The sequence below is a fragment of the Pyrgilauda ruficollis genome, unplaced genomic scaffold (assembly GCF_017590135.1).
Source record: "Pyrgilauda ruficollis isolate IOZ18807 unplaced genomic scaffold, ASM1759013v1 scaffold80, whole genome shotgun sequence".
Lineage (NCBI taxonomy): Eukaryota > Metazoa > Chordata > Aves > Passeriformes > Passeridae > Pyrgilauda > Pyrgilauda ruficollis.
The window spans coordinates 2,397,431-2,469,519 of record NW_024529933.1 but is presented as its reverse complement, the minus strand read 5'-3'; the positions used below and the strand labels follow the sequence as shown (position 1 = coordinate 2,469,519).

General features: G+C 38.7%; 1 protein-coding gene across 1 annotated transcript; it reads right to left on the bottom strand.

The window, feature by feature from the left end:
* Window positions 1-37,381: 37,381 nt before the first annotated feature.
* SYT10 (synaptotagmin 10) lies at window positions 37,382-70,595 on the bottom strand. The gene is made up of 7 exons (XM_041487505.1): window positions 70,445-70,595; window positions 58,385-58,742; window positions 51,820-52,384; window positions 40,634-40,754; window positions 40,126-40,297; window positions 38,537-38,666; window positions 37,382-37,453 (listed from the first exon to the last, which is right to left on the bottom strand). The coding sequence occupies exons 1-7, from the start codon at window positions 70,593-70,595 to the stop codon at window positions 37,382-37,384; spliced, it is 1,569 nt and encodes a 522-aa protein (XP_041343439.1).
* Between the last annotated feature and the right edge of the window lie 1,494 nt (window positions 70,596-72,089).

Sequence of the window (72,089 nt, the reverse complement as noted above, 5' to 3'; positions counted from 1 at the left end):
ATGACAGTAAACTCAAACAACTGCTATACAGAAGCAAAAGTTAAATCAGAAGAGGACATAAAACACAAGGTGAAAAAAAGAGATTTTATATGTACTGCCAGAGAATGCTTTCCAAATAAGATAGCATAAAAAATACTTAGTTTTTAATATGCCCAGGGTTTGGTCTATGTATATTGTCCAGCATGAAAGTTTATTGAAAACAAGTCTTGTTTAAGTCAAGGAAATGCTCTGCAATTTCCCTGTGAAGGGATAACAAAAATTGTGCATATATTGTACCCTAGGGGCAGTTTCAAACTTCATCCCCAGATTGGTTGTAGAAAATACCCTTCCTGCTTACTAAACTAATTTCAACAGGCCCAAAATGTATTTAGATGTGAGGTCATGAGAGCTGGGAGCCTCAGTAGAGAAAATGATAGATCATGGGGTTGTGTTTAAATCAATTGAAAAAAACCCAAACCCAAAGCTAACCAACCAATAAACAAGAAAAGGAGACATATTCTTCAGAATTTCTTCAGAAATTAAATTTTACAATGTTAAAAATATGTAATTTTTTTTGAACTAGGAAAAACTTAATTCCAAGATAATTGGTGCTCTACAATCTCATTTTTCGTCCTTGTTATCATATTTATTAAAACAAAGGGCATTCCATTTCTATATATATATACACACAAAACACTAAACACTAATAGGAGTTTAACTGATTGCAGTAATATTCCTTCTCTCTTCTATCTTGGCAAAACTATTTTTCTCTTTCATTGCTTCAGCGTCTCTTCATGGTTGCTGCAGTAACAAAGTAATTTTCTGATAAATTCATCAGGAAAAGTGCACTACAGAGAACGTGTATAACTCTAAACCTGTCAGACTATCTCAATTGTAAGGCAGTTTTTCTCCTCGGGAAAAAAAAGGAAAATTACATAATGTAATTGCACAGAGTGACCGATAAGTTATCATAATTTTATGCTACCAAAACCAACTTTCTTAGATGTGCTCAGCATCAGGAGATGCTCCCTTATGGACAATATAGACAATCTCAAGATGTATCAACCACAGTGTCAACTAGGCTGACAAATCAAGATTTCTGGCACACTTGAGCCACTAAAGATTATGGACAAAGGAAAAGTTTTATGATAAAATTCATCTTCCAAGTTGTAGTGAACATTTTTCTAAGCAAATTTAAATACTACAGTCTCCTTAATTCAATTATTTCAGGGGTACTCAAAATCTTTAGCATACTTGAAGGTGTAATCACTGTAGTTAAGCTTAAGATTTTTCCTGTAAAATGTGAAACCAATGGCAAATCCTGGATAATGGGAATAGGAAACTGCATTTTAAACATTTTATATGAACCTTCCTTTACTTATTAAAGGAAATAAAGGACATGATGAAGAATGCTCAAAATACTGATTTCTAAACTGCCTTCTGTTACCTCCTCTTCTTCCCCTGATACCATAGGAGGTTCCTAAAATGTCATTCAGAGTAAATATCAAGAAGTAGTTTTGACTTGCTAAATAAACACCTACAGAATCTCATATTTTCTATTAAAAAACCAACATTATCCCTTGTTTTGGCATTCTACACAGCTTAGCTGTGTATAAATCTGGTCTTTGTAATTTTTTTACGTTTGACTGTTTGATTTACAATTGTTAATTATGACTCAAAACTTTTTTGTTTAGGATCTGCTATTCTTAAAAAAAGACCTTCAATGTAATTCAAGACAAGAACTATTTCTCTCAATATACAATATGGATGTAAATCTTGAAAAGGCTGAGAATTTACTAATGTACTGAAAATAGATAATTGCACTGAATTTTTTGTCTGCCAAAAAGAGAAGGTGGAGTAAGAAACGAGTTTGTCACAATACTAAGGGAACACTGATTTCATAACATAGAAAAAAAGAGAGAAATTGAGATGGCTGCAGCCAGGTCAGAAGTCCTCCCCAAATGTGAAAGGACCTTTCTAGCAGTTTGCAGGAGACTGAAAATTTATGATGAATCTGCATGCATGGAAGATTGGCACCACATCTGAGATGATGAACCAGCTTTTGACATGGTCTTTAACAAAGTATAAAACGTATCTTAAATTAGGAAGAGCCACTAGGTGCCTTGTAGATTTACTCAACAGGAATAGAATTTTCCAGTCAGGGGGAAAAAAATGGTTGTCCCAAATGCCTATTCTGATTTGATAATTTCACAAGGTCTTCAATTCATATTTTATACTGGTTTTGTGTTTGTCCCCAAAGGCATGTTTTTTCCATACAAGCTGAGATGGAAAGCTTGTCAACACTGCATGTCTAAGTGGAAAAGCAGATATTAAAATTTCTGACAAGACTTCCTTTATGTCAGTGTCATATTAGTTCTAGACTTCTGCTTTCTGTGAATTGGTTTGTATAGATTTGAAAAATTATTAGTTGGAGGAACACAGACATTTTGGTATTAAATTGTGATTTAATACTAAGTCCTTGCCTCAGAAAGATTACTACTGCATTTTTGCTTCCTCATTAAACAAAGTGTCAAATAGTCACAATTAAGATTGTTGCACTTTCCTGAATCCCTACATGTATGGTAGATCTGCATAATTTATTTCAGTTAGTTTTAGAAAATCCTGTGCTGCAGTGGTAGGCAGTAGATGGAAACTCTGTCAAAGTGCTGTTCAGTGGTCAATGACCATATGGAATTTCCAGCGGCCTGAGAACTGGTGGGACTTCTGTCTTGCATCAATTGCATCTTCAGGACTTCTGGCAAAGATTTTGCTTTGTCTTTGGGAGATGTTCAGTGCAATGGAAATGTGGATGCACCATGTCCATCTACATGGATGTGCTTTCATGGACAAACAGTGTGAAATACCAGTGTGGCAACTGGTCTTCATTCCAAGCATATGTTGACACTAGGCGGTTAACTCCATGATGAAAACCTTTCCAACAATCACCCCCAAATAATGGATGAGGATTCACACCAGGAATAGGACTGGTGCTATGTACAGAGTATCTTGTGCTTGACATGTGCTAGCTTTAATATAACCTCATCACTTCACATCAGCTGCTCTCCACTAGAAATAACATTCCTGAAAGAAGATAAAGGAGAATGAGTCATGGAATAGTAATTTCAAGAAATACACACCTGTCAGTGTTTGAGGAAGGTTTTGGATGCAAGTATGAATATTTGACTTGCAATATGGATTTTCAAGACTGATCCATTTACAACTTCTGCATATTCTGATGTACTATTTTGACACTTGTACCAAGCTCTTCAAAAGGCACTCACTCACCTCGTTCATCAGTGTCTATGAGACACAATGTCCCAAATGTATCTTATAAATAAAGTATCATCTAAGTGCTGTTCAAATTTGCAAGTCATTAAATACTTTTGGAGCTCTTCAACATAGAGGCATCAGCTTCTCACCTGCAGGAGAGTTTAGTGGGAAATGAGCTATCAACTATGTCCTGCTCATCTCATTTGAGGAAAGGAAGAGGAGGAATGTAATCAAGAACAGCTCTTGCCACTCCTGCCTACTCCGGTAGACTGATTTACTTCAGTCTTGGAGAGGATTAGCCCTTTTGCAAGCCACATTTTATCAATCTCTAAAATTAGGAGACTGAGTGAGAATCTTGAGTTTTAGCAGAAAGTCTCTAGACATCATGTTTGTGGAGTAAAGCTCAAAACTGTGAAGCAAAAACCTCCTAAAGGCTCATAAACCAGAGGCAGCTTAGCTTAATAAATAGCTTTTCACTGCCTGAGATTAGCAGTACATGTTAGAAACTAATGATAAAAGATATTGGCTATGTTATTTAGGGACCACTCCTCTGTGAGAAACACATTTTTATTTCAGTCCTACTTCTACTCATATCTCCCAGTTTGTGTTAATGTCATTTTGAAAAACACCATTTTCAGAGAGACTGTTTCTTGTGGTTGATAATTGTGTGTGGCAGATATCAGATCCTGACCTGTGTTTAGGTCAGTTTTCGAAATCCAACTGGTCTGTAAGGGCTGCTGCACTCCAGTAGTGAACAAAATGACTTCTCTCTTGTTAAAGGAATAATTATCCAAATATGGCAAGGAAGAGGCTGGGCAATAAAAACCCCTGGAATTCTCCTACAAGCTACAAGACCACGATTCTGAGATATGCTTTAACTTTTTGTTACAGTGACATACTCAGTAAAAACCTATGTTTAAAATAAAAGGGATATAAGAGAAATGAAAGCATCCCTTTCCAAGACCCATAAGTTCTGTCAGTACTTGTGCCAGCACAAACACAACTTCAAATATCATCCACAGACACTTTCTCCATTATAGTCTCAGTAGGAACCACAGCAAATGATCCCAGAAATTACTATAGAAATTACAGAAAATCTTGGTAGCATATGAATTTTTGTAAAATCTTGACTATAACCTTGGCTTATTTTGTATTATAAACTATCATAAACTGCACTCAGTTTAGCTAAACTGAAGGCACAAGTTTGCCATCCAAATTTCGAAGAATGAAGATGAAGGTTAAGAAGGTTAATGAAGCTAACAAATTGGCAGACTAGAAATGGCTGTACAATATAGTCAGTGTTGTAGAGCATCCAGGTTTTGAGCTATTTCACATCCCCCATTAAGTGTGACTATAGAAAAATGTTACCACAACTGTATGGATGGATACTGAGTGATATCACTAAAATTTTGCAATGCTTAGGCATATTTCCACCATTAGGTTTTGATAAATCAGCTGTTCTTTAATTTGATTCCTTCCATCACGCTGAATAATTAAATTGAGTATTTAATTCATATTTGGTTTTGATCTTTTGTGATAACTTCACTCAGGATGCAATCACTCTATATCTAAAACAATGTCCTGGAAATCTCAACAAAGAGGAAAAACAGTGTCATGCCAAGCTTTTCCATGACAATCAGAAGTATTGGGATAAACTTTTGAAGGAACAGAGAATGGAAAATATGAACAGTGACACGGTTATGTCAGCACTCCTAATATTTTAGAACAGATTGAGAAGAAGCAAAGAAGAAATTACTGTAGCATGTCTTGCATCCTGTTTGGCTGTCTGTGCGTGCTCATGCAGAGCATTTGCTCATTGTGCTAGAGATCTAGAAAATACATCTTCAGAACACCAAACTATTCCACTAATACTGTGTAAAAGGTGATGCTTGCTTCCCTTCCTTCTTCTCTCTCCTCTTGGACATCTTCAGAAGTAAAAGTGCTTCAAAGCACTGGAACATTAAAGCTTTTGCAGCAAATTTGTTTAAAAATATAGCAATATGTTTTTCAGCACTAAAATATTCACAAGCTCAGGTTTTTAACATACGGCTATTTCTGCACAACTTATGTTGTGATGGACAAGTCCCATACACTTAAAAAACAAACCTGCAAATTAATAGGGTTAGCACATCACAGTATGATATGTAATAACTTCAAATAAAAAGAGGGATGGACACATTGCAGCTACAGAGAGGGAGTAATGAGGACGGAAAAGCAAAATTGTGTTTGTAGCCTCTTATTTTTCTTGCATTTATTATTATCATCACAGTTTTCAGTTTTATACTTATTTAATGCATGTTCATTATCCCTCTGCAACCAAATCCAGGGAATTTAATGTTTATTAAATAGACCATATAAATTAAATACACAGATTCTGTAGTACTTTACTATCTTTTATAAGATCTCTTCAAAATGTCAGGTGAATAGTCCTGGGTACAGGACTTGTTTTTTAAAGTCTTGTCTTCAACCCTCTATTCTTGGTGATTCTGGGAGATTGAGGATATGGGACATGCAAGGAATTAATTCTATTTACCTTGTCCTATAAGCTAAGGAAAAATGTCTTGATCCCTTTTAACATTTGAAACTGACATTTCTATAAAAGCCAATTCCTACAAATCCCAGTAACCAAATTTACTAATTTGGCCATGGCATATTCACACTTTGAAGAACATAACTGAAAGCCAGGAGAATAAGGCTATTTATTTCTTGTTTAAACAAACAAACAACTGCCTCTCAACTGCAGTTATCTCTTAGGTTTTGGAGAATCAGAGCAGAAAACCAGTAGAACACCAAATTTGTTTCCTAGGTGGCTAATATTCATTCAGCTTGAGAAGCTGCCTGGATATGGAAGACACCTATTCCTTAGTCAATAAAGTAGTGAGAAGAATCTCAAGAGAAAGCTGGGAAAGAATTACTCCCTACTGCCAAGCCATAAAACCAAATGTGTGTTGTGCTCTTTTTTTTTTGGAGTTGCAAGTGGTATCTCAAAAGATAGCATCCTCTCTCTCAAAGAAAGGCTTCCTTCATGTTTCCAGAATTTGCTGATTTCTTCTTTCTTCAAATTAAATTGCTGTCTTTGAATGCCCAACACAGGAGATTGAATACTGTACCACTAGAAGACTATGCCTTTAAGTCCTCTAAAGCTACACTAGAATGTGAGAACAACACTTATTAAAAATATATATGACACATTTTATTTTTGAGTGTAGCTAACTTTTGGCCTTCTGATGTTTAAAGGAAATGTAGCAGAAAACACAGAAACCACAATAAATATAAAAAAAGCTGCAAATGAGCCGAATTTCTTTTTCCAGTCCTTCTCCTTCACTCATGAAAACAAGTGGAAATCTAACATTTTGTATGTACTTCCCTGAGCATGCTGTGTTGCTAGTTTGATTCACCTGCTTCAGAGTTTTCAGGCTGGGGTGATCAGCCCCCTTGTTGAGATCTGGCAAGACCCATTTTGGTTTTGAAAACCACAAATGCACACTTATTATGAAAACCATAATGCATACGCAAAAAATATGACGGGAGGCATTTAACATTACATTTTTTGTTCAGATGTCTCAGTCACATGTCCCAGACATCTTTAGTTACTGTGCTTCTGATAGCACCATGGAGCAGCTTCAGAGCAGGAGAGCTGGGTGACTTTTGGATGACACTAAACCAGGAAATCTGCTTTGAGTTTATCATTTTCTACAGTTAATGTCTCAGTGCCTGGGAACAGACTGGAGCTAACCTGAAGTAATACTTCTAGCCCATACAGCATGGGACACTGGATTCCCATATCCAGATTCTCCCCTAAGGCACCCTACTGGCTGTTAACACACACTTGGCCATTTTAGGGCTCTTGTTCAGTTGCCACCTTGCACCCACAGAAATCTGGAATCTCACCATGATTTATTTCTCCTGGTGCACCCAACAGCTCTGTGGCAGCTCAGCAGTGCTGGTAAGAGCTCCAGGAGGAAACTGCTTGTGGCACCACCTGTTTTTCTTGGCAAACTGAAATATAGACCACCAGGAACAGTGATAGTGAGGAAAGTGACCAGTGAAGAAAGACTGGAAAAAGTGTGCTGCTGAGCCTAGAGGAAAGCAAAGCAAACCAGGGAAACTGTGACAGTCTTAAATATCTGAAAAAAAAAAAACCTGCTGAGAATATTTAATACAGATATTTTCCTCTGTGTCTATTTTGAATTCGACAAGAAGAATCTGCCAATTTATGGAAACAGAGATTTAGGATAAACATTATAATAACTTTATAATTGCAAGGATAGGGAAGCTTTGGAGAAAATTGCTTGAAGAAATCATTAAATCCTACCCTGGAATCTTTTAAAAATAGGCTAGACAGATATCTGATGAGTATGGTTAGTCACATTGTGGGGAAAGATGGTGGGCAAGACAACTTTGAAGCTGCTGCCATCCTGTCTGACATATCAGAAAGACTTCCTTTTGTAAGAGTGAGTAACTTGGTACCCACTGAGATTTCTGAGGTCATAGAGAATTAGAAAATGGATATTGAATAACTAAGGTGTGGCCATTAGTGTGATAAATCTTTAGGAGCTCTTATGAGGAAGTCAGTGGGAGGCTTACTTGTTACTGAGAGCAAGAAGAGCTCTTTGGTTCAGTCAGGGTTTATTTGGGTGCATGGTCATAACTTGATGAAACTAGCAAGTCCCAAAAGCAGTGATTGAAAAAGGAGAGGTACAAGTGATGCTCTTCACATGTTATTTTGGAGAACTGAGGAGCTGAAGGCAACATTCCTGACAACCCAGTAGAAAATACATGGCATGGGGAGAACCTGGGCTTGGTTTGGGTGTGTTCATTCTGCCAGATTATGCTGCATTTCCACTCTATGAGTTTGATTTTTTCTGATGCTTTCCTGTTATATAACTGCACTTTATGCATCCAAGACCTGAAGTTAATAACTCTTAAACAATCTCCACATGAACATTGCTGGATATTTATTTATTTATGCTGTTGCTGGTCTCCTGTAGAGGCACAAACTACTTTAGTGCATACAGAAGAGAATATTCCAAGTAGGAGGTGGTAGAAGCAGGAAAAGAGGCTGCATTTATGAATGAATTAAGCAGTCTAAATTATTTACTGAAATATATTACCTGAATTCCTCTATCATGCTATTCCTGATTATCTGTAATTGTAGCCATCTTGGTTGTGACTGGGGTTTGAATCTTCATAGCTCAAAATGTGAACTTCTGCAACTCAAGAAGAAAGCAAAGCATGAAACCAGCATCTAAGGACAAGTAATTTCCATGGAATAGGGGCAGAATGCATAACTGCATAATTGATGTGTAACTGGAACTGAGCAAGTGATGGATGTTTCAGTGACTCAACAGAAACCCAGAATGATGTTATACTGACTATTAGAAGAGTGAAACCTTCCTAAAATTTCATTTTGCAGGGATGTGGATAGATTCCTTTTTTTAAAAAAAATAAATCTGAAACAGAATGTTTCTGTTGAATTTCTCTTTGTATTTAACACAACACTGTTTAATTGTAGTACACTGTTTTAAAGTGAAGAAATAAGTTTAATCACCTTAATGTCAGAATGACAAAAATGACACTGATATATCACACTATTTTCATAGAATTTCACTGATGTTATTCAGGAGTAAATAATTTCTAGTCTGTTTTTAAATTAGAAACAGATGATGCGCTTGACCAATAATTAATTTTTTCCCCTGAAATGAAATATTTTTAAAGGAATTGCTACAATTCTGTGGCTTACACATACTGGCTTATCTTATCATACTATACAGTGATCCAAACCATCCTATCTAACATATAATTGTACATCATTTATCATTGCCTAAAATGCCTAGTCATCTGCTTATTTAATTCTTAATCTACTGAGTATTTAATGTTATTAAAGCAGCATTATTTATTGCTGCTTATTTATTTTATGTCTCAGAGAAGCAGGGTAATATGGCCAAAGTCAGACTGTCTCCAGTCCATCCAGAAGGTCATTATATCATTTTGTGTAGAAGACTTCACACACAGCTATAGCATGCCTAAATACTGTTCACACAAAGACAATCACACCAAGAGAAAATGAGGTAGCACTGTGGACTTTTCTCACAGTGTTCATATAGAAAGAACTAACAAGCGGCAAGAGGAAAATAAAACAGTCTGCAGGAGCTTTGGAAATATTCCAGGTAGCCAGTCATCAGAGAAGCATAGAGTTGAATACATATTTATCACATAACTTCAGTCATAGTCCTTGTTTATCAAGTGAATATGTAACATTGATTGTACCTCAAAGGATCCGTAAGTATTAATACAGAATAGCATTTCTTAATAGGAATTTTCCCTGGTTTCCTGTAGATCTCAGTGAACTTTGGGGTGCTGGCTGCTAGTGAAGTCAGAATTCAATTCAATTGCTTGTGTATAAGAGAGTGCTCACTGGCAGATCAAACAAAATAAAAATCATACATATTTATTCCAGAAATAATTGAATAATAGACTCCAAAACCACATGCCATTCAGGAAACATAGGGGAATTTTCAAGGATTCTAGAGATTTTAGCTGTTACAGGGTTATATTAATGCTGTTAAAATTGTTTGTAGTTATCAAGAGGCAATGGAAGAATACATAGTCACATTATAGGAAAACTTAGTGTCTGCCATACCATTGCTCACCTGTATGTGTACATGGATTGCAAGCACAAAGACAATAAAAAGCCTTTAAATTATTTTATTGTTAAGCAAGAAAGCAAGCAAAATAAAACTTTTTTTTTTTCCCTGCAGATATTAATCTTCAAAATAAAACAGCAAAATATTCTAGGTCTGCCTGTGTAATGTTAGCTGGTGTATTTATCTCCAAAGGTGTATTTAAGGTTACTCAGGAATTTGTCCTGATGTACTGAGAACAATTGTCTCAGCTAGAGCTGTCAGATGGGACCAAGCAGGTGGGATAAAAAATCTTATGCCAGAGCTCACCTCTGCTTCTAATTAACTCTCTTGCAATCATCAAGACACTCCTGGCATGACAAATCCATAATCATAAGAAAATTGTCTACTTTTTTTCAGTTGCACATACATGTGTGCATATAAGCAGATATGTGTTTGCATATATAGGGACAGATCTATACTTATGCATAATTCATGTAGCTGTAGAGAGGCTTCATCCATCCTATGCAGAGCTTAACAAAGCACAGGCAAGTAGCTGGCATTGATCCCACTGAACAGGTTATCAGAATAGGCCAAATATATTTTCCTAAAGTGAAGTAACATGAATATAGGATGTCCTGCTGAGAGAAGATGTATTTCAAGACCTGGTCTCTAAAAAACCTACTGATTAGTGCTAAAGAAATCAATTTCACTCAAGGAAACTTCATAAAAACCTATTGACTGTGCAGAAAAGAAGTGTGTTGTTCCATAGGGAAGTAAATGAAAGAAGGAAGTATCTACCCAGACAGCTTCTACAAGATTTTCCTTCCCTAAAGGGTCCTTCTGTGTGTAAATTAAACCACTCTACTTGAAAGTGGTTGACTCAAAGAGAGAGTTGTTTAAAAAACCTGACTTGCTATTATGCACTTACCTCTGGGTCCTGTGTTTGAAAGGTTTATTTTATATAAGGTGCCTAGAATATTTATTTAATTTATTACACAAATAGTCAAGGAACCTAATGCAATATTGCCGTCTCACTTAAAAATTAGGGACCTCTTGAAGAAAATTTGACAGTTTAAATGGAAAACAAGAGAAAACAACGAAAAAAACTTCAAAGAACATCAAAATCCCATAAATAATAAACAACAAACTGTATGGAATTTATATCTGTAAATGCTTTATAAATGCCTAAACACTTGGACACAAGTATTTTTTGTTGTTTTTTCTTCCCTTGTGTGATTCCATGTTTGTATTTTGTCATTTTTTGCTTCTACTTTAGAAAAGCTGCTGATTTGTCCAAGGGAAAATGTAGATACCTCATGCCATCATATATCCACTTTTCCTTGATTTTCAGGTTTTTTGGAAAATATAGGCAGTCAAGAGCAGCTTTGTTGCTGCCAGGAAGTTTTTCTCAGTGTCACCCTGCATTGTATCATTGACTTCAGCTGTGTTTGCATATTTGTTCTGTCAGAGAATCTGGTCAAACAACTGCCAAATGCAGGTCTAAGAAGGCAATGTCAGAATCCGCATTTGAACAGTCGAGATTGAAAAATCTAGCTAATAAAATTTAGACTTTGGTGTTGAGGTCCCTATTTTACAAAATTTCTGTCCCTGCTGTTAGGAAAGTAAAAGAGCAACTCAGGACATCTTTGCTATAAACTTTATTAACTTTTTAAGAAAATTACTGTTTCTCATGGAACCTTTGCCACTTAGAAATAAGGGCTTGGGGAAAAAAAATGTACAACTGGCATCAAAGCAATGAAAGAAAGTTTCTATCTGACAATTCAAATTTCAACACCCATCTTTCCATGTTTTGAAAGCTGCAACTTTGGGTTCTGTTGTGTTAAACTCCAGCTTCTGTCATTATTTTTTCCAGTGTTTAGTCTTTAGGCAAGCTTTTTGGTTTATCAATTTGTATCCTAATAAAATAATGTAAAACATCCTGGAACTATAATTTTCATATATATATTCCTTTGAGGTTCAAATTCTCCTTGTGCTTTGCAGAGAAAGCTGAAGGCATTCTGGGATGACTCTGGGGCCTTCTTCTGTCTTCTTGCAACAATCAGATAAATTTTTATTTTTTACAGTTATGTGAGACAGGAAATTGACTTTAAAGACATAAATAAGGGACAAAGGTAAGAAAAGTGGGTCTTCCAGCTTAAACTTTCTATGTAAATATTTCCACCTCCAATGGAAGACTTTTAGGTTCTGCATGCTGGAGGATGCTTAGAGATCCCAGTAACTGAGAGAAATTAGAGGTGACTGTAAAAAGACAGAAAATTAATGAAGTCCATGTCTGGTAGTTCCCAGACTGGCAAAGTGAAGGTTTGTGTGATTAGCATCCCAAACTGTTAATAAATAAAAGAACATTAGTAAATACCTTTTCCTTAGACTTTTCTGCCCATGCCTCTCAGTCCCTTGTCAGTTTCCAGTCTTGTTGGAGGATTCGGGAAATTCATGTCAATTAAAGCTATTTTTGTCTGAAGTTAAACATTATTTACAATGCACCCAAACTACTAATTATGCAGTTAATTTTCAGATCAGTTGTTTACGAAATGAATTGTTTGACCTCTAGCGAAGACATTTTCTGCAGAGCTGTCAAATGAAAACATTTTAGCTAAGATACATAGTATATAGTCTTCAGCTTTGTGCATTAGATCCTGCCATGACTTCTGGCCAAATGTTCACTGTAATCAGTGGATTTGAGTTAGCTATGGAATGCAGCCCAGTTTCATGACATTGTTCATAAATGAAAATGAAAAGCCCAACCCCAAACTTCAGGATTATTTGTAGCCTCACAACAATCTAACAGTAAAACTGACAACATAGAAACCAGAAGAAGCTGAAGTAATAAAATTGGTGCTGAGTTTCTACCATTACCATTTCATTTGAAAGCGAAATAGTAATAAACAGAAAATAAAGGAATCTACAGCAAACCAGCAGGGAAGGATGTTAAAGCATTTCTCATTACTCTGCTAGAAGGGCAAACTGGACTGGAACTGCTATGACTCAAATATTTATTAAAAAAATTATTGCTAGTTTTTTTCTCTAGAGAAGAGGAGAAATAGAAAAAACTTACTTATGATAGATGTAGAACAGCACTGACTTCAAATTACAGTTTTAAGAAAGGTCCTCTTGAGGGTCATCCACTGTCCATGATAAAGCTGTGTTGCTCATAAGCAAGTCTCCTCTTCCCTTCAAATTTTGTTTTGGAAAGTTATCCATGTTCCATTAAACCACTCAGGTTGGCACAGTGTTGCAGAGTCCCAGGATTGGAGAGGACCCTTCTGTGTCTTGGCTCCCTGAGGTCAGGCAGGGAGACAACTGCTGAGGAGAGGTACAAAGGACATCTTTTGATGAAAGAATTGGGTTCACCTGATTTGGGCACTTCTTTCACACCATGAAAGCCTTCCTATATGACGTAGTGCATTTTACCTGCCCATTCTTCTATGCTCTTTTTTTCCCACCTCCTCCCAGTGTTGATTCGTATAATTTTTTCTTACTGATTTCTTGATGTCTTTATTCCACATTTATTATCATAACTGTTACTCTCAGTGAAACCTGTGCCATGTTATCATGGTATACAAAAGAGATTCAGGTATGGGCTGACCTTTTATTTATAAGGATAGAAACAAAACTGTGTAAAAGTCAAACACCTCTTCCACTTGAAGGAGGATCAGGTAGCATCTGGTAGCAGAGATTTTGCATGCTATGATAAGTGTTTACAGTGGAGATGGGAAAGACAGAAGGACCTCAATGCTAACACACCCCTTGTACCATTCAGAAACAGCAAAGGGCCCAGATTTGCCTGCTAAGCAGAACTGCCTTAATTAAAGAGACGTTTATTACAGATAAAACCTTGTAGCTGCTTGCCACTCAGTCTCCATCTTCCACATACGAGGGAGGAAGGCACTTGAGAAGAGGCCAGAGTTTGTGAGGAAAATGTGCCTAATCTGTTCCAGTGCTTCTGGCTGCTTTAATATCACTGTGGAGCAAACTAAGATGAACAGAATTGACTCCTAGAATTTTACACTTGAGCAGCACTTGGATGCAGGGAAGGATTTTCTTTGACACGTGTGGCAACACATTGCTCCCAAATCCACGCGGTGCTGGCTTAGTTCACCACTGACTCACTGGTGCAGTGACTGGCTTTTTCTGAGACACGGGCCTTCATGTAAACACAAAACTTCAGTTCTGCATAGATCAGCCCTCCGTAGAACTTTAGAAATTCTACTCATTCAAGTTTATTTCTTTTTACCTTTTCCAGTGAAGCCAATTATTTGACTGTGTGAACAGTCAATTAGCTGATGCTTATTCTTTCTCTTTCTGTATCTGACAATCACCTTTTTGAAAGTACACAATGGGAAACGACCCATGATGACACTGTAATAAGCAAAAGTGCCAAATGTGCCTTTAATGGGTTACACCTCCAGTGCTGAATGCACAGGGTTCACACTTCCAGTCTTAGCACAATTTAACAATGGCAGAAGCAGAAATAACATCCTTCTTTTATCTTGATTGACAATGCTTCATTTACAGGACAAAATGCATCAGGGCAACCGAACTACAATAACTTTGCTCTCTTTATTTCTTGTTTTTGTGCCTATTAACCCAGCATTTTATTTTTGGAATTCAGGAGCATGTGAGAGACACACAGAAATCTGAAGTCTAATTAATTTCAAGTGAACAAGGAACACATCCAATAACCTCCTTTTAGAGGCTTTTTGAGGATTTTTTTCTCTTTCTTTTTTTAAGGTCTTCTACCATTTCACATTAAAATTAAGATTCTAGGTGAAACAGGAAGTTTTTAAAATGTGGATTCCTTGGCTGGGCACAGTTTTCATTTAGAGTTTTTGCTGTACCTGTAGTGGTCATAACTACTCTGAACTACCAGAGTGGCCTCACTGGCAACTGCTCATGTGGTTTGCAGGGCATGGCAGCTGAACATGGGACAAAAAAGCAGTGACAAAAGCCATTTTCCACCATTCTCTCCCTCTCTCCCTTGAACCATAGTGTTATGTAGTGCCTTCATTTTTGTGGATTTTTTTTCTAGCTATGCTAGACTGCTGGAGCACTGTTAAGCTGTTGTCTACCTGAAGGCGGCTCAATGTGCCCGAGGCAAGGTGTGCACTATCAACCTATCAGCATGGAGGGTATGTGAAAGACACACAAACTTCAAAGAAAGAAACACTTCAGAAGACATCTGCAAGCTTGTACAGAGGATCTGAGCAACATCAGAGAGGATTCAGTCTGGCTGCAGAGATGCTAACACTCTTAAGAAGCAAAGTTCAGAGATCCTTTCTGTCTCAACATAGAAGCAGAATGAAATGAAGAAAATTATATATTTTAAAGTATTCATTTTCTTAAGGATAAATATTAAGGCCTTTCTTGGGCTGTGTAAGCATGAACAATCCAGAGAAAGGGTCAGGTCTATGTTAATATTGCATCTGAGATAGCTGTCCTTCAAAGCTATTTCAACACCCAGTATGTTCCGGATATTTGGCGTCTCATGTCCATATTGACTTTATTGGCAACTGATGCTCAGTTGGAATTTCAAGAGAATGCAGACAGCTGTCTTTTCATCCCTTACCACCATTTTTTTTCCAGCAAGAAGCAACGATAGACTGTCTTGTCCACTTGTCGTGGTCGCAGGACACCAGCACACAGAGTTTGGACGGAGACTGGGGCCAAAGAGTTAAAAGCTTTTTGGGTATTTTATACATGAAGACTTTTTTCCTTGGACAAGTGGTACCCCTGTGGATAGATAAAATGCATGAAAAATTTGGCCTTGATCATGGTGGTTTTCTAAAACAGAAACTTTAAGGTTGAACTCTGAGAATTCCCTATTTTTGTCTGGAGAACAAGGGAGATAGGGAGCAGGAGAAAAACTTTTTTAAAGCACAACTACTTTTAGTTGTTGTGGAAGTGTATTGATTGGAGCCAAAATAGTGGAAGTGTATTGATTGGAGCCAAAACTCTTATTCTGAGCATCTAAAATTATAAAAACTAGTTATTTCTAGCTAGTTTAGATGCATGAATTGATATTTTGTGGTATTCATAAGTAGGAACTTTTGAGATGGCTGTCTTGACATTTATCCATGTCCCTCCATGATCCACATTGCTGCTCCAACCTTTGGGTATTTATGGGTGACACTGGAGCAGTCAGCCAGTCAGTTGACCTCCATCCCTACTCACTTGCAAAGTAGTTTTTAAATTCTCTGGAAGGCCTTCACACAGATGACTGAAACTTGATGTAGGCAGATCAAACACTGCCTCTGTTGTGAAAGTGTTCAATAGCCTTTGTAAACTCCATAGCATGGACATACTAAAAATACTTAGAGAAATTTGGCTTATTCAAAATGATTTCTCATTTCTTTATTTTTCCTGAAGGCTGTGTTACTCAACTGTATTTATATATATTTAGACTACATATATGGCTTTAAACTGTAAATGTTTTTTCATTTTTCTTGGTTTTTTTGTTTGTTTAGTTGTGTTTATTTACTTGCTTAGCAATTGCAAGCACACTGCAAGAAGACAGACCAAGGCATGAAGGATGAGGGAAGATGTTTGCTCTGATGCAGCTGACAGTTGTGCAATTAAACTGCCAGGAAAGAAAACCAACGTGCTTTACTTGTCTAAAGAGTGGTTTCAAGCCAAGCACATTTTGTACTGCACATACAAGGAAGTAATTAGCATATCTGGCATTGTAATAGCCCAGCTGATGGGCAACAAGATATTAGTCACTGCAAATAGCTGCAGTTAGTGACTAAAGTAAATTACACAGATGCTTGTTTGACACCGTTTATTTGACGAGAAAGAGCATGCAAATGAATCCAAGTAAATTAGAATGCAAAATTACAATTGTGCCTTCCTTTTAAGAACAGGATTAAATTTATTGACATAAATTTTACGTGCTTGCCTCACATTGGCTGGTGCATTTTTAAGACCAAATGGGCCAGAGACAGTGGGCAATCAGAGATCCTCTAGCCTGTGCATTAGCACATTGGCCCTAAGAGCAACAGAGGTGGGGATTATTCTAGCTGAGTTCATTATTTGCAGTAGTGATATAGACAAATACAGTAACATCAGATATAGCTTTCTTTGTGTAGGACTCTGTGTTCCTCAGGTGAGTCAAGAACCAATTAATTTGAATCAGGTAATCATGAAAATGCAGGTATCATGCAAGACCCAGTGCAGAGCAATGCCAAGGTAAGGAAGGAAATTGTTGCAAGGAACTACACTCGGCCCAAAATGTCAGTGTCAGATGGGAAATAAGTCAGCCTCTGCTCTCACACTGGATACCTTGAGAGCAAGGACAACCACGTTATTTCTTTTTCTGATAGAAGCAAAACAAAAGCCAAACTGTAGAAAGGAAATTTAGTCTTCTTTCCAAGTACTGCTTTCCATAAAATTTCTGCTGGGGTAGTTATTTGGGTCTTCAGAAAGTCTGTTTATCCCTGCACACTCAAGAATATCACATGCTCAGCTGGCACAATATGAATGGCAGATCTGTTGCAATAAGTATGTGTCAGCTCACGTGTGACAGCAAGTTCAGAATTCAATTATCCACAACTGCTCACTAGATGAGTCTTTGTAAATGGTCACAACTGCGTAGCAGATATCTGTGCATTGGGGATGGTAACAAAATCTCTTTGCTAAACTGGGCTGTTTGTACAGTGGCCTTGATGTTGGTCTGTAAAACCTGCACATCACCTTTTACAAGATGCTAATCTTAGATAAAACTCACCGTGGACTAAGTGACAGAAAGGACCTATCAAACAATCCCACACATGGCAAGGCAGGGATTTCTTTTTTCACCTAGAAAAATATCTGAGCACACAGTGAAATGTCAGCTGTGATTATCAAGATTACTACCATAGCCAGGTATCCATAGGCGAATTTTGGAAAACAGATAAAGCGGCATATTACCTGCATCTATTATTGATTACATGAGAAACTCTGGGTATATAAGGGGCTTTGAAGAACACATCCAAGAAGGATATGTTTACTTTTCTTAAAAGTCTCAAAAGGCACCAAATCAGTTTAGCTCTTTGGCAGAGGACTCATTTTCATTTTATTGACCAAATCAAATTGAACTTCAGTAGTTTTAGATACAGTGTTTTTGGAGGACTCATCTATTGGGAATCTTTCTGTATAGCCCTTGCTGGCACAAATGTTAGCATCTTTGGTGGAGAAACACAGACAGAACTTCAGACTTGCAGGTGGAATTGCAGTTTATATGTGAGAAGGAACTACTGGGGAAATTTAATTCTCTTCAAGGGAAAAATTATCTTCAGAAAGTATAGCATTCTCTTTTATTTCTCAAAAACTTCTTTCATCCTGCTGCTTTTATTTTGATTCTTTTTTGGCTCTTGGCTTCAGTTTATACTTTGATAAATTAGCAGAGGGAATATTGAATGCTTCCAAATTCTCACGACTGCAAATGTTCTCATTGTTCATTCAAGAATTAATCCTGCATCTGGAATACAGTTAGACTCCTATTCCTAGCCCAGGTAACCACTGTGAACTGAACTATCCAGTTTTTATTATTGACATGTACAAAAGTAAGATCATGACCTGGTCTGAATATTAGCACATGCACAGCTCTGTATGGTGCTTATGTCCATGGTCTCTCCTGACAGAGCTTGACTTGACTGGAAGATGAGGGCTGGGCTCCTGAAATATGTGATTTGGGTGCTGCCACTGGGGTCTGTTCATATTCAACCTGCTTTCCCCACCACCTGGCCCTCTCTGGAACATCCTCTCTGGGTTAAAAAAAGCCTTTTTTACTGCAGAGATGAGTGAACATTTGATACATATAAACGTTGGTACCAACTGCAATGTAAGAGTGAGGCAGGCTCAAGGAGTATTTTGCTTTCCCTATTTATTTATATTTTTGTGCTTTTAGAATTACTTTAAAACTTTTTAAAGTAATAAATAGGCAAATATAATTTTTTTTTGTTTGTTTGTTTAGATGCTGCGTTGCCAAAATGCTTGTTACATGTGGCTAGTGTTAAATTGTGCTGCTTTAAGATTTTTGGATTTGTTCTGGGCTTCTTTTGAGGTTGTCTTTTCTCTGGTTTGGTTGCCTAAGAAGATGGTTTTATAATTTGTAATCTACTTTACTTTCACATGTAGTTTTGGGCAACTTAGCAGGTGAAATTTGTCAGTGACACAAATTAACTTCATCCACATGTGGCTGTTCAGGAGACTTCAGTCCAGGAGGAAATATACCAGAGACCTTGTATTGTTCCCAGGTTTGGATACAAGGGGAGATGCAGCAAAGGAAAAGGGAAATTCTTCCATTTGCTGTGACAAAAAGGAAGATACTACTTTTGTTTTTAAAATAAATAGGTGTGCAGCAGGATGAGGTATATGAAGCTGATGCACTGAGGGAGGCAGAGGGGGACTGAGGGCGTTGGTAGCATACCAGGTATTCTCAGGGATGACCAGAACAGGAAATATTTGTCCATGAAGATGGGTAGGACAGGAGATGAATACATAAATGTGAGGTCTCTTCATGCTCTCTACAGTTCAGGGATCTCAATTTTGGCCTTTCATAGAAAGAAGAGGCTACCTTGCAAATTCTTGCCCATCATCTCTTCAGTAACCCACACAGGAAATCCTTAGCTTCGGTAGCCAAACAACTTCAAAGGTGAAGGAAACTACAGAATTTTCACAAGTGTAAATCCCATGCTCCCAATTCCAATAGTCCCAAATTCACAGGACTATCTAAAAACTGAAGCAGTACTTATGGGTTATGTCAACATTTACACATCTCTGAATTTGTAGCCTTCCAGGTATGCTACAGTTGCACTTTTCAAATGTTCAATTTTCAGATTCAGTTGAATATTTTTCAATTTTTTTGTCTTAACACCTAGTACCTTCTTGTGGGGCCAAAGGCTGAATTTTGGGGGAAAAAAAAACCCCAAAAAACAAATCCCTCAGAACAAGTACTGTAGGTTTCCTAAGAAACACATGATATCTGGCAATTCCCTGGTCAAAGGAACCAGGTCTGTGTTTTCATTTGTCCCTTATACAGAGAAAAGCCCTGTCCAAGATTAAAACCAAGGCTGTAGTAATCTTGATAGGCAATAAATAAATCTGTGAATTTGAAAACCCTTTACAGATTGGATACCACAGCCAGTGTGCCAGTGCTCTTCAGAAACAAAAACTGAACAGTATTACCTTGGCCTTAATTATCACAGAGGACAATGGAATTGTTCCAGAAACAGGACTGGGAACTGCAATGAATCCACCTGCATATTCAGGAACTCTCCTTTGGATGCAGGGAGTAAGAACACTCTTCTTCCTGGGAAAAATCTACCTTTGTATCCAGAGACATGCTGTATCTATCTATATGTCTCATGTGTTTCTCTGGAATGCATAGTTATATTTGAATCAAAATGCTTGCAATTTGAATGGATGTTCCAGAGGAAGATGCCTTATTGATGTATTAAATCTAAATAATACAAAGTGACACTGAGCACTCAGAGTAATTTTTCTGACTGCTGTCACCAAGCATTGCTTCTGAAGATAGAAGATAAAACTCCTTGAGATTTTCTGTTTCCTAGGTAAAAAGCTGAAGGAAATGTGTCTGTGTTCCTCTAATCTTGCCCTAGGGCATTTGGATTAATACTGACATCACCAAGCCCTGTGCCAGTGGATCGAAAGAAGAATAGCACATTCTGGTGACTAATTCAATACCAACAGGAGCAAGCAGCCTGAATTCAACAGAGAAAAATATTTTTAGTGCATCTCTCATGAGTCTAAGACTGAAACCAGCCCTTGGCAAGTGTCATCATCACCAGACAATCAGATGGAACTTTGAAAGCGTTTGAAGATATGAAACAATATATTCTTACCCTTTAGCATTTCACCTTGCACAATCAGTTTAAAGATAGCTCAAATTTTAAATTCAACTTGTTTGGACAAACCAGTTATTTAGACATATCTAGCAATCTGCAATGCTGATTTGAGCACAGAATTTTATAAACAAAACCAAGCAACACGAGCCATGGTACACTTAGAGAATTAAAACCACATGACTTTCACTGGAATTTAGTATGTTCCCTTTGCTTCCCTTTCCCTTCCTTTTCCCTTTCCCTTCCTTTTTTGTCAACTTTTTATCAGTCTAGATAGGATGGAAGTAGTGTTTAATAAGAGCACATAGTGATGGGCAAGGCAGAGGGTCACCCTTGCAACTGAAAATTGTATTGGTAGGAAACAAGCTGTTCTGGTGGGACTCTGTTTTTGTAGGGAACAGAGGAGCTGGGTACAGCCAGTTGCTTTGAGGACAGGACATGCTCTTGCTTACACAGTGGAGAAAGTCAGAGCAGAATCCCACAGTATCTTCTACAGCTGCTCTGTGTTATGTGTGTAGTCATTCAGAGCAGAGTGGGGTGGTTTTCACGTCAAGTAGACATGTGATCTCTATTCAGGTGGTGAAGTAGAGAAGGTAGGGAAAGGGCTCAGCTTGGCTTTTTCAAAGTATCATTTCAAATGGAAATGACCTGGATGTGAGAAGATAATAACTTGTTATGAGAAGAGTCACATGTACTTTCCTTTCTGAAGCAAAAACAGACCCCATGAAGACAATGCAATGTCACACTGCTCCAGGCTGATCCTGATCTTTGCAAGTTCTGTTTCTGGGGGGAGAAGTGAGGCTCAATCCAGTCACCTAAATGTCACCCATGAAGGGGGAAGTACAGGAGCTGATTGGTGCAGAGGTGTCATGCCTGGAAGGGAACAATACCATTTTTCCTTTCAATCCCACACCTTGGGATGAAGGTACTTGATGAAGTACGGCCTCTAGCTGGAACAAAATAGAAATTTATATTCATTGGCAAATGGGAATGAATCTAGATGTGAGTTTCCTAGTTACATATGTAGCTTTTGAGGTAGGAGAAAAAAAAAAGACTCAAAATGATTTAAATTTCTTAATATGCTGACTAAGCTACTCATATAGCATGCACTTATAAAACATTACTTGCAGATGTTCAACTAGTTTTCTGAAAGCTATGCTTGGTATCATTTTACTTGAGTATGCAGCCTGCATTTGTCTGCATAATAGACCTTAAATATCCAAATTCAATAAGAATTCAATGTAAATATTTAAATCTGATTTTTACTAGCTGACAAGCACACACATAAATATTATCAGACTACGTCAGTCAAAATTACACATAATTCAGTGCACTTGCAAAACAATCAGAGTTTATACAAGCTTGTGAGTGCTTTATGCAATTAAATGGATATGTAAATTAGCTTGCATTACCATGCTGTCAGGAGATTAATACAATCCTCTAGCTAAGACCCTGTGTGGCACCATGGCTGGACAGTGTCAGCTTTCCTTCTCTCATTTGAAAGAATTAGAAACCAAGCTCTACTGCTGCTCAGATAAATGGTATTATATGCCTGAATGACATTTGTTTTCCTGCTAGAGATATTTATGTAAAACCACTTTAAAATCAGTTCAAGGGAATAATGGGAGCGAGATGAAAGCAGCCAAACAAGGCATAGTTTGACAATATATTTTGTTTTCTTTTTCTTATCTACCCTGGATTTCTTCCTTCTTTCCACCTCAAAGGCTGCTTCTCTGAGACCTCCTGAATAGCGGTTGAATTTATGGTTATGCTGATCTCATCAAGAGCCTTTGTGCCACAGCTGGGGCACATGACTCAGTTTCTACTGCCAATGAAAACATTTGTGAGACAACAAGAATGATCCCTCATGTTATTGCAGTGGACAGTTTTTTTGAACACAAAAGTGATTTCATGGAGTTTGGGAAGAAGATAAGCAAATGTTTCTTCTGATGCTTGCCACTATTTCATGCCTATATGAAAGGTTCAGTTCCCAACCTTTAGCCTTAGAGGATTGAATTTATCAGGTTTCAGGAATAAAGAACAGATCAGTCATTTAGGAATACAATTTTATTAAGAAAAAATAGTCATACATTTCCAGGAACACCTACTTTCAACTTTTAGCCAGTGGCCGCAATGCCTAACCAAAGTTCTTCCAGTGAGGAGGCCAGCTGATTCCCTGTCCTAGTGTGCTGCCTGGAGGTGGTGCTCTCCAGCCAGGTGTTTCCTTAGCAGGTAGAAGACCTGGCACTGTCTGAACCTCAACATGTTTAAGTCAGAGGCACAAGCTACAACAGAAAAGCAAAGAATTGCTTGTCCCTCTGATGCCTTCCAGGTTTGTGAGGTTGGCTGCTGTGCTGGTCAGGCCTCTGACCTTAAGAATCTGGGCACAGGTGCTTCTTTGGCTGTAATTTATTAATGATGAGGAAGGTGCTGGGTGACTAGGATGGTTATCCAGCTTGCTTCAGACCCAGTATCACAGGAATTTTGAGTAGGATATTTCCTTAACAAAAACTGTTTAATGACTATATGATTTAGAGATGTCCAAAACCGATAGTTACGACTTGGTTTTAATCAGATGGATTTAGCAAACACATTCTAAAGATCAAGGCTAAAGGTCAGAGAAACTTATTAGGCAGGTTTTTTTGTGGAATTAATGGGCTCAGAGCTCAGAAAAAAAGAGCTAAAAAGTAAAGAATTCCCAAATGTAAGTTATGTTCTGTTAGTTTCATCTATAATTAAGTAAAATCCATTACTGTATTTCAATATTTTTTGGGATTTCTTTTTTGTAATACTGACAAAATTAATATTCAATGAGTGAAACACTATCAATTCTGCATAAAACATGTCTGCACAATCCCACTATTGTTAGGACTTTACAAATATTTTATATTTATATAACACCACATATAGCATTTAATATGTAAAGTCTCAGATATTGACTTGGTTCCTGAAAGTCAGTGAGCACATCATAACAGAAAACCTCACAGAAAGTCCTCTGCAGTCACTCCAATTTTGATCCTCAAATGCTCTGGACTGGAAATTATTTTAGAGGTGAGACACAAAAAAGCTCTTGTCAGTCTCACTCTTTGGAGCAAGGCAATTGTGTTGACCATTTTTCTTGAGAAGCAGCACTAGAGCAAAGAGAATTTATACAGAACATCTACGAAAACAATTAAAAGGGGAAACTGTGGCTGGTAACCTCAACTGGAAATGCACTCCATGATCCCATGTATAACACAGACACAAAGAGAATTGCTATTTTTCGAAGGCTGAGGACATAAAAAATATATTTTGGAGAAGGCAAAAAAAGCACCTGAGTGTGAATGAGTACGCTCCTCACTTCAGCAGAAGAGTTTAGGCTGATTGATGTTTTTTGAAATTCCAAGGGGGAGAGTACTGGATCAATTTAAGCAGGGTGGGTATGTTAAGCAAAATCAATGCATGTGTAAATCAGAGCACTTGCACTGCTCCCAAAATGCCACTATTCAGAATGTGACAAGTGATAAAGGTTTCTGTCCTTATTATGCCATAGACTTAAAACTTTTTAAACCTTTTGTATTACTGTAACCTGCATTGTGATCAACGGAGCTGCATCCAAGCAGCACAGATGAGGGAGTTCATTCAGGACCTTTTGTTCTGAAAATATGTGTGTCTGTCTTCTGAGTTGAAAAACAGGTTCTGTTATCTACAGCAGTAGCAGCAGGAGGGCATTTATGCAACTGTCAGAATGACACAATAAACAATATTGTGTGAAAATCATATTTCTGTCTCTTTATTTCAACCAATGTGTTTTAGCAGGATAAGACGTTACTACACATATATTTTTAAATCATTTGTTGCCTCCTTATGCATCACAGCTTTTCCTTTGGGAAACTCACATGTTCCATGCAAAGTACAAATCCAAGTAGAGGAATGGGAGTTTTATGGTGTAGAAGATGGGAGATCTGGATTCACTTCTGATCCCTGATTTTATCGGCATCACTTTTAAAGTTGTGGTATATTTTGTGCAATGACTGAAAGATAGTGTGCTTCTGTGTGTGCAAGAATACCCAATAATTTGCAAGATTTTATCGTATATACTTTTTACTGGGCTTTGTTTGCCTTTCTTTCTTCTTCTCTCTTCCTGACAAATCTGCTTCCTTCTGGTTCTTGCACCATTTTAAGCTGCACATTGCTCAGCTTCTCTGTGGGCTAGTAAATTTCATTATTGCAAGGAATGAAGATATATTCAGGAGTGACTAAAGCAAAAGGATTAGGACTTCATGCAGAAATTATATTTCACAGACTCCAATGAAATCTTAAAGATGATTGTGTTGCTTCTATGAGAATCACAGACAAGTTGTCAAAATAAACTATAATATTCATAACCCTCAGAGCCCATCACTCTAATGAAAATCAGCATTTTATATGTGAGAGAGAGAATATTGAGATTAAAGGCAGTGGCAAGCTGGAATGACATTACCCTTGCTAGAGAAAGACAAGCAGTTTTCCAAAGCAAACAGAATCTTTCAATCACAGATGTGGACCAAGTTTTTGAATTAAAACAGAGAGGAACAGATTTGTATTTAATATCTTAGCAAAAACTTGACTTAGGATAAATTAATGTTCAGCCATTAGAGATAACAAACAGGATGGGAAGCTCACATACATATATATATCTAATTTCTCTTCAGGAGAATTACGTATCTCTGCCAAAGGTCAATTGCTTGTACGCTGCTTTTCCCCCCCGGTGTTTGTAATATGGAACTTAAGCATCTGGTAGAATGGAAATAGATCACATCCAGCTGACAGTGAACATTTTCATCTTCGTTTTCCTCTTTAAACAGTCCTTGTAAGTGCAAAAATCTGTCGTGCTTGAGCCTGTCTGCCCTGCGTTATCATTGCTTCATAAGGTGCTGTCAGTAACACAAATTCACTTTAAACATAAATCCTATTCAAATCTGGCCATTCTTTTCCATTTAATGGTGGTAAACTTCTTGTCTATTTGATCTATATGATTGTGCATCTAGAAACAAAGAAGATGGAAATTAGGCTTGTGTTTCTTTAGTGAGATTCTTCAATATTCTTAAATACTTTAAAAATATTAAATTGAATAGTTAATCCATTATTTAAAACATGATCTAATGACTTTGAAGATTACAGTAAACAATATCACAGCAGGAAATGGAAGAAAATGTGGAAAGAATTACACAAACTAATAATGAAGTTGCTTGATTTAATTGTTTTCACTCAAGGGCATTCTTTCTTGAACCTTGCAAATCTGGTGGCAAAAGTATCCTCTGCTTCTTCAAGGTGTAGAATTTTAGAGTAACAAATAAATGTGAAGAAAAGACCTTGGATATAGACAGGGCTGCTCAGCTTGGGGGCATCGTAATCCACGGATCTTTATAGACCTTTGAAAAGTGTATTCTTTTGTAAGAATGACAGAAAAAAGTGAATAATTTTAATCACTTTATTTCTTGTTCAAAATACATATGAAACAATTAGAATAAAATTATTTCAAATGAACTCTTTGCTTTTTCTTGTCTTTTTTAAATATAAAATTATCACAAACTGTACACTTCATAACATTTTTGAGGTTTCATTGTTACATATTTTTTTTCAGAACTGACAAATAGATTCACACTTTCTAGAGAATACATTGTAAAAATACTGAAATGTGTTACAGCTCTCAAAGGCTAGTGCAAAAAAACCCATTTACTATCAGTAGTACAATTTATGTTGTCAAGTTTCACAAATGGCCATTTAGCGCATACAAAAAGCCAGTAACACAAGTTCAAAAAGTTTTGTTTTCTTGTCTCTATAACGCAGAAGCCAAGGATATTGACTTGAACAATGTCTAGGTATCAAATCACAGACTTCATTTAAAAAGTCACATCATGAACACTGAATAAAGGGTACTAAAACAGTCAGGTATTTAATATTAGACCTTGGTCAGCCAACACCACATAGCAAGAAGAGACAAAATCTTAGAAGAACTCTGCAGTTCTTTGTAAGCTACATAGACTTGGCAACATCTCTGATCTAATAATAAAGATTATTTTAAAGGTAGGGAGTTCTGTTAGAGTTTGGGCGAGTTAGGGCCTAATCCTGAGCCCTCACTGTCACAGCAAATCCTGACAGACATTGTGTTGGGTGCTTTCGTTTAAGAGATCAAGATATTAAGTGTTTAAATACTAAGTGGGGGTTTTTTAGCTGTCAATATTTCCTGTGGCCAGGAACTCCATTTTAACTTCCTACCTTTTGAAGCATACACTCTGGAGAATGCCTTCCCCACAAACAAGCATATACCAGGAAAACAGGATGTTCTGTGCTGAAGCAAAGATGTGGCTGTTTTCTGTTCCCTCCCCCTGCTTCAGTTCTCACAAGGTGCGCACTGAAGCCAGTCAGCTCGAACGCAGCATGGACTACAAGCTCATGGAAAGGAAGAGAAGCTTTTTGGGACTCCCCTTGTGGTTGGTGGCTGGAGGAGCACATGGATGGTTCAGAGGAGCTGGTGATGCAGTCCTGCTGCCCGAGGTGGTGGGCACTGGGCAGAGCAGGGCAAGGAGGAGATGCCATCCGGCTTTGCCCGCTCCCATCCCAGCCAGCAGGGCTGTGCTGCCATGGAGGGAGCTGAGGTTAACAGGTCAGAGTTAACACAGTATTTCACATGGTTTTCTGAATAAGCACCCTCGTGATCTCCCCCCGAAAGTGGAGAAAGCACAAGTCAGAAGTGCCTCTCCAAATCAGGATGCTAGTTTGCCAACTTCTAGGATATAAAACGATCCATATCCCATACTTAGACGTGCATTTAAGTCCAACATATCCTACAGAAACCTAAGTAGAGAAGCATAGAAAGAATTTAGACCTACACTTGGAAGAAAAAGAAACAAGGAACAATACTAAATATATATCTAGGTTTTTTCCTTCTATTGAGAAAGAGTTTTCTAGTTATTTAACAAAATTAAACTTTGTTCAATATTTTTTCCATAGAAATATAGACTGAAAAAAAGTGCTTTATATCTGATGTGCAACAGGACTATCTAAAAATTCCATATCAAATGTTTAGTCTATACACACACCCTCTGAGCTACAGAACAAAATGGCATTTTGTGGAAACCTGCAGGCCACCATTAAAAAGGAAAAATCTGTAAAAACACATCACCTCCATGTCTGACTACATACACCAGACATTTTTATTTACGAAGTCAGGCAGCTGAGGCTCATCTTTCCTACCAGTATTAGTAAAATCAGCATTTGCAATAGTAGTTCATACCAAAGAGATGCACTGAATACTTCTAATAGAGTCTGAGCTGTCAGAAAGTGACAAAAATCCATGGTGTATGTAAAAGAAATCATTCTGCTTGCCTTGAGACTGGGCTTATTTCATAAGATGCTATGACACATCCTCACATGTAACCTGATGCAGAGGTCACTGAAATCAACAGCAGTGGTCCTGCTGGATTTCAGTGCTGGGCTGGCCAAGTACAGAGTGCTTTCAGAGGAAATTATATATTAAAAAGGTCTACAGAGTGACTTTGCTGGATACATTTAATGGTCTATTGTCATGATATTAAGAAAATATTTTTGTTTTAATCAATACAAGAACTATTGGCGCATAAAGTAGCAAGTGATTAGCCCAAAAGAAAGCTCCTTTTGAAAGCATGCTAGAATCCTTGTATATGTGGAATAGGGTCATAGATTTTTTCCAATTAAAAATGCATAAATGAATGTGTATTGTTAATACTTACACCTTAAGAGGCTGAATTGAGTAATTTTTATTGTGCTATATTATTCCAATAACTATTAAAACTACATTAGATACATTTACCGTTTTGTGTTTTTTCTTGAGATAGCTCAAAAAGGGAGGTGGAATATTCTAATTCTAGTCAGACAAAGTTACATATAAAGGAAAATGCCTTTTTGCCAGCATCTTTATATTTTGCTGTCACAGATATTTTTTGCTGAAAGGCTTTTTTACTTCTTTTTTGCATCAGTATAATTTTCAGTGCATGAGTAGATTGGTACTTTTGTACCATTTTTTGCCCTGCTAGAGATTAAACTAGAATGTTCTGTCTTGAGAAAAAGTCAATTTTTAACAACAGTACATAAAAAAAAAAAAAAAAGAAAAGAAAAATTGAAAAGCATGTTGGTATAATTTGAATGAAATCTCTTTTCTCAGCACAGATTACTCATCATGAAGCCCTCTTTGGGTAGAACTGCTCTTTGACTTCATAGACTGCCCTGTGCCTGGGGGCAGGCAGAATAAGAGCCAGGATTTGAGGGGTTAATCCTCAGAATTTCTCTGAAACCTGGCTGTGACCTACAATTTTTTTTCTGCTACTGGCAAGTAGATAAAGTGCAATAGTGCCAGGCTCCCTTTCGAAGGAATGCAGAAAAGGTCCAGCTGTGCAGATTTTGGCTGCTGTCTAAATAAAGCTATACTTTCTCATTAGTGACTCTGATTCCATAGCCCAAAGTTACCTTTGTGACAAAGAATTGAAAAGGTTGTAGGTTTAAATAAATTAATCAGGTTCTTGTGCTATAAGGATAATTAAGATCATGAAACACTTATCATACATGAGGCTTGAAAGGAATAGATGTAAGAGTGTGACATGCTCTTTGGAGAGTCCCTAAAATCTCCTTTTTCATTTTCTGTGGTAGCCAAATCTCCATTTACATGAAGAAGAAAGACACACCCGTCCACACATACCCATTTGACAAAAATAATTACAGCTGGCAATTCTCTGTCCTGTTCAGCTATGCAGTCATTTCCCTCATAACTATTATTACACAATTAAGCCTCAGAAAACCATGGTGAGGGAAGTAATGGTCCTCTGTTGATCACTCTGATTTTTAATAAGAGGCAGCCACTCCCAGGGTGAAACACTCACAGTACACCCACTGCTATGTGACAAAGGAATAAGAATTCATTATTCTGCTGAACCTCCATGAATTGGAAGAACAGGAGGAGATGGAATTTGGCTGAAACCTCAGTTCCAGGACCCTATTCATACACAAAGACCTGTGGGATTTTAAGGGAGAAATACACTGTAATTATGACTTCATATTTTTTGAGTCATCAGAGAATTAGCACCTGCAGCAGTCCAATGACTTGTTCACCATTTTGTGGTATTAGTTGAGGCTTAACTTGAGAACAAAACCAGTACCTTGTGTACCACAGCAGCACTTCCAGAGCTGTTTCCTATTGGTTATTCAAGCACTCTTTGTCAGGACCTTTGGTAAGGTGAAGAGGTGACATTATATAAAAATGTTTTTTTCACCTGTTGGAGATCTTCCAGCCTATGTCAGGTGCAAATAAATAGGAGGCCATTACAGCATCCAGAGAGGAATGTGTCCGAGCGCATGTGGGAAGTGTCCTTTTTTTACCTCAATTGTCCTGCAAGAAAAATCCAGGGGGATAGGATGTGTCATGAGCAACTACCAGTGCTCTTTGCACTGTGAACCCTCTGAGAGCAAGATCTGTGGGGCAGAGGGTTGTTTTTATTTTAAGAACAGATTCAGGTTCTGAAATTGGCTCCCACTACCTTCGTGAGCTTGCAAATGGCCGTACAAAGGAGGAGGAATCACATCAAAAATCCCTTTCTGTTTAGAATATTTGTTACACATACATTTTTCTCTATTGAAAAGACTATTCAACCCCTTTTTTATATTTTCCACTTTGCCTTTTAACAGGTTTTTTGCTTTTTGGGATTTTTGTTTGTTTGTCTGCTTGCTTTTTTAATTTTCCAGCGGGCTCTCTTCATACTCTATAGGCTTTTCCCCTCCTCTCTTGTCTCCTGTTATTGCTCAGATGTCATAAAAGATTTTAAATATCTTGTTCAGTCCTCTTCACTTCTGATCCTATTATCAGTCTCAACTCATAGCACATTGAAAAAAAGAAACTCGACCTTTTTTCTCTCTCCTCTTTCAGACTGCTTTTATGGAAATCTATCTGCTTCACAAAAACATCCAACAGCCTACAATTTCTCCTGAAATTAACCTAGAAAGTGTCCCAAAAAACCCACATTCCTTTTTGTCAGTGCTAATCTTAAGCGCCTAAAATTCCTGTCTGTGATGTTGATGAATATTTGTTCTAACATTTCTGGTATTTGAAATCACACAGGGCCAGGCAACTAGGAATTCTATACCTGCAGGAAAGTACTGCTTTACAATCAGAAACACATCTTTCCTTTTTAAACTAAGAGGTCCCAGGATATTACATCTTAAATCTATACCATTAGTCTACACAGAAAAGCAAATTTAAGCATGTTCTAGGGCTTTATTTATTGTACAGAAAGTTTTTACTCCCTCCTTTTTTAAAAATTTTTATTTTATTTTCCTCAGGGATGGATGCATGGATAGATTTAGTTTACTTCAGGGTCTTGAATTCTTAAGGTATGAAAATATCCCAAACTGTTTAAAAGCAGTCTCTCAAAGACACTTATATGCTTGTATTTTGAAAGAGAGGAAAATTGTATAAAAGGTAGGTTGCTGTCATGAAACCATGTTTCTAGCACTATTTTCTAATCAATGACTTTGTGAACCCTGAAGTTGTGATGCAATAACTACCCTCATCCGTTCCTTGGTCTGTTTTCAGTTCTTTTTCTGTGTCAGGCTTCCCAGCTTCACCTCTCCAGGGCAGAGGCAGGATTTCACAATTCTTTAATTTTTGCTGGGCTTTGGGACACTGTGCCTGTCTTAACTGTGCCAATGCAGACAGTCTGAATGGATGTGCAACTTTTCTTTTAGAGAGTCTGTGAATAGTCCACTTCATTAAAAATAGAATGTTACTTAAATATTTAATCTTAAATATGCAAACTTAAATATTTCAAATAAATTGAATTGAAAATAACAGTCTATATGCATATTTGTCCTGTCTCAAGCTTTCCCACCCACTCATGGGAGAGCAAGCTATTTTCTCTACAGTACTAGCTTGCATCCCCAGCCTGCTCAGACATAAAATTTGTCTGCTCTGAATCAGATCTCTTGATCTTTCCTGTGCCTTTTTCTCTATGCCTGCTTGGGATTTCTCCATTTTAGATGAGATGCATTTTTCAGACTGGCTATAGCATCAGCAGACTCTCCCAGGCCACCAAGATGGACATTAACATTTTATACAACTCATTTGCTCCTGAGAGACACTCCCCTGTCAAACATTTTCTGCCTGTTTTTCCCTAAAGTAGATTTATTGAACTCACCTGGTTCAGGACCAATAGTCAACTCAACATATTGTATTCATAAATTATTACAGAGCAGCGCCACTTTCATCACAGCTGCTCTGTGACTTCCTGCAGATTCAACTTCCAGAACATGTTGCCTTGCTTTATTTTTCAGAGAGTCTTCATTCCTTTTCCACAGGAGGGAGCTTTGGTGTTCTGGCAACCTTTTTAACCTGTATTTATATGTATTGGTTGTATTTTGACAATGTTAGTACTGAGGATCTTCAAAAGCACCGACATGGCTCAGCAACACAGCTTAGCCACAGAGTGCTGTAAGAAATGTCCTCCCTTGGATCAGCAAGGCACAAACACGTGTCTTTAATACCAGCAAAGTGACTAGTCCCCATGATGGCACAGAGCCAAATTTGTTTTTCCTGCTCTGCAAATTTAACATGCTTTGTGTCCTTCCAGGGGACTGAGCCCCATAGAACACAAGAATCACAGTCTATACTTGGGTGGAAAAAATTTCACCTGGCAATAGCAGAGGCATTCTCCTCTCTGAGCCTGTAAAGAGGTTTCCCAGCAACAGCAACATTGTAGAGGTGCTATCAGATAAAACATCAAATCACAGCCCTGAGCACCTGCTATCATCAAGCATCCCTTAGCACTCAGCACAAGATTGAAGGTGTTAGTTCCATTTTCCTGACCAGATTGCCCTGTGAAATTCAAATCCCACCTGCAGCTTCACTTTCTCTTAGATTTCTAGTTCCTGGTTTCTTTCATGCTGTTAAAAACCTGCCATTTTCCAGGGTTAAGGAAAAGTGCCTTGTGCAGGAGATATTTATTCATCTAGATGAGTAAACAAAAGACACTTTTAGAAGTTAAGGTATTATTTGCCTTGGAAAAGGCAAATGGCTGTGATCAGCACCTCAGTAAACTCCTATGCTTAATGCTGACGTTTCTTCAGGAATGTGCTTCTTTTGTCCTGCTTTACAGCAGAGAAAGAAAGGAGAATTTGTAAAACTACTGGAATTATTATCAGTTTCAGGAGGAAGTTTCTATTTCAGGGCATTTGCAGATGCGTGAAACAGCTTTGTGTCTACTGTCACATTTTCCTTCATATTTCTTAGCTCTGGGTCTGTTCTTTGCCATAGTCTAGCTGTTTTCAGAGAGCTCAGTTTAGACTGGCAAGACTCAGAAGCTAAATGAAAGTGAATCTTGAGTTAAACTGAGTCTCTGCTGTGGTGTGAATGAGAGACAAAATGTCCCAACAAAACCTGCATTAATATTTCTCATATATATGCTATATTTTATCCATATTTTGGATGGTCCAACAGATATTACATGAGCTTTGTCCAAAAGTCACCTCACTGTCTGATTAACATATGCATCATATTTTAGGAGCTACCAAATTTTCAAGCCTCTCATTTGTAGAAATACTGTCATATGAACTTCTCAGATCAAGGAACTGCCACTCAGTACAGATTTGAGAAGTGTTTGTCATGAACTGAAACATTTTTCTGGTTACCTGTGAGTGTTCTGTTGTAACAGGAGTGCTAAATAATAGTGATTGTACATCCAGCAAGTTCAAGTACTTGTATGTGCAAACCTATGTTTTTGCATGCTCAAGTAAGGTGACTTTCAAATTTGGCAGGCACATTTATGGATTTCTGAAAAATGTTACATTTCCAGCAGAAGAAGAACTCCACTACTGAGTTCTGAAATACCCTTCTTTTGAATGTTCGCTGACTCAAAAAATACAGACAAATGATTTTGGATGTAAAAGCCTGTTAAATTAATGGAGTATAATAAAAAGTTAGTACATATAAAAGTTTATAAAAAAGAGATAGCAAAATAATCTTGTAACCAGGCTATCATGTATATGTTGTACATCATCATGTAAAAAATTTTTAAAGGGATTGCATTGAATCCAATTAAAAAGCTGAGAAAGAGGAGAAAAGGATGGATAAAATGAATCTTTTAACAAAACTTTTTCTTAATATTGCTCCAAAAATTCACCCACAGAAATAAATTAGGTAATTGCTTTTTCCCTTGAAAAAATCAACCCAATGAAAACATTTATTGGTAGCTTAACATTTTCTTCAAAAATATTGGAAGTGGTGATGATTCTTTAAGAAAAATGTATAATTTTGTTACTTAAACATAAGTAGTCCAAAGAATTGCATTGATTGAAGAAGAAATTTTGCAGGGGAAGTTGCTGGCCACTTTATCTCTGACCAATATTCATATCCCTAAGACCAGCATAGACAAAAGATGGTGAGGAAAGAGCTGGTTACTTGCTGGGAGGGCAAGGGGAAGGGCCATGTCAGCAGGACTGTAAAATGCTGGGGTCCAAAGTTGAGGTCATGGAGTGCAGAACATGATTTCAATCTTTGTGGACTTGTGCTCACCTGTGCAATGTGAGAGTACAAAAAAAGCCAGGCCATGCAAGTACAATTCTTAAGTACTGGTGCTGTTTCCAGTAAACTGCTTCAAGTAAAATAGCTTAGGCCTTTAGGAAAGGAAGATTTTCTAACTGTTGAAAAAGTACTACAATATATTTTAAACCAGCCTTTTGCCACATTTGTTTTTTCCCAAATTAGGGTAATGCATGAGATATGGGAGAAATGTGGATAAGCAGAAAAAAAAAAATCAGGATGGGAACAGAGAACTTGTAACTGCTCCAAATTTCCAAATTAAAATATTTATAATTCCTTAATAAAGATATGCATCGAGCAACATATTCCTTGACTTAAACTGTGCTAAGTTCTTCCTTGGTGCTTTTGTGATGTCACTGGGAGTAACTTGTGAATTGGGCTCTAAAGCCAATTGATGGGTTATGCTGAGTACATATCCTGTCTTTTGAGATGGCTAAGGAAATAATGGAGAAAAAAAAATATCTTTTTCACTAGTTCTATTAATCACTGCTAAGGGAATAAAGATAAATACTTAAGGGATCATTTTTGAAACTAGATGTCCAGATGATTTTGCAGCCTGATTTCTTCTAGATGTAGAGCACCCATCAATCAGGTTTAGACACAGAAGTCATTCACTATTGTTATTAACAATACCAAAAATAACACAAGGGGGCACAAGCCGAGCCTTTGGTATTTGACAACAATTAAAATTTAAGAAAATGAGTCTTGAAATACCTTACTACCTATGATGAAACACACAGGATACTCAGAGAACAGTAAAATAGGTAAAAACTCCTTGCTCATTGCTGAACACTTATGCTACATTTGATCGTGAATTTGTTCGCTTTTTGGATATTAGGTGCAAAAAAGTGCAAAGAATAATTAATTAACTATTGACTGTTACAGTACCACATTACAAAAAGTATTTTCTAGGCCACAAAGGCCACTATTGATATAATTTATATTAACATAAATGTATACATAAAATAGTTTTTCAATCTCCATATATATATATACATATATATCTGTTTCTATATCAGCCTTGCAGAATCATGTTGAAAATTATCTAGGCCACAGAATTTTGTTAGGATAACAGCAATGGGAGGGAAAAAAACCTCACAGAGGAGAGTTTGTTCTCCTATAAAAAAAAATTACTCATCCAGAGCAAAAGGAGGAATGAAATCCTGCAAGGCTGCTCTGCATTTATGGTGATGAAAATACAATCTTAAGCAGGAAGGATCAGTGTTCAGCATTACCAATCCTCTCTGGGAGAACCCGTTTCTGCCTAGAGGCCATGAAGAACAACCTGAAACAGGCATTCAGAAACTTGGGCTGGAGCCTTTTCTTTTTTCCCTTTTTTCTTTCTTTTATTTTCTTCCCCGCCCCCCCACACCCCTCGCCCTTATTTGTAAAGACTGTAAAGATTTTTATATTTATTTGTTTGCTTGCTGTGTTCATAGGCACAGGAGGCAAGGTATAAAAGCGCCTCCTTTTTTGAATTAGATACATCTGTAATGTTAAGACCAGCTTTGCTAGCTTTTCTGGAGCAGTTTAAGACACTTAAAGGTATTTTTGTCTGTCTTAGAGATCAGTCATGGTGGCGTGGAGGGACTGGATCTTCAGGAACATATTTTGTGTTGGCCAGGCTAAACCAACTCAAAATGGTTCTTCAGAAATTTGCCAACACGACATTTTCCCTTCATATCCAGATGGATTCTCAAAATTTCTTTCATTGTCATAAAGCAATCTTCCTTTGTTGTTTTTCTCCTGCATGACACTTCTGTAAAAATGCTGTTTTAGAAAACATTGTTTTCTTTATATATATTGCAAAGATACAAAAAGTGCCACCACCTAACTTTTTCTAATTACAGTCCAGCTTTCACAACCTCAGACCCAATCCTGCTGTCTGTGCTACAGTCTTCACAGAAAGAAAGAAAAGAAAAAAGGAAAAAAGAAAGTAACTATCTGATTTATCTGATTGAGGTAAACTGCCGTGTTTGGAGAAAAATCCACAAAATAATATGTAGTTCTCTTCTGCTTTTTAAAGTATCTGACTACAGCAAGTAGATTTTTGCATTTGCTGTCACTGTGTATTCTAATAAATGAGTTTACTTGCTTGTAAAATAGTCACATTTCGATTTGTATCTCCATAGACTGACAGAAAACACATCTCAAATTCATATTTAGCATATGTGTCTAGAGGCATCCAGCCAGCAACCAGAAACTAAATTCCATGTGTGCTGTGCACTCAGTCAAAACGACTTCAAAGAAATCTAAGTCTGTCACATTAAATCAAGAATCACAAAAATGTTGTGGGTAACTGCAATATTTGGTCAATTTTGTGAAGAGATAAATCACATTAAATCAATTCCTTTACGTCTGAGCATTCTCTCCTCTGCAGTTTGACTTGAGTCGAGATGCAGCTGTCATCGTGAGTGCTGGAAGCTTATAACTGCATAGATCCAGTTCTCATACCTGTATCAGAAGGGCTTGACTAAAACCTATTGAAGTCAGTAGATCTGCCTCACTGGCTCTTAAATCAGCCCTTCCTTCCTGCCCAAGGAACGAACTGATTTTCCAGATACTCAAAACATGACAACAGTGGGTTTTTTTCATGCAACATTCAGTTTGAAGTGCTATCTTGCAAAGTCATAGAGGATTTAGTGCAATTTAGAAGGAATTTACTACATGAGCTATATTTGACTACTTGCTCTCCCTCAAAAGAATTAGGTGTTAAAAGGTGCAGTAGTTTTGAATTACTTAAGGGATCTTTTTTCTGGTTTCTTTGCCTCTCAAAAGATACAGGCTCCATCAAACCACTGCTTGAATATGACCCTGGATATATGCCAGAGATAAAACAGGTGAATGAATTTGCAGAAGGAAGGGTTATATTTGAATCAAGTCAACTTCATCCACACTTTAACAAATTATTATAAACTGTCATATAAGACTTAGAATAGGAAAGATGTATTTTGATTAAAAATATGGATACAGTTAATCTGCAGAATCCAAACCTTCTGTTGATGTAGATGTGAGCTACAGGGGAGTTTTGGACACTGAGCACGATGGATCCATTCTGGCTCCTAGGGCGTAAGCGGTGGTTTGGGTGAGGAACAGGATCCCTGGCTATCAAAACTGGTTGCTCGGCCAGGTAGCTGCAAGGAAAGTGTTATTTTTACAAATGTCATCACATTCACGCTCATTTCAGAGGATGAGAGACTACCTCAAAAAAGAATCCAGATCACATCCAGACCCTTTCTGGTCTCTGGATCAGTCTCTGGCATCAAAGTCTCCAGCAGAACTAACAATGGAAAGAAAATTTCTGAAGTGACCTTCTAAAAATGCCTCTGATTCGTTTCACAGGAATGGGTTTATTTCACCAACAGTGGTGGCACCTCCATCTCCTAACTTACATAGACTAGACAGAGCCATGCACCTCTAAAAGACACTTCTCTGCTGCCTTGACTCAGTTTCCTTGCCCCCACACTCTTCTTGGTGATTTACTGAAGCCTTGATATTGTGCTTTTGCTACCTGTCACAGGACATGTTGTGCAGCCATGTGCTACAGAATGGGGGAATCACATGGCCTCAGGCAGCAAATAATTTTTCTACAGACTGCTTTTGTGATGGGCTAAACAGTGCCTCTGTGCCCCTGCTGCTTCCTAAGGCTTCAATATGTATCTTTCTGAGTCCAGAGCTGTGAGGATGTTGTGTACAGAACACCAACAATGCGCGGCCACAGTAGATCACAGAGGGAATCCAAGCCCAGGGACTTGTAGATATAATCACCCCTACATTTGAAAAAGCTTCCAGTAAACATCTGTTGAATAACTCTGGAGGGAGCTGCTGGTATGTTGCCACAATTTAGCCTAATTTGCAGGCCAGTTACAGATTAATATTTTAGCAACAGCAGCTTATGCTAAAGATTTTTGAATAGGAAATGATTGCTTTTGAAATTTTTGCAAATGATCTCTTCTAAGTAGTTGTAAGCTCTTTATCAAAATCTCTGGAAATTTAAAACATTTAAATGTAATCTTGCAATGCCATCAGAGCATCATGGAGACTGTTGAAATGGCCCTTTTAAATGATAGATAAACCCATGCAACTAGATTTAGGCTATGCTAATGATCTTCTACCTGCTCTATAGGTGCTGCACTGATTTTCATTATTCTCAGGAGCCCATAAATGCGAGGGGCAAAACCACCCAATATCAAGGAGAAAATTTTGCTACTTCTTACCTCTACTAGCGGGTGCCAGTGAGTTATTGGTTTACGTGGGTAAGCCAACATTTCATTCCAATGATCTCTTCCAAGGCCTTCGGCATCAATTCCTGTCCGGCACACTCCAATGACCTCGTTGTGCCCTACTCTGAGAATTGTAGAGTGAGAAAGAATTTATTTTTAATAAAAAATAGTTTTAATAACATCTGATACAATTCTGTTTACTGGCTTAGTGTGGCACAGAACACATGACCAAAGTTTTCATATTGTTTATTACAGATATTAGTTTTAATGGTAGTATAGTAATATTAAATTCTGTAATGGTAACATCAAAAATTCCTAGCCACTACCAGAGCGCTTCTAGCAGCTATAAAAATAGCAAAGAAAACATAATCCTTGCTATTAAAAGTTTACAACCCAAAGACACAAGGACAGAAAAGGATCATAATGCACAAAGTTATCTGAAGGAAAACATGCTTGAATTTTGTGAGAGAAGGTGGTGGAGAAAATGATGGGGAATACATTTCCTGCTGTAAATGCTTCAGACATAACTTCATAAACTATTTCTTAGCTCTAGCTGTTGTGATCTTTGAAAGTTCAGTCAAAAATGTGAAAGGGAAGAGTAATAGTTGTAATAGTCTATACCTTAATACTGTGTGCTCCTCACAGTGCCATAAGCTGGTTGAGGAACATCAGAAAGTAATTTTCTGTACCTTGATTCTATGTACCTCAGAATAATGCTTTCCAATTTCCCCTTAGCAAGTGCTGGGAAGGGAGGAGCTGAGGAGGACTGAAAGTGAGCAGGCTGCTGTGCTCCTTCCCTGCTAATGGTACCACGGTGCCACCCTCACGTCTGACTGAGAGAGTCTTCCTGGCAGAACTTGGAGAGCAACCAGGAATCTGATGGCAAGGGAAAACAATCTGAAGGGCGATGTTACTAAATTGGACTTTCACTGTTTATTTGCCCTGCAATCTCAAGAGCTCATTGCTAATAGCACTTGAATGAAGCAGGATTGGGCAGGATTCTGTCAGGCACAGTCTTGATCAACCTGCAGTCCTGAGGCACTCTAAGCAAGAGTCTTTTCCTGTCAGTTCTCAGTGAGGCCATAGATAATTAGCCTAAGACATGTTATCAGTGAGTGCTGAACCCAAAGGTTACATACTGAAGGTTACATATTGAAAGATTATTTTACTGAATCAATCAAAGAAATGATTGTGACTTAGTTTAATGATGTAATTAGCATTTAATTCCTTTTTAGTCATTGAAATTTTCTTTAGTTTCAAATACCTGCTATTTAAATAGAAATTGGATGTGTGAGGGACTTTTTTAAGTTAGAACACGTAGTCCAGCCCCCAGAAATGGACAGGAATGTATGTCAGGCCTAGTGGTCTGGAAGAAAATTGAGCCATATTTCTTCCTCATCTCAGTCATTTATGACACAGATAAAATGCCATGTGCTTGAAAAGGTGTGGAAGCTTTAAACTTCATGAAAAGGTCCCGAGGCTTTATCTTTTGTGACACTGAAGCTGCTTGCAAGCTCAAGGCAGAAAGCAGTCTCTTGCAGTGATCAGGAATTGTCTCTGGTCAGAAAGTGAACTGTGCTTACCTGTCATAATCCATGACTGCAATGGAGAGGCTGACCTGGTCCACGTTCTCTGGAGGGATATCAAAGATGATGGCCTCATTATAAACAGGATTCAGCGTGTTCTTCTTTGTGGTTGTTTTCCGCTTTTTCAGCCTACGTCCCTCGCACATCAGCGACACTTTGACGTACGGATCTGAGTAACAGATAACCAGTTCATGCATTAGGATTCAAAGCCATTCAAATGGTAGCATAAGAACAATATTTGTGGTAGAAAAGTTATATTGCTAAGGTAAAAGGTTGCAAAGATTTGAATGATCCTGGAAAGCACTGCTTTCATCATGCTGTAAATGCAAAGGAAAGGTACAGCCATTCCGAACAGACACACTGGCTGCCAGTCCATCTAAACAGGGTCTGTATTCATTCTCTGCTACTTCCATCCCACTGCCGTATTAGACACAAAAAACTCAAGGAGCTCTTACTCATTCCCTTCCTGAATAGACTCTGCCTTTTTTAAAAGAAGTAGATTCACCTGATGCACCAGTTATATCCATTGCTTTGAGATTCCGACATTTGATGACTGTCAAAGTCATTCTCCCAGCAGTAGGCAAATAACAAAGGGAAAACATGATCTCACCCAAATCTATGCTTTCCTGAAAAAGAATAGCAATTATTAGAAACTTGATCATGCTACCCAAATTCAGTTCAGATCATGCAAAACTAATATTTTTTTTAACATGGAGAGAGGTTTCTTTTACAGCCTCAGATGCTTCTGAAGAAGTCACAAGCAATTTTCAATTTTCAAAAATTATTTCTGTAAAGTACAGGAAGAGTAACGACAAATAATAATTTAGAGACAAGATCTTCAATTACTAAACTGAGAAATTAAAACAAAATCAGAGACAAAACTTTAAGGATTCCTGATATTTTTGTGTTGAATTCACACAAATGGAAAAGTGAAATTGAAAGTAGAATGTTGAGTTTTGCTCTTGAAAACACTCATAGTCCATCAACCCAAATAGAAAGAAATCTGATGGAATATTTAGATCATGCACATTTACATGCCCTTTAGACACTGAAATTTATGCAGGAGAATAAGTTCTGCACAGTTGTGTGTATAAAAAGCTAGTCCTGTCAAAGTGCTTCAAAAAGAAGAACATGCTCATAAAAGTTGCTCTCTTTACTGCCCTTAATGTGCTTTAAGAGGTTGTTCTGTTTCAGAAGAAAAGCAAAGTAAAGGAGTAGCACCTACAGCTTTTCTGGCTCGACAACAACTTTTTGGAGGATAATATACTCAGAAGGATGGATAGGTTCCATATGAATTTTAATATTCCTCACAAAGAGACAGGTTCTATTTCGAGACCATGTGCTAAGTACTCTCGAAATAAGAAGTTGCCATACAGTTTAGATGCTAAAATACTTGAGGTGTGTAACCTAAGGGTTCTTAATTTTTCCTTTTCTCAGTTATACAATTATCCTAGTGCTGCAAAAGTTTAGGTCTTGAGATGTTTGTTATATTCTAAATTTTAAATACTCCTTTGCTACCTCCCCACCCCCCCAAAAAAAATTGTGTATTAACAACTTAGGATATGAGTTTGTAAGGGGCATGTAAGGAAGCCACTCTGTAAGGCAGCCACTCTCAAGCATGCTCATGTGATCTCAAAATACTTTTTCTTTGGACTAATACTAAAAACTTATTTTTAACATCTCAGCTTCAGTATTTTATCTGTCTAACCTACAGTTACCCTGAGAGCACAAATTCGTTTGAGAGCTGCTGGAATTTACTGTACAGCTGTTCTAGCATCAGAAGGCAAACATAATATATTTTTAAATGAAACATATTTAAATAATGATTGCTGTGTAGATGAAAAATATATTGTTTACTTTTATAAGACAAGACTGGCCTTTTGTTCACATTCTTCAGTTGCTGTGAGCAGTTTTATTGACTTCCTTCAGGCTGACACTCTGTCTAAATTGAAACAAGTATTTCACATCTTTCTTGAGTAAAGATGAACTTTATCACAAGCTTTGGGGTGTGAGGTTTTTTGTATTTTGTTTTGTTATTGTTTTTCTTCCCCCTGCATTGCAGACTAGATGGAAGAATATAGTTTTAGAATAGCTTTAAAGTCTCTGTTGCAGTGGTAGTAAAATATTGACTTTTTTGCAGGTTGGTCAATCCACAAGTTCAGTCATTTTGCTGGGATTTTGTTTTGACAATTACTAATTTGAAAAGCATGTGAACATGCACTGTGGGAAAATTTCATGCTAGTCAGAATTTCAGATTTCTCAGAATTTCAAAATGATTGAGCTCATTCAGTTCATACAGGACAAATACAGCTATTTGACCTCTCCCTTTCTTTTCCACAAAGAGTGCCGAATTTTGTGCCAGAGACTAAATTACCAAACCAAAATTTCTATTTCAGAAAACAAATAAAACTTGAACAACTGAATGATAATTTTTTTCCACTAATTTGTTACAGTGGCAAGTGATTTGTATTTTACAGTTCTGATATATCTGTTTCAAGAACACTGTTTCAAGCAGAGCTTCTCCTGCTGGCATTACTCTCTGAGTTTAGAGTCTGATGGTTGTTTCTCATGTCCATATATCAAACAGATCTCACTCTTTTGCTTGGAAAGAAAATAGAGTTCCTTGAGTTTCAGTGCTTCAAAGTTACCTATGGTCTGTGTAGAGAAAGATGATGAAGATGGGATGGATCACAAAACACCATTGGTAGCTCATAAAAAGATCTAATTTTTTCTTCTTCATAGAGATGGCCTGTGTCGGTGAATAGAGAAAATATAATTTTTGAAGACGGGAGTATGAACCTGAGTGTTCTGTCATTTATTTTTGAAGAGGAGTTGGGTAGACACTTAAAGGTTTGTGTGAGCTCAGCTGATAAAGCAGAATACAGACTATGTACTAATATTTTAAAATACTTTAAAAGAAGCGTTGTTCAAAAATCTTGCCAAACTCACTCTGTTGTTACTCTACATTTTTGAGGGGCAGAGAAAAGCAGTTTCTGCTCTGAGGATCTGCCAAGACTGGTGGTCTTTCTTCATATAGGAGAGTGACTGTGTAAAGTTCTAAATATTCTTTGGAAGAATTAAGATTAAAATTATACCAATATATTATAGTATAAGAAAGTGGGTATTGCAAAGAAAAAATGTCTGAGATATGTCCATTTTCACACACACACTTTTATTGTTAATTTGAGCACTAGAGATTCATAAATTTGGAGCTGAAAGCACAGATTCAGACCTAGATTTTAAACATAGTAACTCTTTGTTTCGTTATTTTTTTTAAACTTCTCATGACAGTCTTTGTTAATCACACTGATTATCATGAGTAAAATTTTTAAATTCCCTGGATCCTTAAACATTATTAATTTTAGTTGAGATTTAAATATAGCATTCAATTTAATTTAGAATCTCAGTGCTATGGAAAATTCATGTGTTTTTTCACTTTGTAATTCACTAGATAATTAAATTGAGGCAAGTAGTCTGTCAGGAGCCTTTCAGTACAAGCAAACCTGAAAAACCAAGGCACAGACTGCCCCCAGCAATCACATCTGCATCACAGTGTGCCTCAAACAAAACACAACTCACAAGACACAATCCAGTGGTTGTGATTTGTCCATATTTTTAAATAATCCTCATATTGCCTTACATATACCACATATTTTATGAAAATTGCACATGACTTAGATAACTCTCATGACACTTCATCTCTTTCATCAACCTATTTTGATTTTTCTTTTTCTTCTTGAACTAAATTTGGGTTTCAATTAACAGCTAGCTTTATGGATTCTTGTAATGGTTGCCTCCCACTGGCTTCCAATAACAGGTACAGAAAAACCAGCATTGAGCACAGCTGCACTTATGCAAATGGAAGCTTTTGTTGACACCTCATATCTCTCCTTCACTTATTTCCCTTCTGTATCCACCAGCCACCACACACCACTAAACAGTGGCCAGCACTCCACCAGCTTCAGCTACTTTCATAGCTACCCTTTTACCTCTACCCCATCCGTTTTCTGGTATGGTGGGTCTAGAACAAAATAAAACAAAGAAAAAATGGTCTGACATGCACATATCAGTTATTCTGGTGAACTTTGTGGGTTTTGAGCTACAGAATTTTTAAAATTAGCAGATTTTTTAAATTAGCATAATTCTCATCCCACATTAGTAACCACATGGAAGAATGTGCTAATAATATTGTTCCATTACTTCCATTAGGATGGATCCATTAGGATCTGTCCACATTCTCTGCTTTGTGGGCCCCTGGGAAATTAGTCCAGGAGTTGGCACAGTCAGAAATAAAAAAAAATTCTTATTCTATTCTATTTGCTGTCATACCCAATGGACACCAGTGCTCTCATTTCCACATATATGCCTGTAAAAATTGTAGCATTTCTACAGGGGCTGTGCTCCTCACAATATGGATAAAAGGGAAGGGATATGAAGAGAAGTTTGGAGAACTTGTAGGGGAGCATCAATTAAACTGATTGAGGTTTTTGAACTGCTGCTGCTGGAAAAAGATTTGCTGCCACTTACTCCAATTAATTTTCTCAGTAGTTTCCACAAAATTCAATAAAAGAGAGAACTTTTAACTAGGAACCTCCACAAGTTCTGTGGGGAAGCTGGCTATAGATCCTTCCATGTTCAGGGTGGCTCTACTCAGGTATTAAACCCCATAACTCTGGAACTGAACAGGAAAACTGTTTATTGCCATACGGATAGTCTAATAACTTTCATAGTCTCCCTCCTCTGTGCCAACATATTAACCGATTTCCTATGATAGCAGGGGTGAAAATCTTATAAGGACCTGATATATGAAAAAAGGTGTTATTACTGAGTCACAAGCGAACTTTGGACCATTTTTTCACTGATGTTTGTTTCCTCTTCTTTTCCACTAGTTTTTCAAGTTTGGAATTTCAAACAAAATCTTAAAACAACAACTTGTTCTGTATTCTTACAATGAAGTATAGAAATGCTACTGGAACTGGAAAATTTACATGATTTTGTTGTTACTACTCTGTCATTAATTTCTATGGTTAAAATAACAAGTGTCTGCATAATTAGTAGTGCAGTAGAAATTAGACTCTCTCAAAAAATTACTTGTTGATTCTTTATTTATCATTTATATTATCATAATCCACAGTAACAACTTCAGTTCTTAATCTCAATTTTAATATGTGGAACTACTTTCCTATTAATTGTAATTGGAATGATGTTTTAAAGACTTCATGTAAGAGTAGCACAACAAAAATACTAGCAGCAGCATGAATTCCATTTGTACTTGATTTCTAACCAAATTAATTGCAAATTTAATTCTCAGTTTTCCTGCTATATTTTGAGTAAGCCACCATAATAAATAATAATAGTAATTTTCTAGCTACCTAAGAAGGTATTCAATCATCTGCTTTTCTAGATTTTTAGCTGTTTCCTTTAGTAACACTGAAAACTGTTCTTCTATATAGTATGTAAATTTAAAGAAAAATGCGTTGGCAGAGTTAGACCTTTGGATTACTCAAATATTGCAGGAAGATAATTCCCCCATAACACAGATTTCTCTTTCTCTGTTTAGAAAAAATTATATATATTTCTGCTTTCCAATAAAAACTACTGACATTAAGCTTCAAGAATCAGGGATAAAATATAACAATGAATGTTGGGAGCTGGATGGAAGGAGAAAGAAGATCTGTGCCCTGAGAAAATTAGCTAAGAATGTATTAAGGTATTCCTGGTTTTGAAGCATCTAGCAAGAGTTCAAAGAGTTATAGTAAAGAACAGAAGAGAAATCTACCAGTCTGTTTTCTCATTTATGCATTTAGAATTTAATGGTACCCTTGCTATCACAGAAATTATTAAAAGTTCTGTGAGGCTGAGGCTGGAGAGCTAATTCTACCACCTCTCGAGGGGATTTTCCTTTGGAAACCTTGTCCCCTCTGCTAATATTTATTTTCGTCTTCTGTTATTCTTTGCATATCAAACCCAGTTCTTTCCTTCCTCTTGTCACCAGCTCCTGATTGAGCTGTTGCCCTGGGAAATGAATCAATTAAGTTTATGTTTGTTCTTGCCTCTGTGGAAGACAGTATGGAAGCAGCGGGGCCTGTTGCTCTATAATGACTGCGTCGTCTGCCTGTGGAGGGCTTGTCTGAGCCTGTCACCCTGGCTGCTCTGGGTAAGCTCTGCTGCTGGTTGCAGCCCTGATGGCAGAGGGAGGACTCCCTGAGGCTGCAGGATGCCCTGGAAGGCTCCTGGGCGCTCCTTGTGCTGCTTCCTCTGTACAGAACCACCTGTCCTGTGCACCGGGGGGTTGTTACACCTTGCCAGGCAGCAAGGAAGCCCATTCCTGTCTCAGAACAGCTGAGAGTAGAGGTGCTTCTGTGAACTAACTGTGACAGGAGAATGAACCAAATGTATGTGGCCCCCCATGGAAAGATGCTTTTCTGGAGCTGCAGTGCAATGTCTGCAAAGAGACTTTGCAGTGAGAAACTCAGAGAGCTCTCAGGGCACAGCAGGTCAGACAAGTCATGTACCTGCAGCTGCCACAGCACTGTCTGGATGCAGAGATATTAAAATCCCTTGAGGAAACCATGCTCTTCATTCACCTAATATTTATCTGTTTTAGGGTAGAGTGAAAGTAGCAGTTTGCCTCTAGAAAATCAAAATATTAGAATAATTTGTCATCTCAAATGAAAAGAAACATTAAATAATAATGATCGAAACCTTCCCTGCCTTCAGCAACTGGACAGAAACCCACCCTTTCTCCATTGCCTTTTCTAGTTATCAACCAGGCCTAAAGCAGTTCCAAACATAAATGAAGGTCTCCAAAAGGTTTAAATGAAGGTCTCCAAAAGGCTTAAAGAATGATCCAGAGTATTGTCTCACCTGCTCAGCAGCAGCATTGTCACATGGATCCCTTTTATCACTGGCCCTGAGCAGAAATGCAAGTGCCAGCAGTTCTTGGCTTAGAAGGGGCTTTCCCATTTACAGAGACGATCAATGTTCCTACACCGGCAAGCCCTGAGTCTTCCACACGTGTTTAAGGTTCTGTTGAACTTTTCAGGTGCATTTCCAGAGACATTCATAGGCCTAATGCATTCTGATGAAGATGGGTAGCTGTAGGGCTTGGCTACATTGCTGGTGATAAAACTTTTCCTCATAGTGCTCCTCCTTGAACACTTGGAAACAGGACACTCCTTAAAATGTGGCCTCAAGGTTGGGCTACAAAAAACACCTCTGTCAGCTCTCTACCACAACTCCCTTACTCAGAGAAAGGTCTAAATCTTTGTCCACTTACAAAACAGGGGAGATGGAGAAAACAAAGCAAAGATTATGCTCTGGGTAAAATTCAGAGGTGGGCTTCATTTTTGTTTGATGAGGAAATCAGAAAATCTATTTCCATAACAGAGGCCAGCAGGGAGCAGAATTACCTGTTTTATTTGCCACTCTGGCAAGTGTTTGATATAAATGAACTGAGATAAATGTTACTGTCCTACTTATTTAATATATATATATTTAAGCACTTCTGTCTTTCCCAGTGATGTTATTAATTATATTCCAATTGCTTTAGAAGCAGCAATTATGCACCACGGACATAACATGAAGATTATGTCCTTACAAAATCTGCTTTTACATTCCACTTCACAAATGAGCAAACTGCAGTACTGAAATGCCTGCTGTTGGGGAACTAAATAATAATCAAGTTCCATCTGTCTACATGAGATAATTCAAGAGGGTACAAGTACATGACAATTTGATGACTAAGATCCCCAAGAGACTATCACTGTTGGAAATGGGAATGGCTTTCCTCTAAATTCTGAGCTTTAATTTTTTTCCCAGTTGCATGGTTTCATATAATTGGTTACTCTAAGAGACTTCACAGGATACCTTCAGAAAAAAAAATCTTTGACAGTCACTTGCCAATGTTTTTAGGCAACAGCATTAGAGGAAGTTTCCAAAGCAGGTGATAATTTTAGAAAGTATTATAGGAACCTAATAAACAGTTACATGCAGAAATTGTTGGATCATAAGCAGTGGACTCCTTGCCTAGAAAATTTAAAGGCACTGAAAATTAGAAGTGCTTGTTAGCAATTCCAAAAAGAGAGCTTTCTTTTTTTTTAAAGTTTGCAGTATATTTTGATAGTAACAAAACCTCAGAAATGTATGTAAAACTTATAAGCACTTGACAAAACCAGAAGCCTCATATGTTGATTAAACAATCCATTTGATATTATTTGTTTGCCTGTAAAGTTATGAATTCATTTTCTCAAGTGTAGTGAGAATTACAGTATTCCAATATAATGAAGAACCTTCACAGGTAGTCCAAAGCTGACTCTTGATTTTTTTTTTTTTTTTTTTTTTTAATTAATCAGGTGAACAGAAGCAAATGATGGATTATTAGTTGAAAATTCGATCCCTTATTCGAGCAAAATTTGGGGATATATCAGATATCTAAGATACTTTTCCTACACTACTGATTTTGCTCTAAATTTACATTAATATTCTAACTTTAAGAAAGGAATATGCTTTAGCACTTAAAACAGTGCTACCACATATTATATAATGTGGTATGTTTTTAATATAGAAACAACAACAACACAGAAATACAACAGAGAAACAATCGTATGAATGAAGAAATGAAGGTAAAAACCCAAACTACAAAATGTGAATAAATATCAGCATCTGAAAACAATGAGAATAAAAATGAGAGTGAGAATCCTGCACTTCCATAGAATAATTTCAAATTATTATTAGGAGCAAATAATGTGTATTAAAACTGTAGTTTCACAGAGAGTCATTGGGTATAGAGCCAAAAGGACTCAGTGCAACCATCCAGTCTGATTTTCCCAGACTGTATTTCCTGTACCAAATAAAAACTCCTTATAGCTGGACAAACAAATCTTTTAAAAATTCTGTTAGCTATTGACAAAGACTTGTTGTATAACAAAGAATCTCCTGATCTCCTGCTGCAATTTCCTTCACAGGCAAAATGTTGCAATTCATTTTCTTGGTAAATCTCTCTAGTAGTGTTTAAGACTGCAGAGTTTGGTGTCATAAGAATAGATTCTTTTCACACTGGTAATAGGAATTGGTTTTACCCTAATTTTAACTTCTGGGTAGAAAATTCTTGACTGGGGAAGAGATATAAACGTTTCACAGCTGAGGAGAGTCTGTTTCCATTGGGTTTTTTTAAATTTTGGACTAATTCTTTGATCTATCACTTCTATTATTTTCCACATCTATCATTTAGCAACAGCATGAACAGACCACTGGGTGTAGGAATCATGTCTGAACAGAGACAAAAAACTTCTCACAACATACAACAAAACAGAGCAAAGGTGAAGAAGTAAAAGCATGAGAGAAATATATTTGCAGAATGGCATCTTGGTTCCTGGGCTCTAGTGGGTGTGTATGGCTTTTTCCACTCACACACCCTGTTTGGTTTGCTAGGATTCTTTATGAACACCAAAGCATATTTGCTTGGATTAGAATGATTTTCCACCAATTGCAGAACCAACTGAATCTTTCTTTTTCAAGGTTTATCAAAGTTCAGTTGACTCTAGCCAACACTAGTCATTTAACTAGTTAGTGACTTTGGTAAAATTTAGATCTGGTGTTTAGGACAGTGAGTCCTCACTGATTAACATCTCGCACAGTGTTTATTCCTTTGAAGGTTTGGCTCTCTTAACTTACACTTTCTGAAATGACAAAACTAGAAACCTGTATTCCTATTTCATAAAATAGCTCAAGTAAAACACATGGCAGCACATAGACCTATAGTTACTGGACATCTTCTGGGAAGGCTTAATTTTTCCAGGAAAAAAATCAGTTGCCAGTTTCTTGCATAATTTTCTGAGTATAGGGTAAGGTTTGTGAAAGCTGATGAGGTCACCCAGCACTAGAATATATCTCAATTTTATGTGGCCATTGTTGATGGTTTAAGTGGAGACAACCTTTTCAAACACATACAGCACTTTACACTGACTGAAAGGCTGAAATCCAAAACCCTCATGTTTTCTTTTGAGCTTGACACAGAGGAAAACACCAGCAGAGTGAGTTGGGCATTAAAACTGCATGTCTTAACCTTAACCCTTAGTGAGGAAGAAACTTGAATCAGGATCCAGTGCCAAGTTTAGCAACCATTTTCATCCATATGTGTATTAGTGTCAACCCCAAATGCATAATCTGGTGTGGCATTTCCATCTGCTCAAAACCAGTGATGAACAGTCCAGAGATTATTATTTGCTGAAACCATTCTAGTTATCAGTTAAAAATCCCATAGACACACCGGCTGCCAGTGACCAGTGCTTTTAAGGAATTACTAAGGTATTAAACACAAAGCTAGAAAACACAAAGCTATCAAAGCTAGAAGAAATTTTTTAAAATGGTTATGTGGATTATTATTCCAATACCTTAAACACAGATTCAATTTTAAGCTTGAGAACACAATTCTTAAATTTACTTTAAGTCTGAGGTTGGTCAAACTAAGCAGACACAGAACCAAATTTCTGGAGGTGTGCTGAAGGCTGTTTAGAGCAGTTTGGTAGGGCCAGCAGTTGAAATAAATAACTACTGTTGTGAATTCACATTTCAAAATTGACTCCACTATTCTACACTCTCTGATATTTCTCTTTCCTCAGGGATCACAGTGCTCATGCTCAAACTGGTGAGGACATATCAGTGCTCCTTATCCTTCTAAACATGCAGACCTGGACCTGTGTAGCAGGTATGAACATCATGAAAGCCTTTGGTGAGAAGGCATGGGGAGTCTCTGGCTGCAGAGAAGGGATAGTGAGAAGCTCCTGTCACTGATGTGTAGCACTGGTCTGCCCTCCATTCACCCCCGTGTGGGAATCCAGCCCGTGCTGAAGCCCTGGGATGAGTCACTCTGTTTGGATGCACCCACAGAACCAGGGATGGCAAAACTTCTACATAAATAGCATGCCAGTTGAAAAGAAACTGAAATCAAAATCAAAACAAACACCCTGCACCTCACTATTTTAACTGGTTTTTTTCCCCTTCAAATCCCCATTAGTGAGGGAGAATTTGGAATTCAAGGTTAATAAAGCAATATCTGGAGACTGCTGTTCTCTGGTAGCCTGTCATTCATCTTGTCACCTGTGCACAGACCTCCTTTTCTTGCTTGCAACAATGAAAAAATAATTTCTATTTCCTAATTCTTCTTGCTTGTACCTCTTGAGTTTTTCTGGCAACCGTCAGCAATGCAGATAAAACTATTGGGGACCCTAAGCACAGTGCAGTCAGCAAAGAACATTTTATGCTTCAAGAATTTTCAGCCTCTTTTCCTTACCAAGGTTTCTAACCTATGAAAATCTCCTAAAAAGAGCAGGATAAGATGGGCCCTTTTTCTTAATAGATGGTCACTTTGCAGGACAAGATGTTTTGCCAACAGGAAAATATTATTAGTTCTGGCTAAGTAATGACTTTCATGATGTAGCATTTAATTAATAAATATAATTTATATACACACAGTGAGCCATAAAGATGACAGTATGTTCCCAGAAGATTTTTTGGTAATTAAATTTTATACCTTCCCAAGCATTATCCTCTGTGCTCAAAGGAAAATATTGACAGCTCTTCTTTTTAAATGTTTTTTATTTTGGGCTCTGCTGATAAACAGGGTACACTGCCAAAAACTACAAAAGAAAAATGAAAATATGATGTTAATGCTTTTGTAACATTACTTACTGTGGTGGCACAGTGGATGTCTTTCCATACATTGGCTTCCCTGGAGAGATCTGAGACTTCAAAAAGGTTATCAAGAATAACTTCCCCAATCATGTCATGTCTAGAAAATCTGTCAAAATCATAAACACTGAAATGCAATTTCCTGTTGCTGAGCTGATCATAGGCTACAGGAAACTGAAAGGTTTCATCAAAGACTGGATTTAATGTCTTTCTGTGAACTCGTGTCTGAAACTTCTTTTTCCTGTCTGGAAGCAGATAAATCTTAACGTAGGGGTCGGATGTTCCTGTGAAGTCTTTAGCAGGCAGATCTAAGGCTTTGACAATTGTGACAGCCAGAAGTTCATTCTCATAATCATACCGGAGAGTGAAGTTAAGTTTTCCACATGTTTTCACATCTTCTTGTTGCCCATCAGAATCCACAGACTTCTGTTTGTAGAGTTCTGGTTTTATTCTCCCAATGCTGGTTGTGGTCTCTCCCCTTTGCAAAACTGGGTCTGTCCCCATGTTAAAATCAACACTGGACACTTGCATCTGCCTTGGTAAGTGCCTCCTGAAGGAATTGTGCCTGCACACGGACACACAGACACACAAAACAAGCCATGGTTATCTCTGGGAAAAGACCATCTCTCAATAGAAAACAAATTAGTGAAAAGACTAAAAGAATTAAAAAATAGTGCTCTCCACATCCCCTTCAGTGTTTTGCAAGTGTTCAAGCATCCTTGAGAGGAAATGATCATTCAGAATTAATTTTTTGGCCTAGGAGACACCCACTGTCCCAGAAATAAATATATTTATAACTTTGCTTTCAGACTGTGCAGTTGAAACTGAATTCATGTTCTTTCACAGAACAAGTTGACAGTTCCAACATCGCATGATCCCACTTTGCTAGGGCCTGAGTAAAGTATGGTCAAACAGAAAAAAAAAAAAAAAAAAAGCACTTGCAGAATTTTCATCAGTACTCTCTGCTTTTTGGAGGCATTCCATGGTGGTTTTCCAATTAAATATTTACCAGCCTTCACACTGATGACCGTAAAAGGCACCTGAAAGGAAAAGGCAGAGCTGTGTCTGGAGGTTTTCAGCATAGTGCTTTGCCATCCTACTACATTTTATATACACTTGCTTGGTATCTGATATGCTGAGGTGCAGGTTGCTTTCTCCAGAAGCACTGGGAATATTTTGTTCTGCTTGCAATGCATTTCAGAGTTCTGCCAACAATTTTATGCCATTACTTTTTTTGTTTCCTTTTGTTCCCATGGTCTGCCATGCAGTGTATTAGAAAGCTGATTCCTGTGCCACTAGCAAGAAACAGTATGTTAAATTCCTTGCAATTCTGAATACAATGCTGCATAAACATATGTACTTATGGGCTTATCTTGGCTTATGAATCTGAATGGAAAGTTGTGCTATTCCTACTAAGAGTGAAATCAAACCCCTGGCGTGCCATACAACCTTAGAGCAGTATAAAAACACTGGACAAAAAGCTTCACAGCATTTATCAGCAGCAGATGCCATTATGACGACACTATCCAGTTTATTTTTTAGGCATTTTCACATTTCCTTGGTGCTTCCCTATCCCAACAATCTGTGCTGCAGAAGCTTACCACCTCCTCCTGTGAGCACAGTTAGTTGCCATTAAAGAACAATACGATTGTCAGAATTTCCTCTGCTTTTTGCAATCAATTGCTTATTAATGTCACATGTAGCCTTGCCTTATTGCTTGCTTTCCCTGTGGTGTTGTGTTCTGAAAACAAGAGTTGTCACAGCTGTGTTTCTTTCTTTAAAACAGAAATGTAAATTGTCCATTTGAAAGCAACCAGGACTCATTTCATAGATATTATTTGTATTTTTGCTGTAAGTGAAGAGGTTGCAGAAGGCAAGAAGCACAAAACTCCTGTGGTTCAGCTGAGCAGAGATACAAGAGGGTAATCTGCAGCTATTACATAATAGACAAGAATGTTTCCCCTTTCAGCTGTTTCAGTCCTGCTAGGTGCAGGGAGCAGTCCTAGCTCAACACAAGAACAGAGCAGGGAGAGCTACATAGTCTAGACTTAAAGTAGTTCAAAAAACCCCAGGTGTTTGGATGTGAAATTTAGATGAACACCACACCCCTCTTGTAAGACACTTTGCCTTTCTTTCTTTACAGATAGACAAGTTGAAAGATTTTCTTCTCTCTTGAGTGTTAAAACTCCCTGAATTTATAGTGTCTAGTTTCCACATTGGAATGGAGTGAGGAATGAAAAGGCCATGACTGGTCAGAAAAGTAGAATATTGTCCTCAGGGAGTTTCACAGCTGTTCTTGTGCTTTTGCCTCCAAGAAGCACAAGAACTCATGGGTGTGCCAAACATGGGGAAGGGGCTGAACTCCACCCAAAATTCAGCACAATAAATTCCTGAGCAGGCAGCAGTTTAGGGACTATCTTTTTAGTTTCTTTGACTACTAATGAGGTCCAGGCAGACCTGTGTTACTGCTGCTTCTGTCAGTGCTAAGGAAACCTGTGCAGAGAGGCCTTCCTGAGTGCTCCTCACACCTGCAGCTGTACTGAGATGCCCAGAGGATCACGGAGTCATAGAATAGTTTGAGTCAGAGAGGACCTTAGACATCATCCAGTTCCAATCCCCCTGCCATGGGGGACCATGTTCAAACCCGGTTGTACATAAACAGTAGCTAAAACTGCCTTTGCAGGGGAAACAGTGAAGATGACTATACATCAGTTTGAGCAGAAACAGGTACATGACAAATTCTCTTTTCTTCAACTTCTCTTGCCTTTTTGACAACCTGGGTTAATGTGAGCAAAAGCAATATATGAGACCCCAAATCTATGATTCCTATGGTAAGAGCTTTCTTTTAAATTTTCAGACTTCATGCACTTCAGATCCTCTACTGAATTGTTGTGAGATGTCACTCAGTAAAAGAATGCATTTGTATGGCTGTTCCCTGTGAGAATCAGCAGCACTTTTGCTCTAGTAAACCAAAGTCCTAATTACACAGTGCCTAGTATCTGTTCTGAGTCACAGCATTTCACCAAGACAGCTAATTGGTCTGCTAATTATTAAGATGTTTCATTGTTGTCATGGCAACATATTTATCTTCTTTTGTTCTGCAGTAACAAAGGGATTAATGACTGTGATAATGAAATACAAGGATGTCAGAAAACCAGGTTGTTAAAATACGGCAGAGCTACCAACATATGCAAATCCAGGTATGCCAACCTCTACTGACTCTTACATGCAGCACTCCCTATAGTAGACTTGCCCAAATTCATTTTGAGCATTAGCAAATCTGTACATAAATTTAATATAAAACTGTGTTTTGATGGGCATAATGACACTATGAAGCTGACTTCTAACTCAGTAAAACTGCCACATCTGTGACAAAAGGGAGGGATAGGATGCTGATTTATGACATGACTTGAGATTTATGAGGGTGACCTGGGTCTAGCATTCCTAGATGGCATTAGAGCAATGTTTTGGCCCAATTACAGAAAAGAGCATGGTCACTGGTGATATTTAGACAGAACAAAATCTTTTCCTTGCAAACACTAAAACCAACAGATATGTTTGTTTGTCTTTAACCTTAACGAACCCAAGCACCTCACTTTTGCCTTCATGCCTCTTGGGAACTGGCTCAACATGTTCCTCTCCAGCTGAGTAAAGGGCAAAAAGCATGTTCTCAGAAAATACAGGTGAATGTTTGAAGAATGGATTTCCATAGAACCAATAAACTATATTGCAAAATACTATCACAAAGTATAGGAGAGGGTGGTTCTCAAAAACACAGAACAAAATTATTTGCAAATAAGCCCCACTGCTGCAGTTCTTCTGCTGTAGTAGTTAATTGGTATCGAGGACTAAAGAGCTTTCAACAAACAGGTCTTTTCATATTATCAGGGACTATGAAAAATATGTAGTTATAACTAAACAGAAATGTATCATTTTCCTATACTAACATGTCTCTGTGCTAATGTACAATCTTAAAAATGTGATCAGGCACTTTTGATTGTTGCTCTGATGGCTTATTAAAATCCTCCTGCTTCAATTACATTTGCTTAATATGGATCCATTTATTTTATTAAGAGCTGATGGCTGCATGAAGCCATCACAGAACTAGTTACAACCTTTAATTTGCCTCATCTCAGGTGAGCTCAGTGTACAGGAGAAAATTCGGACAGTAAACATTTCTTTCCGACCCTTTGTCAATGGAATACATTTAGGAAAGGGTGCATCTGAATCCCTCAGGAGTCCTGAGGACAACAAAGCAGTGCTGCATTGAAAATGGTGCGACAGGGGTTGTGCTACCTCTGCATCTGCCTTTGGCTCCTTTTTGTTTAGTGGCTCCCAGTCAAGGACACCAGAGCCAGGTTTCAGTCATTTTGCTGCTACATTGTTGCCAGCTGGGCTTAACACAAAAAAAATGAAGTAATTCAGAAACCTGGTCTAAATGTCCATCCTCATTCTCATGCATGATGTTCTTGACAGCAGCAATTAATACGGGTTAAGTTAGGACTCCCTTAAGGCAGGCAGGGTGTAGATAAAATGTGTTTACAAGCAGAAAGATCACTATTTCTGGGTAATTTTTAAGGCACATGTCATTCTAAACATGTTTTGTAAAAGGTTGCAGAATTTTTCACCAAACTCTAAAAGAAGGTGATGTTTCCAAATGCCCTGCTACTGATTGGCTGTGGTGGGAGAGTCAGTCACTTAAAGCACAGGAACTGCCCCTTTCAGAGGAGATTTAACCCCGATAATCTTGAGAAGATAAAAAAGAAACCTCCCTCACAAGGTTGCAGAAAGACTGGTATTGATAGGAGGTTTTACTTATGTAAAACTGTCCTTGGCTTCACAAATATTTTGTATTCATTTAGATCCCAGTCCAGATCACTCTAGAGACCTGTGAGCATATTTTCACTGCCTGAAGTAGATCTGGAGCATACCCCTGGAACTTCTTTCTTCCCCTATAGTACAACTGGGACTATTCAAGTCCATTTGCCAGCCAGCTATTTCTTCTGTCTATTCAGGAGGTCAGACAGTCTGAATACTTGGATTTGATGGATAAACTCTTTCAGTTAATGTCCTTTTAGGCAGCAGTGAGCTGGGTAATGGGCTTGCCATGCTAAACTGTACCAATTTTTGTTCCTCTGTGTTTAATGCAACAGTTGCAAGTTCAGAATTATCCGAGTGTTGTGGGACTGTTCCTCAGTGTTTGGACGCTGTGCTCCTGTTCTGAGCAGATGGATCCAGTAGCAGGAACCAGGCATAGCCAGGGTAATGTGGCTTAAAGCCAGCTGGACAGTCTCACAATTAAGGAGATGCTTGGGCTGCTAAAGTCAGTCAGACCTCCTCTGGCTGGAGTGCTGTCATTTTGGGAGCTTCATGTGCTTTCCTCTTGGCTGGTCCATGAGGCTGGAATAGCTGAGAAAAAGCACTTGAGCACTCACGGCCACAACGAGTGCACTGAGCTGGCAAAACATTGTCTTTAGGGCTCCCAGGAGGCAGCAAAGTGTGTGCCCACTCAGTGTAAAGCATGTGCCTTTTGCCTCTAATTATTGTGAATGTGAGGTTTTTTTTGTTGTTGTTGTTTGGTTTTTTTTTGTTTTTGTTTTGTTTCTTTGGGTTTAGTAGGTTTTTTCATGTGGTTGGTTTTGGGATTTTTGGGGTTTTTTTTTTGGTAGTATGTGTTTCCTCAGCAAACTGCATTTTGAGAAAAATGCTACTTCCTACACAGTATCTGTACTGTAACTTATGGCATTACACAATACTTCAGGTGCCTCTTTTAGCCTTAATTTTCCCAGTCTTTGCTTATAAAACAATCCCCTTTTTGTTCCAAGATTTGATCTTTGCAGTTCATTGTTTGTTTCCATGCATTAAATTTACTGGCAATGTTTGAAGAAAATCCTATTTGAACCTATAGGTCCCTGCACATCTTCAGTGCTTTTCAATATAAAGTGGCACCTAACGCAAAATTAAAATTTGTTATTTCCACTTCAATACTAAAGAAACCACTAGGGAAAGCTGCGTGCTTTTCATTTATTTATAGACCTATATGGAATCTGTACAGCTTTAAGATCAGTCCATAAGGATCTGTATTTTTTGACTGGAATTTTAATTCCTTCATAATCAGCAAACCGTGTCTTCAATGTGCCATCAATAATGAGTCTATCATTTATTTGGTTGAAAGGGAAACTTTCTTCTGCAAAACCAACTGATATATCTATAAAAAACATCTCTGTGAAAATCTAGACTTGCAGTTCTTTAAAAAAAACACTGAAATATGTTTTCTTGTAATCAAAACCCAAAAAGGTAAAGCGGCAACAGTTATCTTTACAAAGTAGTGGAAGATGTAGATTTCACTTTCATATGTTCAAATGATTATGCAACTAAAGGTACACTAAATATTCCAGAATATAGTGTCCAAAGAACAATGTGGCTTCATATTCTCATGACTGATGTTTTACCCATAACTTCTAAGAAACCTGTGAATAATCCAGGATCCTGGAAATTTTCAGTGGTGTTCCTGCTCTACTTGTTCCTGGGAAAGGTGCCGCAAGTCCGAGTGCCTCTGACCTACCTTGATGAGGACGTGGGCTCCGTGATCTGCCTCTGCATGCGAGCATGTCTGATCAGGTGCTCCTTCAGGGCGCTCTGCACCTCTGCTGGTATGTCAGGTGAAGTGTGGCTTATTTTCAGCGCAGCTTCAAGCACCTTGGTGGTAGGTTTCCCATTTTCTTTAACTTCCTTTTTCTCGCTGTTCTCCAAAACCTCTGTGGGAGCGCTGGAGCTACTCTGCGGGACATTACTGGCACTGGAGGTGAGAGGTTTGCTCCTCCAGCAGGGCCAGCACAACTTCCAAAAGACAAAGAGCGAGACCACCAGCAAGGCGAGCCCACAGAAGCTGACGACAACTGCTAAGAGACTGACTGAGACATCTGCAAGGAATTAGAAACAAAAAGCATCGTGACAGACAAACATGCAGAGGAAAAAAAAAAAAAGACACAAGCAAGGAGATAGAAGCATTTTTATTATTATGTCTGTGTAGAGCTTTAAAGTCCTATTAAAGGTTGTGATTTTTTTGTTTCTTTTTCTTTTTGCTATCCAAGCTTGTACCTTTAAGATGTTATTATTTTCTAATATCTACTTCACAAACATTCCTTTAGTTGCTCAGGCCAAGGTATGTGTACCACTCACCACATACTAGACATCCTTCTCAGGAATTTTCCTTCTCAGGAAGTAAGGAAACAATCCCAAAACCTCCCAGCCACTGTTGGCTAAAGATGTTGAGATCAGTAGATGTAAGAAAAATTGACCTAGTTTGCTAAAGCAAAGTTATTATAATCAAACAACAAATATTCTCACTGAGATTTAAAACAAATACATGAGAATTCTGTTCCCAAATCTAGATTTCCAATTTTGAAAACAAGAACGTATATAGACAGTCTTCTCCTTATGGGTAATGTACACATCCCTTTGCTTACTGGCTTCAGATGGAGGACACAGATGCTGAAAACAACAGCAACAACTTTAATTTCGGTCAGAGGTTGTTGATGCTTAGTTCTTTAGAACATATATTTAGAACATCAAGAACACATCTATGGAAAAGTTAAACCACAGTCAACATTTTCTATCAGTACACATGAAGACAGATTAAATCTAAACTGCTAGGCTGATGTACAAATTTTTTTGAGATTTGCCAAACTTCTGACTCTGTGTGCCAACTGCTTCAGAAACATTTTAAACCTTAACATTTAGGTGTAAATAGGAACAAGATAAAGTCTGTCATAAATAAGAGATTTCTGTGGTTAAATCATGAGCTCTAGACTAAGGCTGTGTCAGACCAAGATAGCACAGATATATCAGGATCTAAAATTCTGCTGTGAAAATGCAGCTGGCTTCAGAGAACAGTGAAATGCCCCGAGCTGTACAGAGATCATGCTGTACACTGAGCTACTCTGGCTGCCCTGTGTTTGGCTTTTGCTGCCAAAACTGCTTAGAATATCCAATAACCTGGCCAGAGATAGGAGAACAGATTTCACAGCAACAAAATTCCATGGACACATAGGAATTTTATGAGATGGTGGATCACTAGGACTGCCAGTTGAGCCCAAATTAGGAGTTTTATTCTACGTGACATGCTTCCATTTGATTTTTCCAGTATCCTGTAATATTATAACCAAAAAATCCCTTTGCTTTTCAAAACAGCCTTTTATATGCCTTAAAATTATTCACAAGGCCCTGCTTAAATATTTCTCAAGTAATGGCTGCTGCTGTTTGTTACAACAAGTTTTGACAGTTCAACAGCTAATACTTTGTATCCATAACTCCAGGCTACAGGCTACTAAACTGAATCCCTGGAAAAGTGCAAAGAGAATTTGAGCATATTTTCATAAATTTTCACATGAGCAAAAAGGTATGGATTAGCTCCATGAAACAGTATGTACCTCACTAGTGCTTATGAGAATTGAAGACAGAATGATGAAGCAGAATGATGAAGATGGAAAGCTGAAGGTGAAAATTTAGGAATATTTTCTTTATTAATATAAAACATCCAGATGCATCTCTCAGTAACAAACACTGAACTTACAGACCACTCCTCATGAAAATGTGTGAGAAAAGCAAAAATGTATAGAAAATGTTGTAGTCTGGAGATCATACCCTTCCAGCCAATTCCTAGTCATGGATCAGGAATTACAATAGGTAAATGATCATTCTTAGTGGGTGGTTTGTATGTGCCCTTCTGTTTCAGCAGATGACAGACATTAATAACAAGGAGAGAAGATCTTGCATGACCTCAGTTCCAGGGAATGGTCTGTAGTGGGTTGATTGACAGATGCCAGAGGCCCATCAAAGCTGCTCTCTCAGCCCCCTCCTCAGATGGGCAGGGGAAAAAATATAACAAAAAAAGCTTGTGGGTTAAGATAAGGACAGGGAGAGATCACTCAGCAATTACTGTAATGGGCAAAACAGACTTAACTTGGGGAAATAAATTTATTACCAATCAAATCAATGGTGACTAATAAAATCAAACCATAATAAACTTTTCTGCACTCCTCCTTTCTTCTGGGGCTCAGCCCCACTCCTGCTGTCTCTGCCTCCCCCCTGCAGCAGCGCAGGGGGATGAGCAATGAGGCTGCATCCGTTCATCACACGCTGTCTCTGCTGCTCCATCCTCTGCAGGACTCCTCACACCCTTGCCCTGCTGCTCTCCTGCAGTGTGCGGCACAGGAGCCAGTCCTGCACAAGCTCCAGTGGGAATCCTTCCCACACTCTGCTCCAGGGTGTCCCTGCTGTTGGGAGCAGACCCTTGGGAGCACACTGCTCCAGCAGAAGCCCACCGCAGGGTCAGGAGTCTTGCCAGCAAATCTGCTCCAGTGAGGGATCTTCTCTCTTTCCACAGGTCCACAGATCCTGCCAGGAGCCTTCTACAGGGTGGGATCCTCACAGGGTCACGGCCTCCTTTGGGAATTCGCCTGCTTTGGGATTGGGATGGGCTGCAGCAGTGAAGACCTGCAGTGGGAGGCACCTTGCTCTCACATCTGGAGCTTCTCCTCCGCTCCTTCTTCACAGACCTTGGTGTCTGCAGAGTTGCTCCTCATAAACTCTCACTCCCCTTCTCCAGCTGCTGATGCGCTGTAGATTTTTTTCTCCCTTCTGAAAAACATTTTCCTGCAACCCCTGTGTCTGGGGGGCTCAGCCTAGGCCATCCTGGAGCCAGCTGGCCTTGGCTCTGTTGGATGTGGGGGAAGCGTCCAGAAGCTTCTCACAGAAACCCCCCTCCTGCTACCAAAACCTGGCCAGGCAAACCCAATTCACAGTCAAAAGCAACTTTAATATATTCATACAGAGGTAGGCCTCACTGAAGAACCTTCTTTAATAGATTAAACCAGACCAACTGTCAAGCAATCTGGCCAAATTTTTTTTCTGGTCTCAAAGTGTGACAAAAAGTGGAACTCTTGAAAATGTTGATGGTCTCTCAGAAATAAATAAAAATTAAGAAAAAAAAAAAAAGAGAAGAAAACAAAAAATAAAATAATTTTGGGTGATTTGCAATATTGCCAGCTCAGTTTAGGGACAGTTGGCATAATTAGGTTATATTTTGAGAGGAAGACTTTTAGAACTGAAAATTGTAGGGTTTTTTTTTCATTTGGAAAATGTTGAAGGAGGATGTTTTAACAACTTTGAAACTGCTGGAAACATTTCAAAACCAGAAATATGAAAATTGATCCCTTCCAGCAGAGCTTCAATTTGATGAATAGATACTATCAGCTGAAAAACATTGCATCAAAGCATTTCTAGCCAATTCTAATCTAAGTTTTTCAGTGCAAGACATTTTTCAAGCCTTCAAATAACTTCTTGTCTCCTTTCAACACCTACTCCTGTACTTCAACTTTCTCTAAGCTGTTTTTCTGGATTTCCATTAAGCTACTTCAAAGTTGGAAAAGCTCCCAAAATCTTTACAGAAAATATGTTTTATATCTGTAAAATAATCCCATGAAATATCTAAAGTCTCAAGAGCAGAGATAAGGAACTAATTCTATAAGCAGTAGTAGTCTAAATTTTTTTTTGTTATTTTATTAATAAATTAAACAGCCTCACATACTGAATTTCATAGTGCAACAAATACAGGAAATATTTGAATGGCAAGAAAAATTACCAAAAAAATAGTTCATTACAGAAAACTAGTTAATTACATTTATTGCCACAATTGCTAAAAATCAACCACTATGCCATGAAATAAAAATAGACATAAAAAGCATATTGTTTAATGTCCTTCCTTCTGTCAGTCACTCAACTGAGCAATTATGAGATATTTGTAGTTATGTGCAGAGTGAAATCATCTGAAGAGCAGTCAAACCCTTTGTGTGTTGGGCTGGATATGCCTCTTATATTAAGGTTTTATAAGAAGTTTTGTTGAAGAATGTAGAACATTAAGAGGAAGTTCTGAAGGCTTGGAGCTTCTTCACATCCCTGCCAAGGAATCCTGATTAGGAAGAAAAATGGGTGCTGGAGGATGGATTTGCCGTCAGAGCAGGGTTGCACTTCACATACAAAAATATTAAGATATAGAACTGGTGACAAATTCAAAGAGTGGCTAAGTTTTAAGGACAGAGGAGATAATGCTGGGACAGCATTAATTGTCAACATTGTGAATAGTGTTCTCTCTGGTCCAAAAGAAAACAAAAACAATCTTGCACAACTCTTTCTGAACTGGTAATTGCAGATTGTCTGCCATGATTTAGATTTACACATTTTGGAATGTCAAAAAGATTTTTTTTTTCTCATACCATCTCCTTCAGGTCAGTGGGAGATCTTCCAATGACTTCATGTCACTCTTGGTCAACTCCCTTTAGTGCTCTTTGTCCTAAATGTCGTATTTCTAGTCTTGATAAAATTTAGTAACTAAAAGCATCCTGTTTCCTCATGGTTTTTTATTTAAAACTACTCTTTCAAGATATGAAATTTTGGACAATTTTATATTTCTCATTTAAGAAAGGCATGTCTATTGAGAAGCCTCAAAAATTCTCTGTATTTTTATAAACATCCTCTGATACATTTCTACCATAAAAATCTCCTTGATAGCCAATCTTTTGTATGAGGCAAATACTTCAGAAACATCCCCATGTGTTGCTTTTTTTTTTTTTTTCTTTTCTGGATGCTAGGTAATGTCTTGAGCATTGGGTTTGGTACTATGAATTTCAAAAAGTTTTTGTTTGGAACTTGCCTCAGAAAAGTTCTGCCCATGGATCCGTTTGCAAACATGCACATTGGCAAACTTCCATTTCAAAACCAAATTAAGGTCACTTACATTTTAAGCAACATATGCCTCATGAGGCTGAATTTGGAAAAACCTACTCCATAAACCTGTGATATTGAATAGAGAGAGAAGCACCATGCAGGATGCCCACGTGTATGAGGGTCAGACACATCTGATATGAACCACATTAAAGAGAATGGATTCTTCCCAGAAAAGGAGCATGGGTGAAAGAAACACCTGGAGAAAGGAGGGACCTAGTCTCTTCTGGCCCATTTCTTTGTTTACATCTGATCTTGGTTCTCTTAAATATTTAAAAGGCAATGTCTGCAACCTGTGTTCAAACATATTTTTCTTTAACTTTGAATTTGTTCTCTTGTTCATCAAGCCATAAGGTACTTCATCCTTTCCATAATAAAGGAACTCTTGTGATTGTAATACCAGGAGTCAGCTCAATCAGATAAACTAATGTCTCTGATTTTCTAGGATTTGAAGGGAAGCAGGGCCTTTATAAATTATAAAAGGTCTGGGGCCAATAAATCTCCCCTATTCCTGTGCAGATGAACTAGTTGGTTCAACCCATCATTTCTGCTGTTCAGTTTTCCTTGGGGAAATTTTAAGCACATAAAAACTTGCTGGTATTAATTTTTACTCTGCATTAGCAGATCTTCCACAATTACGCCTGTCTCATCCAAATCCCTTCAGATGGGGACATGATGCTCTAGCATGCCTCAGAAAGTGGCAGGTGCAGAGTCTTGTATTTTCTCTCTCAATCTGAACCTGTCAAAACACCTGACTTCCATCAAAGGAAGCAAAAAAAAAGTGGCTTTCACTTAAAAGAGTAGGTGTGACCTCCTCTCCTGTTCCCATGGAGAAGCATCCTTAGAAGATCTTCCTCAGACTTTTACTCTGGCCTTATTGTGCATGTGTTCTCTTCCTGTTAATTCATTCTGGTGTCTGAATTTGTTCCACACAGCCACCACCATCTTCTGGCTGGTAGATCACTTAATGCTAGCAGAACTCTGTGGTAGCTTTTTTCCTGACAGGAGAGAGAGAAATGAATTCAGGGTTCACTGTGGTTTACTACATGATCACAGCATGCAGAATCATTAATCTTTTGTCAAAATCAATTTATCTAAGCTATATTAGAGATGATGGATCTCACTTTTTCCTGGCTGGGTCTGTAAATTATTGGTCTTCACTCTCAAGGCTCTTTCTGGCCTAGATGCTTTTCTCCTTGTTGACTCTCCCTTAGTCTCAACAGGAGGGACTCTGTGCCACACCCACACCTGCCCATTTAACTTTCCATTAAATGAAAAAAAACTACAACCTTATGCTTTGTCCCATGCAGTTCTCACACTTTTGAGGATCTCCATATCTGCAAGAAACCCTCACTATCCTCTTTCAATTAGAACACACCATGAACTCACTGGGCTGGTGTTCACCATAAACTGTAAGGAGGTTCATGCAGCTCAAGTGTCATCTTTGAATTGCCATGGCTATGTTTATTCTTACTCAGCATTATATAACAAACATCTCACACATATGACAGGACTCAGGGAAACACTAAGTCTCCATCATCTTTACAGATTTGTTCTCCAGATGGTATGAATCTTTCTGTATTTTCCCCCTGTATTTCATCATGAAATGTGTATAGAGTAAGATTCTTTTGTAAACCTCTTGTTTTTCCTGTGTTGCTGCTGTCTGCATTGTTGTGACTGCATTCAATTTTGCTGTAAATAAATCTGGTCTCTGTGGTACATTTACCCTCTCTGTTTTGCCTTTATGCTGCTGAATTAGATGCATTTCTGGTTTTCACAGCTTGTTAACACTGATTTTGTAAGTTATGTTTTTTAGTAACCTTGCACTTTTTTTCCCACCAAGCCTTATTTCTCTGATAGTAACATTGATCTAACCAGGTGATGAAATGTATGGTAAATAATTTGGTTGGTCTATTAGCTGTTAAAATGTTTATTATTTGATTTTCTCATATTTCCCTGTAGCAGAGACACTGTTTCGTTTCTCTGTAACAGAAGGCTCACTTGTTTCACACGACAGTTACATAATCACAAAGAAAAATGCTCCTTTCTTGTATGACAGTCTGATCACAGTAGCCTTCACATTTGTCCAAGCCATTTCTCAACCTCTTCATGCTTACTTTGGCACAATTGAGCAGAATTTGCAAGCACTCTGTGGGGTAAATCTGTTCTTCCCCCTCCCCTAAATAGATCCAGGCAGTGCAAGCACAGCCACAGCTCACGCTGTTTGTGATGTGCGTGCGCTGTGCGCATGAACACACCGTGTTCAAAGGAACCAGGACTAAATGCAAACTAAATCAGCTGCCATCCAGCAGGTTGAGAGCTGTCAGAGAAGCTTCTGACAGCCAACAGGAGGCACATGGCAGCTACAGCAAGAGGACACAAGACATTGCTCTTCATGGAAGAGTGAACCTGTATTACAGACTGGCCATGTGCAGGATGCTCCAGTGCTTTTTTACTCCCTCTGTACTTCTATAGCAAATTGTAAATCATGGGTAGGCTTAAAAACTTGGTAGGTTAAACTGTTATGTTAACAGAATAACTGTCAGTAGAATATTTACATGAATAACAAATGATCACCTAGAAGCTGATGCTCTTTGCATGGTCAACTTTCAAAAATCAATTGTCTGACAAGCAAAGGAGCAAGAGTGAACATCACTCTCAAGATATTCACTACCCACTCTAGTAGGCTAAAATATGCCCTCAATGTTTATGGAAGAGCTGGGTTTCCAGCACTGTCATAAACACTTGTCACCCATGGGAACTGATAATGAGAGAGTAAAGTTTTGCATGACCAGCAGGCCTAAAAAAAGGCTAAGAGCACAAAGTACCCACCATTTGCAGAGGACATAAAATGAATTTTAAACATGTGTCCCTAGAGCAGAATGTCCAAACTCCTCTCATTAAGCTGTATGCAACTGGCTTAATCTTCAGAAATGCTCACAACTGGGACCTTTGATGTGCTTGATTCCACTGAAAATGAGGAGGGATGCTTAGCTGGAAAAAATTAATTAGAGTCCTTTGTTAATGAAATAACCTGAGCCAAGACACACTGCATATATGAGTTTGGGACAGTTATAGAAAATTAATAATTTAATAAGTTTAGAGATAAATTTTATTATGTGAAATCCTGCACATCCAGCTCCCATTTATTTTCCACCTAAACTCTTATAATTGATGTCTTAATTATTTTGCCCAAATGTACTGGAGGTGTAAAATAAAAACAAAACAGCTGCACATCTAATTGTGTATTTTGCCAAAAATGCTATAACTTTCAGAAGAAAGCTCACAGTCATCTAATCATACAAAGAAATGTACTATAAATCTAAACAGCTTCCTAATCTTTTCACTTGAGCATTCCCATGAGATGAGCAAATTAATAGTTCTTGTCATTACTGGGGCAGAAAATATAACAGCAGATGTCTATATTCACTTGTTTGAAGTTCTTAGAAATTTATAAAATTTTCTGTCTCATGAAGATTATTTGCTATGAGTTCTGTAGATTGATTGTTCATTACACTAAATATGATTACCCCTTCATGACCCAAGCAGCGACCGATAATTGAGGGTCCTAAGGTGTTAGTGCTGGCACTGAGAGGGAAAAACCTGTTGAATAATCAGTCATTTCCTTGATGTAAACCTATCTGTTCCCTTATTGGCAGGAAACCTGAATATGTCTCCTTTCTTGTTGCTACTTTCTGCTTTGTTGCTTCATTTTGTTACACTTTGCCTTCCCAGTGCCATACTTACTATTTTTTCTTCTGACTGTATCTCCAGCTTCCTTTTGTTTGTTTGTTTATCTTTATAATGCTTCTTTCTCTCATCTAGGCATATACACTATAAAAAAAAGCCACTGCCCACCATCTCTGCTTCCCTCTGAAACTTCTTGGGTCATGGGGTCAATATTGTCTCATATTTTGCTTTGAGCCTGTGATTGGGTGACGCATCTTCTGCCTCAAGTAGCTGATTCCTCTGAGAAGCTTGGCTGCTTTTCATGGTCTAGCTGAGCAGAAAGCTATCACTACACTTACTAACATAACCATACCAATGCAGTTCTAGTTGCATTTCACAGTGTTTTCAACTTCCAGAACATGTTTTTATCCTTATGTTAAATAAAAATGGTCTCCCTTCCTTTTTACCATCTACTCTTTTACTTTCTGAAAGATTGCTTGCACTGTTCTTTCCTTTTCAAATATGTGTATCCTCGTGGTTTACAGAATCAGACAATATTCTGAGTTGGAAGGCACCCACAAGGATCACCTAGTCCAACTCCTGGCCCTGCAAAGGACCATCCCCAAGAATCACACCATATGCCTAGAAGCATTCTCCAAATGCTTCTTGAGCTCCGTCAGGCTTGGTACTGTTTAGACTTCTCTCCTTTAGTGACATCTCATTAGTGATTTTTGCCTATTCTACCTTTGTGATACTTTTAGGTATCCTTCTGAGACAAGGAAAATGGAATGAACTTAACACTTCCATCTTTAATGAAGAGGATCTGTGATTGTTCAGTGCTCTGGACAATGTTAGCTTTATCCATAGAGATGACAAGGAACTCTATGTGCATTTGAAGAGGAGATATGGCATGGCTTACCTTTCAATGACACCACTTCTCTCAGCTAAAACTGTATTTAGAGTATTCCTGCTCATAAAATTGATGCAAGTTATATTTATATCTTCTACACCTAAGTGTTTACATGTTAAAATATTGTCAATTATCAGCAATGACAGTGTCTGAACCTCCTCTGGAGTATTACTGTATGTTTAATACTATATATTATTATAGAGTATTGCTATACGTTCATTAGCAGTGTTATTAATGAGAAAATGCTCAATATACTGTGCATCTCAATAAAGTTGACAACCATCATTTAATATTGGTTTCCTTTTAAGGGGGAAAAAGTGAGATTCAGTAATTCAGCTGAGATGTGGCACCCAGTGGTTCCAGCTCATGTTAACTATATTTTTTCCCTAATCCAATAACTGTAAGGTAGTTAGAGGTTGCAAATGGAAACCCAAGATAATTGTTGACTTTCAAAAAATGTTTAAAAAGAAGCTTGTCTTATTATAAACAATGCAACATTGAACCAAGACTTGAAGATTCACATTTTCTAAACAGCAGATCTTGGTTTACCTCATGGAATGTTTTGTGTCCTTCATATCTCACCTGTTTATACACTGACTTTGCAGAGCCAAATTTTCCAGGCTCCATAGGGTAATGCTGTTTTCATTCAACCTTCTACCATTCAGACCATGAAGACTAACACAGAGCATGATCAGAATATTCATGATCCATGCTGGGGGAAAGGCTGCAGCTCCCTTGCCCCTCCTCACCTTGCTGCCCTGCCCCGGGGGCTGGGTTGGGCTGGGCTGACTAGGGCAGGGTCAGACAACAGTGATTTTGATCTGAGATACTACAAATAACCTGAAATTTGCGGTAAAATATGTGGGTATTCAAAGAAAAGAAAACAACAACAAAAAGCCCATCAGCTGCGGCAGCAGCGACAGCGCAGCTGGGGCACATGCTGAGAACCTGCTGCTTTACATGACCCAGTGTTAATTTATTTAATTTGCACTGTTACATTTGGCATTTCCTGTCCATAATGCAAGCTGTTAATTTGCATTTATGGATAGACAGTAGAGGTTATCAATCCCACCTAGCAGAAACTAAGCATAGAACTTTGAGCAACTTTCAAGCCCTGTCCTAAAAATAAGTGCCGAGGAAAACAAAGTGTCCAGAGAGCACCACACAGGATAACGTAAAAGTGCAGAGTTGGTTCCAAAAGGTGCAGAAAATCCAGACATCAGGCACCAAAAGCACCACTATTAGAACTCAAAATCTTAGCTTCAATACGACAATTTTTCTGAATTTGGAATGTTTAAACTAACCCAAATTTTCTCCTTCCACCCTACCCAAATTTTCCTGGGCAAGTGTCCTGAGCCAGACCGAATCTCTGCCCTGACTCCACAGGTTCCCACTGCCTGTCAGACAGCTCTCCTGCCTCCCCCAGCGATGAGCGGAGAGGATGCAAAACACTCAAACCTCACTCACAAAGGGGAGACTGGGGGACGTGCCGAGCTGTGCCCCGAGCCCCGGCTGCGTCCCGAGCCCTGCTGGCTGCCCGCACTGCCCGCCGCCCAACCTGTTGCCCGGGCCCCAGTGTCGCTCGCCAAACGTAGAGGGACGGCCGGGGACAAGAGAGGGAGAGCGGGTGCAGCCCACGCGTGGCGTGCCCAGCGCACGGAACCGCTGCCCACCCTTGACAAGAGCATGGAGCGCAGCCCTCTGCCCGCTGCCCACCCGTGACAAGAGCATGGAGCGCAGCCCTCTGCCCGCTGCCCACCCGTGACAAGAGCATGGAGCGCAGCCCTCTGCCCCGCTGCCCGCACGGCCCCGCCAACACATGCAGCATCAGCCCGGCGCCGGGCTGTCCGTACAGACAAACTCCCGTCGCGGGGAAAACCTTGCCGAAGCGGAGCTGCGGGTGGCAAACGAGCGAGCTGCGCGGGTACGGGGCCGTCTCCGGCGGTGATTTCTGTCCCCTTGGCACCTGTCCGTGCTCCCCGGCCCCACGCCCGCACCCTCGCCCGCTGCCCCCACGTTTGCCCGCAGCGCTGTGCCCGCCCGGCGGTCCCGGCGCTCCCTCAGCGCTCCTCGGCAGCCCCGGCGAGCTGCGAGAGGGAGCGGATTTTCAAGCGGGCTGCGTGCCTGCCCCCACCCAGTCCGCCCCCTCCGCACGCAGGAAAAGCAAAGGAAAAAGTTGCGCTCTCCGGCCGCCCACGCCTCGCTGTCCGCCCCGCGGCGGCGGCAGGACGAGCCCGGCGGCGGCGGGGCCGGTGCCGGTACCTGTGCCGCCGATGCCCTGCCGGGCGCTCTCCAGGGGGAAGATGCCGGCGCACTTCTCCCGCTCCACCTGCCCGCCCAGGCACAGCTCCGAGATGATCTGCAGCGCCTTGTGGCAGAGGCTGCCCACGCCGTCCTCCGCCGGGAAACTCATCTTGTGGCCCGGCCGCCGCCGCTAGGCCATGGCCGGCGCGGGACGGCTCCGCGCCCGACCCGCGCTGCCTCCCGCGGGGAGCGGAGCGGGGCGGAGCGGCGGCGGGAGCGGCGCGAGTGCACCCAAGAAGTAGTGAAGGAGCGGGGGGAGGCAAAAAAAAAAAAAAAAAAAAAAAGGGGGGGGGGGAGGGAAAAAAATAAAAAGAGGGGGAAAAAAATAAACATCCACTTAGCAACGCCTTTTGTGGCTGCGGGCTCCGGCAGGCGGCTCGGCCAATGGCAGCTCGGCGCGGGGGGCGGGGGGCCCTCGCATCCCCCGGGAAACTTTTCCTTCCCCCGCCCCGCCGCCCCGCTCGGTGCGGAGCGGTGCGGTGCTGTGGGCGGCGCGGGGCGGCGGGTGGAGCGCTGCCCCTCCCGGCCGCAGGACCCCGGCCCCGCGGGGCAGCGGGGACAGCGGGGACAGCGGGGACAGCGGGGCGCTCCGGGCGCAGCTCCTCGGCCGCTTATCGCGCCGCCAGCACGAAGCGGAGCTGGCTCCCCACCGCTCCGCTCGTTCTTCCCCCAGCGTTTTTTCGAAGGTGACCTTGGGGGGTTGATCTTCAGCGCGGGCTACCGAGCCGCGTCGATCAACTTCAGTGACCAAATCACAGTCTCCACTCCGCTTCTCTGCAGCGGAGGGAGCAGGACGGTTGACACAGTAGGTTTCTTTGACTTCTAAAGGAGTTAGAGGAACCTTACGGTTGTCTGGTCTGTTTCCTCTACAAATTCTGTAAAGTTGGGTTATTTTATAGGTAAAAAAGTTGCGGCTACGGCGTGTGTTTGAATATACTTCTAAAAATCAGCGCAGCGTATACCACTAGTGGTTGTTTCAGTTATTGGCTGTGGAGCTGAACCAGACTTCATCTGTTAACTTGTTCATCTACTTACTGAAATTCTGACGCAATTTGTTGTTTCTGAGGGAAAATGCCTCTAGTTCGATGGCATACATCTGTCTTGTAATGCTTAATTCTAACTAGGCATAGATGGAAGGATGTCTGCCAGCAGTTTACTTAGCAACACTGCCTGTAGTCTGCTGCTTGGGTGTCTTGGTTTCATAGGCATGAGAAGTTAACTTCTGTGCTGCTGTGCTTTTTTCCCCTCTGGATTTTGAATTTTTTATCTGTTACCTGCAAATAAATATCTCTAGCAAACTGTCAAGTTTAACAGTTGAAAACTTTAAAACCATCCTTTGATAGCTGAATTACAGAATAAGAAGATGAATTATTATTTCAGTTTTAATTTATATAGCATAGATACTTGTTAAAAACATCAGAAGATACTTCTAAACTCCTAAAGCCCCTAAAGCCTTTTGGTGGTTTGAAGGAGCATGCATTTATGTTCCAATGCTCCAATATGTTTCTTCAGTGGAAAACAACTTTTTCTGCATGTGGAAGGACATAACAGCTTGTTTTCTAGCTACAACTCCCACTGCTTTGATTTTCAATAGCCTGGCAAT

Excerpts from the sequence above, each read along its gene's own strand:
- SYT10 (XM_041487505.1), bottom strand. The coding sequence starts at position 70,595 with ATGAGTTTCCCGGCGGAGGACGGCGTGGGCAGCCTCTGCCACAAGGCG. Across the intron at positions 58,743-70,444 it reads GCAGGGCATCGGCGGCACAG|ATGTCTCAGTCAGTCTCTTA; the intron begins GTACCGGCACCG and ends AATTCCTTGCAG. Across the intron at positions 40,755-51,819 it reads ACATCCACTGTGCCACCACA|GAAAGCATAGATTTGGGTGA; the intron begins GTAAGTAATGTT and ends ATTCTTTTTCAG.